The following is a 72,089-nucleotide window of genomic DNA, read 5'->3' as shown; positions in this document are numbered from 1 at the left end:
CTAAATCACACACACATAAAATCAAACAAGTAAACAAACGCACTTCTGACACAAGAAGCAAAGTAGTACTTACAGGTATTGTTTTTCAGAAAACCCTCAGTTGTCTGCATTTTACAAAAGTTAGATTTATGTCTGGTTGTATCTTTGCGAGAAACACAGCACCAGCCAAATAGCATGGAGTAGCTGCCATATAATGCCAAAGGAGGAATAAAATCTTTATAGTTTTGAAATCTATAACAGCCTTACTTTAATATGTAGGCAGTGCTTTTTGAAAAGCCACAAAGCACTATGAAAGGGCACACTTTATTCTTGAAATAGCTGGGCTAGTCAGAAGATTTCTCAAAGAGCTGAGGGAACAGTCTTCATAAAGAGGAGTACATTTAGTGGGCCCTCACATCATTGCTGAAGAGCAGGTAACAATAAATGACACAGTCAAATGTGTCATGGAAAGTTTCATCTTAGTGACCCTAGTATATTGTTAACTTATGGTTATATTTGGCATATTTGTTAACTTTCTGAGTTTAGGTAGAGACATCCTCATGAATGAGCATCATACTGTATGTTTGATCATGTATGTGTAACACAAAACAGAGCAGAAGGGACAAGCTCCATAACCAAACCTGACCTTGTAGCAGCATTTATACTGCAATTTTGTTTCAGAGAGTAAAACATATTCTGGCTGCAATCTGTCTGGATCGTGGTATTTTAGCAAATTAGAATTCCTAGTGTAACCTGTGGCAGTTTTGCAGGGAGGGATGACAGGATTTCAAGGTGATGTCACAGAGATAAAGAGTCTCCAGTCTGAGCCACATGCCCTGCCTCGAGTTCTAGAGGTCTTTAGAATAAGCTTATGGATACTTTATGGACTTAAAAATGATAGATAGTGAAAACAATTCCTAACATTATTTTTGAGAAATAGCAGAGAACTGAAGATTTGGCTCCATTTTCTTTATAAAAAGTGTTTGTTTTGTTTTTTGTTAGTTTGGGAGGTGTGTGTGTGGGGGAGTGTTGCGTTTTGTGGGTTTTTGTTTGTTTGTTTGGGTTTTTTTAATCCAAATATCAGAGAAAGTCAGAGTAGTCGGGTTTTATTAGCTCTTTTACAACCTGAGGAAAAGAAAAGGAGAAAAAGAAACATGAAAGAAAAAAGACTCATTGAGAGGCTAGCTTTTTCTTTTCCCACTGGATCGTTTTCTTAATCCCTACTCAGAGTAATGGAAACTATGACATATTAGACTCAGCAGCTACTTAAAGTCAGAAATAGCTTCTATTGAGCATAGGTCCTTACATCTGGCAAAGAAAAAAACCCAACTATCCTGCGTTTTTCAACTGATCTCTAAAATTTCCAAGCCATTTTTGCTTCATTGTAGAAAGAAGAGCTAATTGTTTTTTAACTTTGATATTAAGTAGTTATACTCAGTTTGATACTTCTTTTTCTTTTCTTATTTATTAATCTAAAATTAAACAAATTCTCTAGCAGTGCAGCTGTGGAAACTTCTATTCCTTTAAGCCCAAATAGTGAACTCAGATGTTCATATGAAACTCATTGAATGAGTACAATTTCCTCTGACATTCACAACCACAGGCAGTCGGCCCTAATTGCCAAGTCCTTCACCACCACAGATCACAAAAAAACATTTTGGATCCACTGTATTTTGTGTGTAATTCTATGAACTGACATAACAAAATGGTGCCAGGAATAAACTTTTTTTTTTTTTTTTTCTTTTTCAGTTCAGCGTCTTCTACTATTGCTTTGTAAACAAGCAGAGAAACTGATTTTTTGTTCTGAGGTGAAATACATTCTGCTTGTTCTCCAGGACGTATTATTTCTCTTTTGTTCTCTCATCGTTTACTTGTATACATTCTTAGTTGAACCCATTTAAATATAGGTTGTTTATTTCCTTGAGTTGTTTGTCTTCCCAACATGGAAGTTAAACGTTTTGGAGTAGGATGCTTCCTTCTCTGTAAGCACAGAATCCAGCTACTCAGGTCCTGATACTCCTTGCATCTTGCGCTGTAATACACCTAATACATTTTCTGGTTCCTACCCTGGCAGAACATAAGCATGATTTTTCATTGCAAACTGTCATGTATTTCAAAGGCATCCAAACAACTGTTCTGTGAGCTAACTTGACATTGAACTCTAGGTGAACACTAGAGGCCAGTTTTCTTGCACACAGTCAATTCCATAACATGCATTAGATTGTTCAGAACTAGAGTAGATATCTCCACATTATACTGCTGTGTGAAGCAGCTATGGCATACCTTCAGCAATATGAAGGAATACACCCTGAGTCAATATAGACAAGGTAAGATATAAAAGTTGGCTCAAAACATTGTAGAGTTTCCCTTCATTAAGCCACCTGGACATAATTTTCAATCTGCTAAGCATATACACTGCTTTTCAGAGCCAAAAGAAGTGGAGAAAAAGGACAAATCAATTTTAAAGACAAATTCAAGCATTTTGTGTTCTTCTTTTCTCTTTTTCAACGACATATTACAGTAATTTTGTTTCATTGGCGGCTCTTCTATTCTGGTAATTCCACACTGCAAAATTATCTGGAAAGAACAATTTCCCTCTACTTTTCTCTCTCTTTGGGCTCATGCATTTTAAATTGTTGGATTTCCATCTGACCTCTTATATGTACTATACTAATATTATTGTATTATTGGCTGAGGCTGATTTCATTTAAAATTCTATATCTCTCATATTAAATTTGAAACCTTTGCTTTCCTGGGATTCCTAGATTTCTTTAAATTCTACATCTTTATAATAATATAATCCATAGAAGTTATAAAAATCTGAGACTTACTCTACAATAGAATGTCATTATATTCCTTTAGAATTATATTCTATTATTGTAACTATGTATACAAAAATTCTGTTGACTATCTCAGTGATCCCCTTAACTGTTTGGACAGCTTTAAAGACACAACTGTTATTATGCCAAAATCCTTCAGCAAGTTGTCATATTTCAACTTTGCAATTAGTTTACAATTTCATTTTCTGTTAGAATTGTTTTTAATCCATTAGCACATTTTGTAACATATGTCATTTTAAAAATTAGCTGATACATTCTGATACATTTAAGGTATCAGAATTACTTCGATTATAAAACTTGTATCTGTAGTTTCTACTTGCAAGTTTCTGCAAACTCAACATTTGTTTTAGAATGTCTCTCTATGTCATTAAACTAAAAAATAATTTTAAACAGACTTTGAAGACTTGCAGTTCTTCTATATCTTAGAAGGAAAAACTTCAATATGATAATGAAAACAGATCTTATCCATAGCCAAGTATGGCTTGATTTTGAAGTTTCAGACTTCAGAGACAAGAACAATGTCATTTTCTGTTAAGCAACAGTACTTCAGCTTAAAAGAAAAGTCTAGGTCCAAGGCTTTTTTGGTTCTATTTGCTTTGGTTTTTAAATATAAATTATCAATTTTTAATTATATTTAATTAAAAGTAAGATTTTCTGAAATACTAATTTGAATTGTTACATACATTCATATGAAAATCAGAAATTAAATTTGCTTGGATACATGTGTTTTTTTTAATAATTATTAAAACTGATAATGGATGAAAATTTTGTTTTAATCTCTTATATTGTGTAGATGGATGAGATCTCACTGCTGATATAGTCTAATAGCCAGTGTCAGAACTAGGTAACTAAACAGTAGATGAGATCAAGATGACGTGTTTTAAAAATTCTCAATTTCAGCTGTTAAGGATATTTTGCAAATTTATGGGATTTACAAAAATTTGCCTGGATTGGTCAAGATACTTACAAGTCCCAGTGACACTGAAAAGAGTCAAAGAAGAATCAGTCATATTGAAAATAACTTATATTTTGATGCTTTGTATTTTTCAATCTAAGTTTAAAATGCTTCACATTCCTACATATACCAGATAAATAAACAAAGGTCAGTCATCATATTGGTTTAAAATTTGTAATATTTTGCATTTAGAGCATCAGTGATTTATTCTATTCTCTTTCTGTTGAATGAACCTCTGAGATACTTTTGGTTTCTGTTTTCAGATATATCTGCAAATTTGTGCCTAGAAAAGTTTTAGCATTTTTACTGTAAGATGAAAAGACATTTTCAGACAAGTCCTTCTTCTTAGGAGATGACTAACTTCTCATACCTGAGATTATGACTAAGTTAGGAGTTACGAAGAATGTCTTAACAAAACCAGAACAGCTATTGATACAGCTACCAATATCTCCACTTAGGATGTTCTGTCCAAACTATATAATTTTTAAGATTAAAGTTGCATTACCTGCTCCAGCAGGTAGAACTACACAATAAGTTGCTGACAGAGACAGAATGAGCTGTACTACTTGGTATATGTATTAATTTGAATGTCACAAGGCTACTCTAAACTGTAACCTTCCAAGCTGGAGAATCTGACAGTATTGCCACAGCTTTTTTCACTCCTTGTTTTCTTCTACCCAAAAAAGGCCATGGTATGGATCTTTGTGTCTTGTTAGGGATTGTCTAATTTCTGGAAAGAGTTAGGAATCAAGTTGCACATACAGATCTTTCTGGGGGTTTTTTTGTTTGTTTGTTAATTAATGTATTAATTTTGGCCATATATAATCTCCCTTACTCTTCCCTGGGGTGCAGGTAGATCTCCTGAGGTACATAAACTTGCATGGTGGTCTAATATATCTTGCTTGCTCTCTGAGCTGCACCTTGATTTATGCAATGCAAATTAAAAAGTGCTGCAAATTACTTCTGCTTCTAAGAGAGCAACACTTTAAAAGACTAAAGTACAAAATTCACAGATGTTTCACCCTCAAAATAACTATTTATGGTGTCAGGTGATACTCAGCATGAGGAAGAAGACCAAAAGTGACAGTAGGAGATATAAGCACCAACAATTAAATAGATTTACAATAGCTGGCTCTGGATGTACATCAAAAACATTTAGTGTCCTAATCTAGGACAGTTCAGTTCATCCTATCTCTGCCACGCTGTCAAGACATGCAGTAGAATGAGCCAGTACATAGCAATTTTGAGAATGAGCCAGTACATAGTAATTTTGAAATATTCCTTGGTATTCTATCATATTCTGATACTGTATAGCTGGAATTATAAAATGACTTTTCTACTTCAAGTACAGATAAGAAGAAGAATGTGGCCAGAGCGATAATCTATAATTTCAAAGGTTTATTTTCCAGAGAGGGTATTTACTCCTTAATATATTACACGAATGAGCAAATCTCTGAAAGACCATTATTGTCATCCATTTTCTGCCCAACTCTCCCAACACACATGATAAACTTCATTTTATGTTTGTGTTCTTGTTTTCAAACTGGATTGGTAGCTTGTTTCCTTGACTAATCCAGAAGCTATTAAGCACAGTGGATATCTAGCCATTATCTGAATGCATACTTTCCTTTGCAGAATGGTGTTAAGGAACAAGATTTCATCGTTGTTGGTAAAGACATCCTCAGGGCTAAAGCAAACAAAACAAGATCAGCATAGTGTCTTATTATATTTACATAACTGTTAGCACTTTTCATTTTTCAATTTTACCTGATTTTTTTTTTTTTTTTTTACCTCCAAGGCAACATGAAATGATAGAGAGACAAAATGTTTCCAGGAAATGGGACTGTTAAATTCTTTGTTTGATGGCAAGAGAAAGAACACTTTCACTGAAGCATTTACTCAAGTTTCACTGACTTGAAACAAAGAATTAGGACACCTAGGAAACTATTAAGTATGATCTATATCAGAGATCTGTTATTCTGAAGAAAGTAAAATGTATGTCACTTCTGCTACAGGAAAAAAAATGCTAATAAAAACACAGGAAGAAAATTCATCCTGCTTTCTCTTTTCACAATGGCATGCAAAATGTGACATCTTTGGACTATTTTGATCTCATTTCCTGTAGTAAGACAACTCAACATAAATAACTCTTAGATTATTATATATTTCCACATTGGTTTTGAGGAAAAAAGAAAATATTTAAAAGTTTCTTTCTCTCTTCACTGTACATGGTCTCTTGTTTGCCAACTGCTGTATTCCCTATCCCTTCTGTTTTTATATCTTTACGTTTATATTTACACTTAGAATTGTCATAAAAAATGAAAGAATTGCAAATCTTTCTACAGAACATTGGCTTAATGGTTTCTGAAATCAAACCGGACCAGTATGAGATATAAGTCTAGTCTTCAAACAGATGTGTGGGATTTTTGCATATACTCCTGTTCCCAGATTCAGACTCTAGACACCCTCCTTGCCCTACTGTGCATAGACAGAAGTAGATTCCTGATTTCATGGTAAACTTCAGAGGTGGGAAGCTACCTGTACCAACCAGGAGGGAGATGTCTATACAGTTTTGCTCTAAAGAGACATTTAGGAGAGCTGCCACAGAGACTAGCTACAGTCCATATAGGTCCTTCCCCAGGCATGCTGGAGATTCCAGGATCTTCTCTAGATAGTCAAGCAGGGTGCTGAACCTTGACTACCTTCCTTGAGCATGATAATCATAAAGCTTGAAGAAAAAATGCCAGCTGTCTCTCATGCTGCCCATCTCAGGCATACCAGATAAAGACAAAACAAATATTTTTCCAAGGTTTCTGCTGTTGAGGTCTTGGGCACTTTGCAAGGCAAGTATGGGTTATATCAACATTTTTCCTGTTTGCATTGTGATAAAAGCTTAGCAGGCCTTTTCCAGGGTCCTGGTAATAGCTGGGGGATGTGATAATTACTCATATAGCCATGAGAGATTGTTGCTGTCACCAGTATTTGTAGTCTATAGCAGCAAATTGTAGATGTGTACTACTGTAATAATAGACTGTAGTTTACAGACTACAGCTGTGTTGTTCTGCAGGGTTACTGACCTTGATCAAGTTATGAAAACTGGAGAGGAATTAACAGAAGTATTTAAATAACAGAAGTTAAATCCTCATTGAAGATATAACCTGGCCAGCAGACAGTTTACTCCAGGACTCATTCATTGAAATGAAAGTCTTCGATTAATTTTAATGTGAAGAGAATTGGGCTGCTGTCAAGCAAGGAGAACAATCTCCAGTCAACTGCAGAGCCTCAGAAAGAAGGCACCCTGAATACCTAACCTTAAACTTAGTAGCATTTTATGCACAGCCCCTTAGTGTGTGACAAATTAAATACAGCAATAAGATCTCATTAGTTCACAGGGATTCCCTTGTTTTGCACAGAACAGGGCAGATGGTTTCAGTCAAAGCATTCAAGTTTTCATTTATTGTAACTTTGGTGCAGCAGACTGGCTGATGTAAGATTTCTTAGGTTTTGAAGGGGGCAGGTAAGGAAAAGAAAATACTGTGTTTCATGACAGAACATGAAAAAAACCCTTTTTTTTTTTCCTTTTCTATACTGACTTCAAAAAAGTCAAGTCAAAGGCAGAGTGATTTCTAAAGACTAAGAGTGTACTTCTTCAAAAGTACATACAAGTTTTTATCTTAAGAAAGAGTTTTCAAAGGAAACTGGAGTTAGCAGTACTGCAGCTACAGGTTTATCCTATGTTAAGACAGCCATGATTTTTAGCAGACACACAAATGCTACTACCATCTGGAGTTTTTGCATTAAACATTTGCAATTGATTAAGAGGTCTCTTTTAACACAAATATCAAATTAAATTGTCAGAATTAAGGTTCCAGATGCATTAATACTGCATATCCTAAGTTCACTGGTGGTATAAACAATCTCAGTGCTGTCTTTCTTATATCTAGGGCTTTTATTCTGAGCCTTAGGGATGCATTGAAGTCTATCAAATTCTATTTACCCACCTTGGTTTTAAACCTCATATTTGTTTCCTGGGTGAAAAGGTGACATTCATTACTGGGAATAGACTTAACAAAAGGTCTATGCCCTTTTAAGCCCTCTAAAGCTTCAGGCAAAGTAATCAGGCAGACTAAAGTTAAAAAACAACAACACATTTTAATGTACTTGTCAGCTTTGCACAAGGTGTCCAAGAGATGGAAAGAGATATAGAGACAGAGAGGAAGATGGAGAGAGGAACCTCCCTGGGTATTTTCATTTTCTGATCAGATTATTTGTTTAACTCCTTGGTCGGCTGTTTATTAGGAAAATAGGTATTTTGTGCACTGCACGATGCAGTAGCATTTTCCTTAATTCTATTTGACAGTTCATCCATCTCCCTATGTGTCTCCTTTAGGGAAGAAAAAGATGACTGGATTCTTAAAGAAATAAAGGCAAACTGTCTAAACTGAATATTGTATTGTCTTATAAAAGCCTCAGCATTTATAAATTGCTTCAATAAAATTCTCAGATTGCTGTAATTGAGAAGAAGAAGATAGGAGAAGCCTTTCAGGTCAAATGGTATCTTTATTTATGTGTAAAACTAGCAAAAACCCAATAAGAATAGCATTTATAATATATAAATACAGTTAAAAGTAACAAATATAGAACATACACTGTCATTTTATATAGTCAACGGGAATGTACATGAACAAGCAGTTCAATGGGTTTTGCTAATATTGTATAGTTCATTATTCCCCACCAAAACTAGTGGGCCTGATTCTAATAATAATAACAGTAACAACAACAAGGATAGCAGAATTGCATTCAAAATATTTAGGAATCATTACTTTTAAAAACACCATGATTTGTGATAATGCAGGCTAGATTCAGACATAACTACACAATCTGGTGAGCATAACACTTTGCTGAATACTTTACATTCTCTGATCCCTGAAATTATTTCTTTAGCCATAGTTTAAACACAGGTTTTTTTTGTTTGTTTGTTTATTTTTAACATGTCATTTTATTACTAAAAGAAAAAGAAAAAAAAAAAATTGAACAGATCATTGAACAAAATTTTCCCCAAAGATACTGCACTGAAAACAATTCTTTTACCCAGGACATTAATTTTGTCAAAAGTTATAGCTATTTTGCCATAGCCACTATGACCGTTACTAAACTTGCAGTGCAGGAATGAGGAAAAGTTTAACCTACATTGCTCTTGTTCATACACACAATTGTTCTGTCTGTATTAGCTGGCCCTGTTCATAAAATATACCAGTTTATATCTGACAATGCCTAGCACATCCCCAAGTACTACCTATAAAAAGATACGTATATGGAGGGGTACTTACTACTCTCCACAGACTTTTTTTTTTTTTTTTTAATTTACTCTATTTATTAGCTTCCTTATTTATGTACTATTTAGCTATTTATTTGGTTCCTTATGAAGTCTCCACTGTTCAGTGAATGGTGCTTTGGCATGCTTGCTCTATTTTGTTGCAGTGATTTGGGTTGGAGTATTCTCAAGTGTATATTCAAATGCCATCACGTTTTGGTAAATGAAACAAGAATTTCATAAATGTATGATAAAATAATGTAAATAAATGCTATATAAGAATACAAAAATAAATAGAATAACTATTAATCATCCTATTTCTATTTTGATTCCTTAATTGAAAACAAGTTACTAGAAATGAAGTTAAATTGGTTCAATTATTTCATTAAAAGATTATTTTCAATTATTGTTCTCTATTTCAAATGTACCAGTACCACAAGACTGGATGAGCTAGAACTTTGCATTTTACATCAGTGTCTCATGCAAATTTGTTATGTTTTTCTTCATGATGAAATATATTTGGTCATGAAGAGAAAAACAGTACAGCATGTGGTCATAAACAGATGAGCTCAGCTGGAATTTGAAAATCTTTTTATTTACGAAGCCTTTCTGAAATTGTAGACACTTTTCAAAAAGTACACTGGATATTGCCACAGTGCAACTTAATTAATTCCTAATTAATTCAATGCAGAGCAACCATAGTCTGCAGGCTTTACTTTCACGATCTCATGTCAATAATTTGCAGGTTATACCATATCATTAGTTTAATGGTGCTAGTTCTAGGTTACAATCACGTGGCCTTGGATTTGATTGAGTTGCCAAATGCATTGTTTTTCAATTAAAATTCTGTGTAAGACAGATGAGGAATAGATAATTTTAGAAATGTGTAGTATTTGGAAATATATAACAATTAAAATGGAAGTACATTTAGCCATGAATCTCTGAAGTTTTTATTAATAGTGTCATCTGTAACTAAAACGCACACATAAAGAGTACTACGGAGTGTTTTGAAAAGATGGACCAAATTTCAAAGCAGTGCAGATGTTGAATTGGTCTTTTTGTAACACGCTGTATTTTGGGAAGAACCTTGGCTTAACTTAAGTAAAAGCCTTAAAAACAAACCATACACACACACACAAAACCAACAAAACCAAACCAAACCAACCAACCAAACCCCACTGTTTTTAAACAGAAGTAACCTTTCTTTTTAAGGTGAAATAGAACAAAATGACAAAATAATAATTAAAATAAAAATCTCCACTTCTGCTGTTTTAAATGTTTTTCATAGTTGAATCTTTAAAAGGTCTGAGATGGTTTTGTAGCTTTCCAGGTGTCTGAATTTGCTGTGAGCTCACCACTCTCTTAAAACAACTTGGGCAGAACTTGAGCCTAGATAGTCTTTTTTTCCTGTATGTTTAATTGTAGCTCCTTTTCTTTGGAAAGTACTGTCCCTTGTAAGAATAGACATTACATCAGAAGCCAATTAGAGGTGGTTTTTATGCTCCTTTAACTGAAGTTCTCTTCATGAACCAAAATAACCTATGAAGACTGAAATAAAGTTTGGATAGGGCATTTGGGAGATTGGTGGCTTTTTTTGTCTAGCCTAGCGGTTTATGACTTGCTCTTTTTCATTACATATGCTGTAGTTATGACTCAATCACTGAGTTGGATTCACAGTAGGGAGGATAATAGAAAATAATATTATGGAAAATAATAGACAATGAAAGCTCTCTATTAGTGACAGCTTTCTTCTGCACAGATGAAAATTCAGCCTTTTAGTCAGATCACAAGAGCTTCTACTTCTTGCCCAATTTTAAACTCAGCACAACAAAGACAAAAATAAGTCAACCTTCAAACAACTTCGAGTCTGCATAAGAGCTTATGATATGGGGCAATTTTCAGAATATCTTACTAATAAATTAAAGCACCTGAGCTGAATAAAAATTAAAAGGACTTGCTTGTCCTATTATCGGCACAACATTTCAAGAAAAAAATATCTAGTACTGAGCACTTTCACTTCAGATGAAGCATCCAAATGTCTTTCTCCCTCTGATAGTTTTGTATGCCTTACTCCGCACACATTTTCTTCACCCAGAGCTGCACCAGTAACTAGGACTTTGTAATTACAACTAGCCAGTATGGCTAGATATAGTAGTGTTGTGTCCAGTAAAGCTCATGCATAAACAGAAGACATTACTGAAAATACGTGTTTAGAGCAATACCTGGGTTTGAGCTGCCAGCTTCTGTGATTTGTCACAAATATAATAAGGGTTGGGATTCGAGTCTAGATTACGACATCTGAATTCAGGTAACTACAACATAGACATTCACACATCAATTTTTAATGTGATTTAATGTGTTTAATGTGATAGGGTATCCAATGAAAACAAAAGAGGTGATTCAGTGCTTACTGATAAACATGAAATGCATTTTGAAAGGCACTAGGGTACCTCCTGTAGACTCCAGCTGACCCTCCAGCAGCCTCCAGCTGGCCATGGATGTTCTCTTCCTTCTGTACAGTCTATTAGATGCCTCTAGATAGCTATGAAACTCTCAGGTGCCAGCATGTATGTAGAAAACCATTTGTGGGTGACAATATTGGTTTCCATAATTTTAGGATAAGCTGCTGAGAGATAAAAACTGTGACATTCATTCTTACAGACTTCAGCTTCAGGTTACAATGGTATGGATCTAAGACTATAGGAATCTCCTCTTTACTGATTTCTAGATAGACATACAAATCTTCACAACAGTTGTGGTTTATGAGAAGCCTCTTCCACTATACTAGTGCCAGGCAATTAAAAGTAGAAACAAGGGCTTTCTTCAGTAGAGAATTGCATGAATATCCAGATCCTCAGTCTGAACAAGTTCTCTGGAGAAAAGCAAGGGGTGCTCCTTCTTCTCTTTTCCTATAGAGACATAAACTTTCCTTTCAGCATGGTACTGACTGATCAGTCACAACACAGGATTTGTCTTTACTTGATTCTTTCTTTTTGTGACTGTCTATATCACTGCTAAAATGACAACATGTTGAAAGGAAGAAAGATTGTCTATATTTTCAGGGAACAATATAGAATATAGCTTTTTTTCCCTACCCAGCTTACTTCAAAAGAAATTTTCTCAGACCGCCGTATGCAGTATTCAGTTCTCTGTTCCATGAACTCTCCCTCTCAACTCCTTAATACATCTCACCCTCTCATGTGGCCTTCTAGTCAACCTTGAAGATACACCTCACACCCTCACACTGTATAAAACAGTTCAAGAATAGATGGGGACGCAGAGCTCTAAACTAGCATTTTCTTTCATTTCAGCAGTTCTTAAAGCTCCCATGGTGACACTTAGTTTTAATTTTCCATCAGTTGCTTGTTCACTGTTTCCAAATTTGTTTAGCTGACTTTTTATGCAAGCCTTGGTGAACACAATCAAACTTTTAATGCAAAGTGAGTTTGTGGGTCAAACTCCAATCAGCTTATGAGTTCTGAGGACTTTTTTCAGCCTATTTGCCAGAGTTCATCAGCATAGAGAAAAGTTAACTGCTGCTTTTCTCCTGTAATGTGAATTTGTTCTCTTTTGTAGATGCTTATTTCCATACACTGAAGCTATTGTTGTACATGAGGGTATATTGATGTAAAGCCAATTCTGGTTTAGTTGGTGAAAGCAGGAAAAAAAAGGACAAAAATGTCCATTCACTTGCAGCCATGCATATCTATAATTAATTAAGTTAGCAGCCTCATCCTCCTATATATTATATCCCCTGGTATAATAATTTACACTCATGTAAGTCATGAGAAAATTATTACTGACTCAGAAATCTTATGTTTAAAAACAGAATTCAATTTAGAATTCTGAGTCTCTTGCAAAATCAAAGTGAAGAAGGGAGAGTTCATTGGGAAGTCAGTTATGATGCCTTTGTTCTCTGGAGAAAGTATGCCCCGAAGAGTTTGAACCTGTCATGTTCTTAAACAAGGAGTGGAAAACATAAAATGTGCTCTTCGATGCTTTTCCTCTCCCTCTTTCCAATGGGAGTGCAGACATTATGCTTCAGTCAGCTGATGATGAACTTACTCCCATCTGTTTTTGCACATAAGTGATATCAAATGATTTTGACCAAAACCTCATATGGCCAGTGCCAGCACACTTAGGCCTTAGAAATTAGGGAAAATGCTAAGATTTTACTCCTAATACTTCTTTGTGCAAACATAGATAATATTTGCCTCTCTTATTTCAATCCATTTGTCAAGTATTTAGTTATGAAGCCAAGTCAATTTGCCAAATCTGTAAGTTCATCCAACTTACTCTTTTCATTTTTGTGTGTGTGCGTATATGTATGTATTTATTTTTAGCAGGTATGAGACTGTAATAATAGTTTAAATGGAAGAAGAAATATGAAATAAATAATAAATTATAATTTTTCTGGTTAGTAGAACCTGATAGTGGAGAAGAGTACAACATCATAAAGTTGTTTGAATACAGTGAACTATTGATCAGAGCAGTTCGGTTACTGTAAGACAGTGAAGAATAAAAGTTAGCAGACTGTGATCGTTATTTATTATCACTAGTTTAGAGATTGGTCTTACAAAGAAAAGGAGGGATTTTTTTTTCACTACCATAACAAATCACAATGTCATTAACTACAGTTCAGTGAAACGTGATTCTTAATGCTGTGAAAAAAAAAAATATATTGTCTGATTGTGAGTTCTAATTTTATTCCATTTTCTTCATGCTGATCTCAGTGAGAGTTTGAGGAAGGGATGACTGATGTTAACTAACAAGATAAATAAGTTTATTATCAGTTTGATATCATATGTTGTAATGAAAGATTCTGCATATTGCAGCGTTTCATCCACTACTTCTCACGGTACATCCAGAAAGGATTAGCATGCATTGAAGACAGGTGAGCAAATCCAGCTTCAGAGTCAGTCTGCAGTTAGATTCAGCGATAAAAGTGGTGAAAATCTCTTGGACTTAGAAGAAGGGAGTAGATGGAGACTGTTTTTTGAGTCCAAAATACTATATGAGGATACAGCATTTCTACAGGATTATAAAAAGTTAAAAGTAGTGAAATCTGCCTTTGAAGATGCAAAAGCACATCATGTATGCTTGTGAGAAACGGGTTATGATACTACCAAGGAGAAATAATTGTGTAAAGTGAAGAACAATACAAAAAACAGATCTAAGCTAAGTCAACCAGCATGCTTAGGTTAATTACTTTTTCATTTATACCTCAGAAGAATTTCTGTAAAATAATATTTGGCCTTCATTTGTCCTTAAATGACAGAAGCTGTCTGTTAAGCCAGAAGTTGAAAAATCATTCATTTAGTAATTGATTTCTGCAACAGGAAGAGCATTCCAAGACTGTCACATCCTGGTCCAGGCCACTCTGCAGTATATTCTCCTAATGTGCCATTTTCTGTGAGATGCTCTTTATGTTGGTGCTTGTGCATGGGAGATGTGTATTTTATCACAGAAGAATTAGGGTCGACTTCTATGTTGAATTCAAGACTAACATTTTTCATGAGGGTGATGCTGCCAATGATACAATCACTCTTATTTCATGTCTTAATCTGTTATTTGACTTTGTGTAGTCTCTAGTTGGTCTAATCCAAACATGTTATTTTAAATATTTTTTCCCCTTTTGACTTTAATTAAGCTCCACTACCACATACGAGTGGAATATTTAACACTATTTTTCTACTTTAAAAGTCAATCTCTCTACCATGTGAGTTTTCCCAGGCTCTCACAGCTCTTTGTCTTAAATTTTATTCCTTCCATAATTGCTCACAGGAAATACAATGTATTTTGACATAAGTATATCAATTTGATCTTGGTGTGATGTCTTTGAAATGAAAAACAGTTCCTTGCATGAAAACCAGAACAGCAGCAACAAAAACATTTAAATCTTCTGTACAGAGGACTGTGTAAGAAAACATTTTCTGTGCACAAGGAATATCAAGCACGATGTCAAAATACAAATTGGTGCACTGAATAAAAGCCATGCCTCAACTATAGGAAATCTTTAGAGACATGGAAACCCTGGGTTTTCGTTATGAAATAAGATGAGCAGTGAAAGGGGATGTCTGTACAATTCTTCTGGGAACAACAAAAACAAAACAAAGCCATTTTTAAAATAGAAAGATCACACAAGACATTTGCTCCTGAATACGAGTTGCAAAGCTGCCAGGCATTTGGGAGATCATTTCCAAGAGCTTCTCCAACCTTGGCAGGAAAAAATACTTTGTGGGTTCATAGAACATAAAATAAAATTAGTTCCAAATAGTAGCTAAGGTCTGACTATGTGACACAGCAAATGCTGGGACATAGCTCTACAATGCATGCTGACTGGTTCTTACAGGTAAGCCACCTGCGGAACATGACACACAGATCCACTCATGGCAAATCCATAGCAGCTGCACAAAGAGCCCATGTGGCAGATCTACTCTCCCCTCTTTGCAGATCTGTGGGTCTCTCTCCTTTTTCTCCCGTGGTAGAGCAGCTAGAGAAGCTGTTGCAGGCCTACTGCATGTAACACAGCTCAGCTGAGCGACTCCAGAGGGAGAAAGAGACAATATTGCTTCTAGCCTAAGCTTCGATAATAGGATTTGAGCCCATGAATCGTTCTGATTATGATACTTTTCAGTCTGAGTGTAGAAGCCAAGGAGGAAGAAAGAAATTTAGCTTTTAGAGCAAGTCTGATGAATGCAACATGACTTGCACTGGGAAAATATTTTATCTATGCAAAACAGAGCACTGGACTTTACTGCTACAGAGACCTTTGTGGGATGTGTCAAACAGCTCTGGCATGCAGTGCACTGAATAACAGACTACAAAAAGAAAACGTGAAAACGGGTAATGAAGGTACAGACTCTGAGTTTGAAATAGGCGTCCCAAGAGTAAGAGGCGCTTACAAGGTATGTGTATAAGAGCTACAAGCAATATATAGTATTTGGTTTGCACATCACATTTTCACCTAATTCATTCCTACCTCTACATGGTTTAAATGCATGAGCCTTGCTTATAAAACCATTTTTTAAATATGCTTATAGGAAGGGTGACATACACAAGAAGATTTCTTCTTTCCCACAGAGAAACACAGCACTAGACCAATCCCACTCATCTCTACATCCAGCAGCAGCACACTGTGAAGATTTTGAAACCATCTCTCATTCCCTGAGCTTGCCTGGGGAACTGAAGTAGCACAGCAGGGGTAAACATTTGTTCCATGCTGATGAAGGAAAGGGATTATATGTCTATAAAACAGAAGGAAGTGCCTTAGGGATTTTAGGCCTGCAGAGGCAGAAATTTTCTAGAACTGATCATATGACGGGGACGGTGAAGCCATAACATGTATCGCTATTGCAAATAGTGTGCAAATAGGGCTTGAGATATCTGGTCTCTTTTGGCTGCTATGGAGCTTTTGCTAGTCACACTGTCTAGCAAGCAGTGGCTGGCTATAGGAAGAGTTCAAAGCATCAGCTAAAAGATAAGGATATAGCTTAGAGGCTGTAAGGAGCAGGAGATAAGGTTGAATAAAGAGCAGATGGGGGTATAGAAATATTGGCACAAAGTGTGAAAAAGGTTCATCAACACCATCCTAGTCTCTATAGCACTTTTTGCACAAATGGATAGGAATTAAAAGTAGTGTTTAATGATGGCAAATATAGCCAAACCAGTATTATTATGCTCTGAACAGTTTATTATCTTAAACAATGCCAGCCTTTCTCCAATTTTTTTACTGTTATTTGTGAATGTTCAGTTATTAAATTTCCAGATATGAGAAAAAAACAGAAATAACTTGTAATGCTTTATTATTTTAATAACATAATATGATATAAATTTATAATAATACTTCATATTTAATTTGTCACCACATATACTTAATATATAGCTATATCTATGCGTGTTATATATATACATAATGACAGTGCATTACACAGAGTGCTTAAAATGTAAGAAACATTCTTTCAAAATCACTTTAAAAATACTGTGGTACAGCTACAAAACACACACATGGTGAGGTAAACATATCGTCAAAGTGTTTTGAAATACATGAGATGTGCACTGAGTCAGTTCAGGTTTTTTGTTTTGTTGGTTTTTTTTCCTCATGTCTTTTCTCTGTGGCATTAGTGGTAATGCAGAATGACAGAATAATTACTGTTAAAATATCTTTTTTCAAATGGAATATGATTATGTAATGAACCATCTATACAGAGAATAAAGTACAAGGCGCTTTAGTCAGTAGGAATCCAATCGAGAGTTTAAAGCACCATAAATTTTCTTTCCTCTTTTTCTTTCTTTTTTTTTCTTTCTTTTCTCTTTCCCCCCATCTTTTTGGTGAAATCTTTTCTTTTTAGCTCTAAAGGAGCTTATGTCTCAAATAATCTCATTGAAGAGATAAAAGTAACAGCTCTGCAAAAGCCCACATTAGAAGGAAGAAAAGTTGCATGAGTTGCTGAGAAAGACAAAGTAGGGTCATTTCCTCTGATCACCAGCTCTTCTAATTTTTCTTCCACAGCTGTGACCTGGCTTCATGTCTTATGGGTTTTCCGTCAGCTTCACATCATCACCTGCAATTTGCATAATGTAAAACTCCAGGAAAACATGGGGTAGGACAAGCTTAAATTAACCTTGTAAGGTCTGAGCTTCATTCTGGCTCATTAATTTCAAAGCACATTAGTTTTAATGCTGAACGGGTAGAGAACGCTTTCAGCCATTACAATGAACTACAATAAAAATATGAAAGATTGTAACCTCAGTACTAAATCTAGTAAGAATGAGATTTGATTTTTGTGTTTGGTCGCTGTTTCTCACGTGAGAGTAAATAACGCAGTGTAATCAATTTCCTATACTGAGGCACTGTCACAATCAGTGAAAATCCTCTGGAGATATGTTTGAATCTTAATGGTAAGCTGAGAAGATAACATAGCTCCATTTACTGAAAGCCAGTCCCTAATATCCAACTTCTATAATATGCTTGGTATTGTGTTTTTATGAAAGCATATTAACCACTTTATTTTGTCAGATAAGGATTCCTTTGTGTTCTTCAAGCTTGCTGTGGTCTAGTAATTAATCTAAATAGATTTCACTGCCTCTGAAATGTAGCACATGTACATGATCTTTTAAAAATTATCCTGGAACAGTATCTTGGTAAATTAAAATTATAATTCACTGTTGCTTTCACCTTTACTGAATTTAAGTATTGCCGAGACTGCTTCAGAGGTAAATAACAAAAAAATCCAGCATACTAACATGTACTGTGATAACAACATATAAAAATATAATTAGGCAGTTTGAGGAGATCATCACTGTAGATCTCTTCAAACTGAAAATAATCTATTCTATTATATAGCTGCTCAAGGCTATATGACACAAAACTGGGAGGAGTGGCTGAAACACCAGGAGGCTGTGCTGTCATCCAGTGAGACCTAGACAGGTTGGAGAGTTGGGCGGGGAAAAATTTAATGAAATATAACAAGGGCAACTGTACAGTCTTGCATCTGGGCAGGAACAACCCCGGGTACCAGTATAAATTGGGGAACAACCTGTTGGAGAGCAGTGTAGGGGAAAGGGACCTGGGGGTCCTGGTGGACAGCAGGATGACCATGAGCCAGCACTGTGCCCTTGTGGCCAAGAAGGCCAATGGCATCCTGGGGTGTATTAGAAGGGGGGTGGTTAGTAGGTCAAGAGAGATTCTCCTCCCCCTCTACTCTTCCCTGGTGAGACCTCATCTGGAATATTGTGTCCAGTTCTGGGCCCCTCAGTTCAAGCAGGACAGGGAACTGCTGGAGAGAGTCCGGCGCAGGGCCACAAAGATGATTAAGGGAGTGGAGCATCTCCCTTATGAGGAAAGGCTGAAGGAGCTGGGTCTCTTTAGCTTGGAGAAGAGGAGACTGAGGGGTGACCTCATTAATGTTTATAAATATATAAAGGGTGGGTGTCATGAGGATGGAGTCAGGCTCTTCTTGGTGACAACCAAGGATAAGAAAAGGGGCAATGGGTTCAAGCTGGAACACAAGAGGTTCCACTTAAATTTGAGAAGAAACTTCTTCATGGTGAGGGTGACGGAACACTGGAACAGGCTGCCCAGGGAGGTTGTGGAGCCTCCTTCTCTGGAGACATTCAAAACCCGCCTGGACGCCTTCCTGTGTAACCTCATCTAGGTGTTCCTGCTCTGACAGGGGGATTGAACTAAGTGATCTTTCCAGGTCCCTTCCAATCCCTAACGTTCTGTGATTCTGTGAGGGAGGTGATTGTCCCGCTCTGCTCTGCACTGGTGCAGTCTCACCTGGAGCACTGTGTGCAGTTCTGGGCACCACAGGATATAAAAGATATTAAGCTACTAGAGAGTGTCCAGAAGAGGGCTATGAAGTTGATGAAGAGTTTGGAGAGGAAGCTGTATGATGAGTGGTTGAAGTCACTTGGTTTGTTCAGCCTGGAGCAGAGGAGGCTAAGAGGAGGCCTTATTGTGGTCTACAGCTTTCTCAAAAGGGGAGGAGGAAGGGCAGGTGCTGATCCCTTCTCTCTAGCAACCAATGACAGAGTTCAAGGGAATGGCAGAAAGATGTAACGGGGAGGTTTAGGTTGGACATTAGGAAGAAGTTCTCCACCCAGAGGGTGGTGGAGCACTGGAACAGGCTCCCCAGGGAGATGTCACAGCCCCAAGCCTGACAGTGTTCAAGAAGGGACTGGACAACAACCCTCAGACACATGGTGTGAACTGCGGTTGTCATATGCAGGGACAGGAGTTGGACTTGATGATCCCTGTGGGTCCCTTCCAACTCAGGACATTCTATGATTCTATAATGCATTTAGTTACATCAATTTACCGTATATACCACTTTCAAATCACTGTCTATAACCATCTTTGGTAGCCCAGCTTCAGTTGTTCTGGATTAAGGATATTTCTTGACTTAGGTATATAAAATGTTAAATTATTGCCCACTCATGTGTCCTACTGACAAAACAAAACATTTTATTAGAAGTGTAACAACTTAACCAATCCTACTCTCTTAAAGAATTTCACACTCCTGTAATTACAAGTCTTAATCCATTTTTAGAAAAGTCATTGAAAAGGAAACCACGGAACAAATGAACGAATAAAAAAATGCAAGGAAACATGCAGACAAACTGTAAAACATTAAATACATCAAAAAGCATGTTTCAGGAAGTCAGAAAAATCAAACAGTGGTTTTCTCACTCCATGGGCTCCCAGAAATGTACCCAATACTAACATTTCAGCCTGTTCAGTCCTAACTTACCTTTCTGAGTTGTCTGTTTCATCCAAGGGTCTTGCTTATAACAGTTTCTTGACTGAGAGCTTCTCAATGAAATGATTGGAAGATGTTTTTGAAACAGAAAATATATGTGTTGGTTAACTTTAACAACAACAACAACAATAATAATATTAATAATAACAATAACAATGACAATAATAATAGAACTACCATCTCCACATGTTAATAATTACAATAGTTACCAAAAATGCTCCCCCATTCAAAAGATACTTGAGATTCAGAAAGGTTCCCTGAAGTAGGATATTCACTATGAATTGTAAAGTATATTATTTTAAACAAGGCCTGAAATATAAAGTAAAACAGCACAAACACATCTTATCTTAATAAAATTCTACTTTAACAATACTGAAAAGAATAGGACCTCATACTGTATGAACAAAGTTTATAACACTCAGCATGCAGACACTGTTGTTGATGCAATTTTCTCAACCTTAGGAAACTGGTGAAATATAAAAAAAATAATTTAAGCACAAAGACAAAAAACCTTAATGCACAAAAAAAATCCATTTTGCCATTGAACACTCTGAAACAGTGCCCAAGTCCATTCTGTTTTCAATACGTGAGTTAGTATTTTCTCAGCTAAAAGCTGAGTCAGTCTGCATGGGATTTATTCATACTCAGTGGAGAAAGAAAAGGATTTTCTAGAAAGCAGCTTATCACATCCTAAAGTACATCTCTTCAGATTAATTGAACTGCTTATTTCTATCTATTGACATTAAAGATTTTTGAGGGTGGCTAGCTCAGAAGAAGATACCTGCTGTGGAGGCGTTTATTCAGATTAAAAAAAGATAAAAAAAAGATTAAAAAAAAAAGACCTGCAGCCTAGCTCACAGTGAACAGGGGTGTACTAATAGTAAAATTTAGAGTATCAGAGGGTCTGGCATAAGACTACGGGATGGCGTTTGTGGGAACAAATGCTTCTGATATGTGTTGTAGGACCCTATAGAATGGGGGCTCCAAACCTGATACAACTTTCATCCTGCTTTCTAAGGTAGCTCTTGAGTGAAACATTTCCTCAAATTTGCCCTGTTTTCCTGGATAGATCTGGGTAGAATGCTACAAAATAGTTGTTATTATTACAGAATTTACGTTTCTGAAATTCTCAGATAGCTCTCAGAGCCACATCTCTACTGTTAAATAAGAGAGTTAAGAATGAGCTGGACCTCTGGACCTCAGTCATATGCACTACTAAATTGTCATCTCTATTCCTGGCTCTATCATGAGTTATTCTGACTACCTCTGTTCAAAACAAATATGTCATGTAGAGTGGGTTAACTGTAAGCACTGTAGGCTCAAACCTATGTTTGACCGTTTGACCTCTGACCTGGTTGTCAGCCTGTGTCCTACCCTCTTTTATTCAGTAGCACAGACATAACCTTTCAATGTGTAAGAAGTCTTTGAATGATGTCACAAGCTTCTCTAACTTGAGTTAATGTTTTAATGAATTCCCTCATCTAGATTGCAAAAAAAAAAATTACTTCAAAAAATATAAATACAGGCATATTATCTTATTTTTCTTTCCTCACCATTAATATATTTAGTAATACATTCAGTACTAGAGAGATCTTTAAGAAACAAGGTTTTAGACAGGTATTTCTAATAGTTTCATGTAGACTTTTATGTAGAAGTGACCTGATCTAAGGAACCTGAAGGGGCACAAGTCCATGGGACCTGATGAGGTGCATCTGTGAGTCTTGAGGGAACTAGTACATGAAGTTACTAAGCCACTATCCATCACATTTAAGAACTCACAGCAGTACGGTGAAGTTCCCCCTGATCAAAAACAGGGAACATAACTCCCATTTTTGAAAAAGGGGAAAAAAGGAAGACATGGGGAACTACAGGCCAGTCAGACTGACCTCTGTACCCAGCAAGATCATGGAGCAGATCTTCCTGGAAACTATGCTAAGGCACATGGAAAATAAAGAGGTGATTAATGACAGACAACATGGCTTTACTAGGTGCAAATCATGCCTGGCAAATTTGGTGGTCTTCTATGACAGGATTACAGCATTGGTGGATAAGGGAAGAAGAACTGACACCATATACCTGGACTTGTGCAAAGTATTTGATGCTGTCCCACACAACATCCTTCTCTCTAAATTGGAGAGACATGGACTTCATGGATGGTCAACTTGGTAGATAAAGAATTGGCTGGATGGCTACACTCAAAACATTGCAGTCAAAGGCACAATATCCAAGTGGAGACCAGTGATGACTGACATTCCTCAGGAGTTGGTATTGTCGCTGTTTAGCATCATTGTCAGCGACATGGACAATGTGATTAAGTGTACCTTCAGCAATATTTCTATGACACCCTGCTGTGTGGTATGGTCGACATGTTGGAAAGAAGGAAAGCCATCCAAGCCTTGACAAGCCTGAGAGGTAGACCTGTGTGAACCTCTGAAGTTTGAGAAAGCCAAGTGCAAGGTCCTGCACCTGAGTCAGGGCAATCTCAGGCACAAATAGAGTCTGGGCAGAGAATGGTTTGAGAGCAACCCTGAGGAGAAGGGCTTGAGGGTATTGGTTGATAAGAAGATCAACGTGACCTGGTAAGGTGTGGTTATTGCCCAGAAAGACAACCATATCCTGGGCTGCATCAGAAAGAAGTGTAACCAGCAGGTCGAGGGAGGTGATTCTCCCTTTCCACTCTGACCACACCAGGAGTACTGAATTTGAGTCTGGGGCCCCCAAGATAAGAAGGACATGGACCTGTTGAAGTGAGTCCAAAGGAGGGTCACGAAGATGATCAGAGGGCTGGAGCACCTGTCTTTGAAGACAGGCTGAGAGAGTTGGGGTTGTTCAGCCTGGAGAAGGCTCTGGGGAGACCTTATAGCAGCCTTCCAGTACCTAAAGGGACCCAACAAGAAAGCTGGACATAGGACAAGGGATAATGGCTTTAAACTGGAAGAAGGTAGATTTAGACTAGATAGAAGGAAGAAATTATCCACCATGAGGGTAATGAGGCACTGGAACATGTTGGCCAGCAAAGCTGTGGATGCCCAGTCCCTGGAAGTGTTCAGGGACAGGTTGGATGGGGCTTTGAGCAACATGGTCTAGTGGAAGGCCATGGCAGGAGGGTTGGAACTAGAATATCTTTAAGGTCCCTTCCAAGCCAAACCATTCTATGATTCTGTGATTTCTACTGAAATTCATAAGAATTCCCTTGTGTAACATGTCAGTATACAGACCCCTTTTAAATCACTTGTGAGTTGCTTTTCCACTTATTTAGATAATTCAATAGGCACTTCAATCCATCAGTTATGCTGTCGTCTTAACTTCTGTTGCCCTGATGACCTTTTTCTGCATATTCCATCTATGAATTACTCAAGTGGGTTTTTGACTTATGCTTATGGGTTAAAAGTCTAGGGTGAGACATTACTGTGGTGCTTGATTTTTGCCTTGAGTAGAATGCCATAAAAGCAATTTTCAGTACAAAAGTATAATGCTGCAACAGAGATGCTTGAGCTTAATTTAAAAATAAAGATGTTTACACTGTAGATTGTTTGTCTTAGGACTTCCTTTCCTGTTAACTACCAAAAGCTAGATGTACTGAAAATTTGTTTGGTTTTATGGAGAGATTTACAAAAAACAGACTGAAGCATCTCCCGCATATTGATCACAGTATATAGTGCAGAATGGTGCAATTCAAAGCGTCTCCTTTTCAGCTTCCATCAATGTTTATTTTAGGAATAATATCTACAGTACATGTGTTGCAAACATGCTGATGGGAAGTCCTACTGCAAGGTATTTAGAAATGAAAGCAAGCACTTCAAAAAGCAGCAAATGTGGTGTTTGTTGTGGTGGTGGTTTTTTTGTTTGTTTGCTTTGTTTTGTTTGTTTGTTTGTTTTTCTGCAGAGTAAAAGGAGACTCTCATGTTTTAACTGGGTTAAACAAACTGGTTTCAGTTCTCCTTCAGCACTTTTTATAGATATTAGCTTTAACCTTCAAAAGATCTTCTGTATGAAGATGTTCTAGTCTGACCCCACTAGAGCTTCATTCATAGGAATGTTAGCGTACTTAGGATGTAATTCTGAAAGATTTTCAGTAGTGCAGTTTTAGGTACTGCACATGAAGACATATAAGGCCTTAGAGCTTAAAGAGAGAAAAAGGACAAATGGTAGGAGAGTGGGAAAAGGAACAAAATCCTATGTTTCTGTCTAAACTTTAAGTCACACAGTAATTCAGAATTAAAATGTGGTAAACACTGGAGAAACAATGTGTGTTTCTTCTTTTCCATTCCAGTGTCCTGTTCACTGGGCAAAGCACTGCTAGAGAATAACTTTTCCTCTCCTGATATCAGAAATTTACTCTCACTGTTGTTTATGGACTGTGTGGCTTCTTATTTATCCAGAGCGAGCCACATTCTTGATGTCAGCATCGTTTCAAAGTGTCAGGAACAGAATGGCAGAAACATATCACATTTCTTCCAAACCCTCACAAAAGGAAGAAAAATTGTGTCTCCTGTAAGATGTTAATGTCTGAAACTGTCCTCTTGATAGCAGTAATGTGTGTGGTGCAGGAGTATACTTGGAGCAAACAATTTTTGCTGTTGATTAAATGCCTCAGCTCCACAAAGGCCATTTATTATTTTGTCTACTTCAGCACCACAAACATTCTGCTTTAAATAGAACAAACGTCCATTTTGGAATATGTGATGCTCAAACCTTTACAGGAGATGTGTTTTTTTTTTTTTTCTGGTATAGCAAATTCTAATACTTTACGTCAGTATTTCAGATTACGCATATCAGAAGATATAACTGGACAGAGAAAGCTGAGTAGGATAGCTACAATGCTTTTTCACCTACTGAATTTTCCAATCCATTTGGATTTTTGCAGCCTTGGAGACAGTCTGTGCTTTTGTTGTGTAGGAAAGGATTTAAATATTACTGAAAACCCATTTGTAACAGTTAGAAGCTCTTTTCAGAGCTATAAAAAGTTGGATGGATTTATATGGAGTAAATTTTCAGTGCAGCGTGTGTGGACTTAAATCCAAATTAAGTAATTTTAATAAATAATGTTAATAGTAACTACTATAGAATGTAGGCATATGCTACACAGACTGGTGTTACCAGAAAAAAAAAAAAAAGTTTTAGTTATAAAACTGTTTATAATGTTAGAAGAATAAAAGAATAAAAGGACTGCATGCCAGGTTTTGTTTATTTTCCTACGCCAAGTTCAAATATCCTTTTCTCAATGTTATTCTCTTTCTGAATGGTGTTGTCACTCAAAAGTGGAATATAAATGGCATTTCTAGGGAGTATCTCTAACAGTGTATATGACGTGGTCATGCTTTTTGTGCTTATGTAGCTATAGTCAAAGTTCTGGTTTGAATCTCAATTACGATGGCAGATGTTTTATAGCTACCTTAATGTACCTACTTTCTAGAAGTGATCTGAATAAATGTACATCTGAGTTAGGAATATACCTGTGGAACACTAGTCCCCTTCATTTGGGAAAAAAGCTCTATATCTGAAGGAACAGTTTACGACTTTTCATTATCCCTGCAGTCTTCAAAGACCTCCATGCAACTACTATTGCATGGTGTATAGTAGTCAATTGAATAGGCATATTTACTTTTAAGTGAAGAAATATTTCAATACAGAAATATACTTAAGCGACTGGACACAGGGAAAGGTAAATCAAATAGCTTTAGTGACAGAAGGAACAAAACACTCTAGAAGATGAAGCTCAAAGTCTAGTAGCACTAAATGTTTTATCTTTCTTACTCTGTGCTACAAATGCCTTGAGTTTAAAACGGGATGCTATAAAATTTATTGACACCATGACAGCAAGCTGTGAAAAGAACACAATACTTTTTTCAGCTTTTATAATGTGGCATTGTGATCTACACAGAGAGTTAGAATTTTGTTTTTATTTGTATAGGAGAAAAGACAGGAGAAATAAAAAATCCTACCCCAAAATCTTCAGTTATCTTCTTTAGTTCCATGCCTAACAGAGTAAATAGTCTGATTAGTTTCCAGTATATTTCAGGAAAGGTGTTTGGTCCAAATATCATTTCAGGGTGCCACAGTGGTAATGACTACATGTAGCTGCTACTTGAAAAAAAAAAAAAAAAGCCAAACTCCACAGGAAATGCATGCAAATACTCTTAGAGAAAAAAAAAAAAATATATATGTATATACACACACATATATATATACACATTAAGGGAAGAATCGTGTTTGTCCTTTCATGATGCATCCTGTGTCTGCTAAATATTCATCTACAACATCAAAATATTGCATTAATTTCCTTACATGTATTAACATATTAAAAAATCTATCATGATCACTGCAAGGTAGGTGGTTCTATAAACGAATTATCTAGGCATATGATGTTGATTAGCTTAAAACCCCTCATATTGGATATATTCAACCACATGATAGGAATATTAATTCAGTGAAGTCCACTACAATTATTTATGTGATCTAAAAAAGGAAATTTCATGTGATAGAAGTAAGCCAGATAGGCAAATATTTCACATTAAAAGGACAAGTTTGATTTAATGTACATTCACATTGTAAGATATAGAGAAGTAGCTTATGCAGCTTTTTATGGTTACAATACCTTTATTTATTCAATAGTGTCCTTTAAAGTTGCAGTATGTGTCTACAGAATGAAAGAAGAAGCCTTTTATTCTTTTTTGTTTTTCAAGAAGAAAATCATTCAGATTAGAAGTGTGTGGTTGTCCCTTGTGCATGAAATTTTGAACACACACTATGAAGAAAAGACACAAGTTTTTATTCCAAGGAGTTGTCCTGGCAAGTAAGAGAAGCAGTTGGACTGTAACAGAGGACTGAATGTTCTTAAAGATGCTTTTGAGTGTCAGATGGTAGTGTCCTGGGATTTTTTTCACCCATTCTTACTTTTACACTATGTTCTATAAATCTGAACCCAACAAAACTGAAGAAATAGACTCACCATGTGTTCTCACACTACTTAGGGTGATCACGCATACTCATATAGCCTGCTAAATCCTGTTCCTGACAGCCATGTGAGACTAGGTCAGGAACAAAGGATGGGTAGTCAATGTTCGCTAAATATTAGACATGACTGGGACTTTCTGATAAAATATAGAATGTTGAGGTATGACTTCTGGGCAGTAATGTGCAAACGTCAAAAAAACCCTATCACCAATGACGTCATCTTAGCTGCTAGTAAAATCATAGCTCTCCCCTTAATAATTAGGCAGGTAAAGTGTAATAGATTTCACTTGAAATACAAAAAAAATAGGTTAAGAATCTTTCTTTTATAGTAGATACAAAAGCTTTCAGTTGCATGTTACTGTAAGTGTGAATTTATCATCCTTGCTGGAATAGGTTCACTTTGTGTAACTAGTTAAATATTTATAGGAACAGAGAGTGTAAAAATAACTCTATGTGATAAAGATTGTGACATTTATGTGGGAGAAGAAGACCTCAGGACAAGTTCTCTAACTTAGAACGAAGCAGATTTGGATGAGGGTACCCACACAATAAGCAAGTGCTCTAAAATTGAGTTATAGGATATACTGCTTGGGGGCTGTCTCAATGTAAGTTACTCTAAAGTTAATGACTTTTTTCAGTCTGGAAAAAAAAAATAAAAAAGAACTTTAGGCACTTCTTTAACTTTTACATGAAGTGGGACAACTCATGTGAATTTTATGCAGTCTGTTAAATTTCCACTAGATTATTTTACTGCAGTTAAAAAAAGAAAGAGATATAGAGGGTTTGTGAATATGGGCCTGTCTAGTCATATGTCTATTAACATTCTATTTGGTTATTAGATAACAAGGAATTGTAAAAATAGAAAGTTCAAGAATAAAACTTCAGCTAATATACAGCATGCAGAACTGTGTAGAATTCTAATGCTGAAGAAGAGTCTGAAAAGAACATTGACAGCCTATATAATTGCAGTGTTTGAAATGATACTTCTTTCAGTTACCAAATCTGTTTGAATATAATGATACTTTTCAATTCTCAGAACCAGAAGACTGAGGATGAGTCAGAAGAGCAAGCAATAGCTTACATTAAATGTCCTGGAGGAAAAAAAAAAAAAAAAAGGAAATGGAATTTAGAAGACATAACACCAGAAACAACAGACTCACTGTAGCACCACCAGTAAGGATGGCAAAACTTCAAAGGATTCTATATTAAGGTTTATTTGTTAACTGTCAAACTGATGTGTAACATTCTGCTGGAAATCTTATATGAACAGATTACATTTTGATACTTTAGAACTTCCAGTTCTTGCGTCAGCAGAGCCCAAAGCTGTAGAGATGCACGAAAAGAATGAAAAAGGTGTTGGAAAATAGGCTATGTAAATAATTTGCAAACATAAAAAAAATTGTTGATTCAGGTTTGACTTTCTTTGATTCAGGTTTGACTTAAAATGAGGAGTGATTCCTTTTTTTTTTTTTAAATTTTTAAAGTGAGGAGTGATTCCTTTTTTTTTTTTTTTAATTTTTAAAGTGACCATTTCTCTTTTCCATTTTCAAAGAAGAAGCCTGGACTGAAGATGAAAATTCCAGGTCCGTATACTTGCAGTATAGGCTAAGATATGTGTTAACTAAGACAATGTGGATCTTAGCAGTAATGTACCTGCAGCAACATATAGGCCAACTTACTTCATCAAGGTTCTTCACAATACCACAGTTGGGATGATTCCAGTACCCAAGATAACTTGTTGATACCTTCATGTATCTTTGCATCACCTCTCAGGCTTTAAAACAGTATTTCAACAGGTTTGACAATATTCTTTAATTTAGGATTAGATTTATATGTCAGTAGTACCTTTTCTAGATGTCTGTCGACAAAAAAAAAAAAGTTGTAAAATGGAATGAAGGTCCCATCACAGAATAGGAGGGTTTTTTCGTCACAGTAGCCAGGGGATTCCGTCCTCTGAGTGCAAGTCTGAGCTTGAAAGACCTATAAGGAAATGACCCATGGTTATAAGATGCACACTAACATAAACACAGTATTAAAGCTCTAGTCTATTGGTCTGACTAACATACTGTTACATTCTGCGGAATTATGCTAGTTTTGTCACAAGCTTTCTATTACAAACTGCCAGAATTTCTAGGTGAGAGTTTTCTGAGGAAAGCGACAATAGTTAATTAATGTTACAAGTGCTGTTATTTGTAGCATACACGATGGTCCTAGCTGAGACTGAGTTACCATTTTGCAAAGACTTTGTAAAAAGGTAGTGGAAAACAGGATCTTCCTGAAATAATTCATATTCTCATTTAAAAAACAGGTGGGAAGAGATGCAAAGAGATGGACTGATTTTCTTATTTTCATTACTATGCTTTCTGAAGAAAGCATTTTGGAGAGTGTACACGGTACTTCAGCTTCTGGTGATGATACAATACAACCAGGAGAAGACTTAATATTGTGCATGTATATAGATGCACACTGAAGACTGTCATTCAGAAAAAGCTTTTCTCAGTGGATTTATGAAAAAGAGATCTCCAAGTATGTCCCAAAAAGTCTGTCATGTCAAGGTGAGGCTAGAACCTGTTGTTTGCTCAAGCTATTTTTACAGTCATAGAATTTTTAACCAACATAGGAACTCTTCAATGATATCTTTATGTTCTTTTTCTTCTGAGATGTAAACTTACACATATTTTAGTAAATGGAGGGTAGAGACCTAAAGATTTACTTCCTAATGAGAATGGATGTTTAGGGCTTAAAGAGTGACTGCAGTTTTTAGTACGTCTGATGAATATTGTAATTGTAACTCAGACTTTGGGAATGCTCTAAATCAGAGGAAGATGAGCAAGGAAATGGTGTTGCTGCTAATTTGTGGCCATGTATAGAGGACACATGCACTTAGCATTGCAGAAGAAATATTTTGGAAATGTTAGTACAGAAAGAGTATGTAGAACATGAGAGAGTCTGATTCATTATACTTTCTGATTAAGGACTATTCAGTATAAAAGAAAAAAAAAAAAAAGGAGCAAGGAAAGTGATAAATTAAACACATAGATATACAGACTTGAGGAGAAGGCGATAACGGAGCTGTGTTTATTGTTTCCTCAATTAATTTAGTCCTGTGTACATGAGTGTGTATGCAGAATTCACTAGCAAACTTCGAGCAGATTAGCAGGTGAGTAGGAGGTCTGCACCTGGGAAGACGCCAGGTCTGAGACAGTGGTGAGTATGGAGCCCAAGACCTGGTAATGGGCACTAGCCATGCCAAAAAACCTGTCTTAATATTCAAGGGATCTGTGAGTATAGGGGTGATTGTGCAATAGGTGGATGATTGCATGCACCTATTTGCTACTAAACATCAAGCTGAACAAGCCAGTGAGTAGCAGGAGACTTGCAGAGAGGGTAAAGGTCCTGAGATCCAGGCAGGGATATCAGGTGGATATTCAAGGGGCCTGAGTGTATTTGTCAATCTGGGGAGTGAGGGGATGCATGTTTTCACAAGTGAACTTCAATCATGATCAGTCAGAGAGAAGGAACAGGTCTTGGACATCTGTACTTATATTTTGAGTCCTGGTATATGTGTTATATGTGTGTGTTTCCAGAAGTAGTGCCCTGAACCTGCAGAGTGGAAAAGAGCAAGTGTATGCATCAGCCTGGGATGGATACCCTAGTGTCATGATGTCTGACCCTGTGCTTGTTCTGATCTGTAGATATTATTATATTTATAAGATGAGTAGCTGTGTGTACTATGAGAAAAAGTTGTAAAATAAAATTAAAATTACATATTAATAAGAACTTTTTAACACATGCAATTCAGTCACAAAGTACCATTGTTTCTGAAAGATGTTAGTGTTTTAGAAAGTTTTGTTTACTTATTCCAATTTGTGAGTATTTTTTTCTAAACTCATTCCTGTTTACTTGCTCTCCTTGTAAAATTCTGCATTTTTAGGGGAACGATTTTTTTCCTGTATAATTTAATACATTATTCAGATGTATTCAACTATTATATTAGAAGTTAGATAAGTAAGTGTTGAGTTTAGGCTGGTAAATAATTTATTAACTTTGCTGGCTTATTTTCTTCTTCTAATAAAGATCTTTTTTAGGCATTCTGAAAATCATTCCGTTAGTCTATTTGTTTTTCCTCTTTAGGAGGACTCATTGGTTTTGCTTATTTTTATTTCTACTTTGGTAGTATCTTAAAGGTAATATCTTTGGTAGGATCTTAAAGAGGAAATCAGGATTTTGCCTGTCCTTTTGGTATAACCTGTGAGATATTCTTCAATTTACAAATAAATTTAAAGGAAAGCAAAATAAAACAAACAAACCAACCAACCAGAAAAAAATCTCAACCTATTTCTCAGAATAGAACATCATCAGAAATTCTAGGGTTTTCTTTATGAATTATGAATAGAATTACATCTGCACTTGAGTGGACCACTTGTCAAAACAGTTACTTTAATTAGTGTATCTAATTACTTCTCTATCTAATTACTTACTCTATCACTTCTGTGAATACTTGATAGTTTTGTGATTTTTTTTTTTTTGACCAAGAGAAACTAAAATGTAGTGGAAGAGCAATGGATATGAAAATCCACCTTCCTTTAACAGATCCAAGCATACCAGCTGTACACTAATTAAGAAAAAAAAGGGAGAAATATAAATTAAAGGGACATACCAGTTTCAAATATATCAGGTGTAAAGGCTAGTAAAAAGCTGATATTAAGCAGAAACATATATACAGTTTTGATAAACTATCAATTCACTCTACCTATAAAGATAATTTTGTGTAACCTGCAAACAAGAAATATGACTCATAGCAGCATGAGATTCAAGAGAATATTAAATATTGCATTTCACATGCTTTTCACCTAGATTTTGGAGAGCCATTTCACACACTGTTTTGTGAATTATTAGCATCTATAATCCCACTGAGTCTGTTTACAGCGTAGCCTGCAGTGGAATGAAGGGACACCTGAACCAGCACATGTGCCAGAAGCAGCAAAGTCTCAACAGCACTGAGTTCAGCATGAGTTTATTCCTTCTGCTAATGTAATCACAATAGAGTCAGCTCTCCATTCTTGGTGCTAATTGAAGCTTGGCAGTGTTTTGAAAACAAAGCTAATGCTACGGTTTCCACACTGAGCTAGCTTGCTCAGGAGCAGCCCCATGCACAGCCCATTTGGCTCCATGAAAGATAGAATGCTGTCCAAATGTGTGGAGCTACTCTGAGTCTGAAACTCTGTTCCTGTTTTACAGCATCTAAACCAATGAGGCCTCTAGATATGCCAGAGTGCATGGTGTGAAGACAGCTGGGACAGCTCATGATCTCTAGCAAGGGCTCAGCACAGCATGGAAGCAGTTATAAGGCTTCTGGGCAAAAGATGGATGTCATTGAACACATGTGGCTCTACACTTGGTGCAGCAGTCTGTGCAGCACTTGAACTGGCCTGCCTAGATCAACTGGGATCTTTTTGCACCTCTAGCATGATTTAGCTACATCATGGATAGCTGATGGTCCCAGATGATGCAAAAGTTACTAAATTTGAGTTGCCTTTGACCAGCTGTAGATGTTGTGTATGCATCTGAGCTAGTCAGCCCAACTTCCTGTGTGGTCAAAGGAGAAAAATAGCAGCTTCCAAGTTATGATCAATTTCTTTATAATCCTGCTCAGAATTACTCTTCAGTATGCCTAATTCTCTACTGTGAATAAAAAGACGCCTCAAATGTCTATCTCAAATATGGACATTTATGACTGATGTCTAGAGCTAGCTGGCATTACCCTTGGCTTCTACCATAAGTCTCATGCTTTATGGTTTTAAAATGTGTTATCAAACTTTTCTTGTAGAAGGAACAAAATAGTTCACTTTCCCCTCTGTATTTACAAATTGACATAGGAGGGACATGTTTTGCCTGTTTGGAGTTCCCAGAAGCTGGAGGGAACTGATGGTATTTGACCCTGTAAGACATCTGTTTTCATCATTGATTTAGGAGTAAGCAGTAAGACCATTTTCTGTGGCATTGATATAAAATGCAACTGTGGCTTCAGGACAATGATCCTGCCTATAAGTAAGTACATACCATCAAAGCTAACCAATTATTTTGTGATTTTCTTAGGCAGTGCTCTAAAATGTTAAGTCACTCTGTTCAGATAATTATGGATGCAGAGGGAAATATAAAAACTGCCGGTTAATCGAGTGGTAAAAAGTCAGTACTTTCATCCAAAGGACAGCTCTGGATGAATGAACCTCAGCTAAAGAGACCATATGGTAGTTTTGTAAATAAGTGCACATACAATATTAATCATGAGAGCTGCAAAGTACTGAGCCCTGAACTTGAATTATGGGGTAAGAGGAATGCTGTACACAGTGCTTCAGGTATTTTTGACACACTTTGTTTAGTTGAAAATAGAAATTAACAAACATTGGTTTTTGAGAGAAGGGACAAAGGGAAGAAGAGAAGGGGAAAATTTCAATTTATCTCCTATTTTGAAAGTGAAAATATCAGGCTGCTGAAATGTACTGTTCTGACACCTTCAAATTTCTGAATTAGTAACAGCAAATTCTTTTAAGAGTAGAAAAACATTTCTTGCCCACATCTGAATCTACTACCATTGTAAATCTCTTTCTTATTATTGTAGCTGGAGCAGTCTGAGAACAATGCTTGTTTAAACACATGATTTACAGCTTAAGGATTTGGGAGTTTTCAGACATGTACGAAACATGTGAGCAAGTGGCTACTGCTTGTTAATACCACTACAATGGAAATTGTTTAGCAAAATATGAAACAAATGTTTAAAGAAGACAGCTCTAAATTTGCACACTACTAAATGACATTATAAGTAATATTGATCATATTAATTATTATATTGTTTGCTTAAATGCCTACTGGTTTATAAAACTTACTGAGCTGCTGTAATGCAATGTCAATATATTTTTGATATAAATGTCAGGTCAAAGTTAGGAAACTGACTGGATAAGGGTTAGATGCAATGAATGGATTGTATATTCTGATCACCATATTTTCAGACAGCAGTACATCACTGAGACAAGGTGCTTCAACATCAACTTTCTGTGGCTAAGAAAAATTCTGTAGATTCTACAGAGTAACTGGTGACCCCAGCCAGCAACTAAGCTGACCCAGTCACCCTTTCACTTCTCTCTAGCAGGATGGGGGAGAATCAGAAGAGCAAAAGTAAGAAAATTCATGGGTCAAGATAAAAACAATTTAAAAAGTGAAGCAAAGCTACATGAACAAGCAAGGTAAAATAAGGAATTCATTCAATACTTCCTATCCATGGTCAGGTGTTTAACCAGCTCCTGGAAAGCAGGCCCTCAGCATGCATAGTGAATATTTGGGAAGATGAATGCCATAATTCTGAATATCCCCCCTTCCTTCTCCTTCTCTCCAGCATTTATTGCTGAACATGACGTGATATGGTATGTAATATCCCTTTGGTCAGTTGGGGTCAACTGTCCTGGCTGCGTCTCCTCCCAGCTTCTTGTGCACGTCCAGCTTCCTCACTGCAGGGGCAAAGTGGGAAAAAGAAAATCTCAACACTGTGTGAGTGCTACTTAGCAACAGCCAAAATGCTGGTGTGTTCTCAATACTGGTTTAGTCACAAATTCAAAACACTGCACCATAGAAGCTGCTATGAAAAAAATTAACTCCACCTGTTCTGGACCCAGTAGAGTAACTGAGGAAACTTTAGTCAAACAATGATAACAAATTTAAAAAATAGTTTAGGGCTACACTTAGGCAGATTTTACACATGTATCTCTGTATAAGAACTTCTTTAGATCAATACAGTTGCATAATTTGCCTATGCTCCACTATTTTTTTTCAGTTTAACAAGAGGAAAATTATAAAACTGTTTAATTTTAAGGTTCTAACAGGAGATCGCAAACAAGAGGTTTAAAAGCTGTGTGCAAAAGGAGACCATGTCCATTAAAACTAACATGTACTAGCTGTCTATAATTCTCTGCATGGCTGCCTAGAAAATAGCCCCCAAGGGCTAAAGAAAGTCTAAAGAAAGCAAACAACCAGAATTACAGCTGAAAGACCAAGTTCATGGTTTGTCCTTAATCTACCCTATTGACACTGCAGATCAGTCTCTTGCATCTATAACAGCAGTCATGAGGAAGAAGTCCCATTCTAGAAGGCAGGTTAAAATTAAAGTTGACACAGAGTCCTTTTCACATCTCTGTCCTTTGAGAGTGTGTAAAAAAATCACACTTCTGTAATATTTTCCAGTCAAGGACAAAAGAGCTTTTTAACTGTTTAAATGTTAAGCCTTGAAATATATCTATGAGTGAAGTATTTATTATTGCCTTAGAAATGGACTGAAAACGCAAAAAATAACTTTCACTGTCACTAAAATTAGGTATGTAACTGTTAGCCAGATTTATACCCTACACATCATGCTCAATTTAAATTGACTTAGAGTGCTCAATATCTCTAGAACCTTCATTTACTACAGTTTTATTGCCTCTGTTCTGATGTGTGTGCTGAGATGTGCATATCCAAGTATGATACATTGTGGCCTTCACCTGGTTTCTTAGCATTTAACCTAAGTCAGTCACTACCACCAGGAGAGCTAGTGACAGCTGAAGTAAAAAACCCCCAACTTTTCCTGACTTCAGTCCTGTGCCTACAGAGAAGAACTCAAGAGTTTGAATCACTTTTGGACTCACTTTATTTCTTTGACATTGTATTTTTTACTGACATTGTTTGATTTTGTGGTCCAAATTAGGTCTTTCAGTGCCTTATGAATATTTAAGCTTCAATTATGAAAAAATTAATCTCTCTCAATAGTATTTTTTTTTTTTAATGGGATATGTATTCTTAGCTTGTGCTCTACTGATTGTGCCATACAGTTAGGCCCAGATTCTCTGGCTAACTTTAAGCTACCACCTACAGTCTGAATGATCTGACGGAATTATCTTCCAAAGATAATCTCCTTTAGCTAACTCCTACCAGTTAGCTCAGGTGGGTGTGAATATTTGAGCTTTAAAGTTCCAGGACATGAACTTCAAAGGGGCAAACCACGAAAGACCAACAGGAGACATGGGTTCCACCTTCAAGCACCGACTTCCTAGGAATTAACAAAATGTTCCTACTAATGAGAATTTTCTCTCTGTTCTTCAGGCTTTAAATTCTGGCATGTGGGACTAAAGTACTTCCAGCTGCTAAACTAAACTACTGTGTGAAGTAATTGCTATGCTTAATAGCCCCCTCCCAAAATCAATATTTTATTTCCCCAGTGTTACAAAATAAAGGAAAAAAATCCTCAAAGTCACTAGTGCTCAATGTTAATTATATCATGCAAGAAGCATATTTTATCAACTTTCTTTGTCCCCACTTGGGTAAAAGAGGCCTTATGGTTTAGAAGCAGAACCAGTTTAGCAATTTCCTTAAGAGAGTTTTTAGACAAAAATTTCTTTGTGAAAATTACCTCTCAAAAAAATATTTGTGAACCTGGCATTCAACTGTAGTGTTACACTGTGGTGTCCTACAGAGAAGGGTGATACCTAGTTATCTCCATGGACATCCTCTGTGGAGATCAAGGAAAAATACCCACCCAAAGGCACACAGACCTCTGCCAAAGCTGGCATGTTTGCTATGTGCAACCATGAGTCTTTCCACTTCCCTCTGTCTCTTTGTAACAACGACAACAACAGCTTATGCAATTCTTGATCAGGCTTTAGGCTTCTTTCCTTGAGAAGACTGACTAGTGTCTGGACTTATATTATTAACGATAAAATCCATTTTCTATGGTGTTTTCTGAAGCAGCTACACCAGCAGTTTGCATCTTAACTGTTGGGCATTATTTCAGATTTGGCATATTGAAGTGGTGTGGTTAAAAGACAGTAAGGGCTGTATCTAGTGTTTTATTCAAAAAGGCAGCTCTGATCTGATCCATGAATTTTCAAATGAAGTCGGCTTTCTTAGATGTGGGGAAAATTTCCCAGTTTTGTCCTGATGCTAAAATAGCTTTGAGCAAGTTTTCGTAAGACTTGCATGTGAGAAAAATGAGAATCAGTGATAGGCAATGTTAGAATGTACTGTTGTGACATGCCTTTGTAGTGAAGTTAGTGAAGTAGGCCCTACAGCAAATTGCATTTTTCACAAATACCAAACATTCAAAGATAATTACTGCAAAACATTCAGATGCCTGAAGGCTTGCTTCTTTGTGAATGGAACCAACAGTGAGAGGCATGGAAAAGCCACACACTGCTTATGAGTCTCTGTCTTTCTCAAATGCTTTCATTCTAGCTTGTTCTTAAAAAACTCTTTAAAAGGCTTTTTTAGCCATTATGGATTCAAATCATCAGTAAACAAGCACTGCTTTTCTTGTTGCTTGAACAACATACTCCTCTCAGCTCTACATTTAATAACAAAATTTAAAATTTCTGAGTTGAGACACTTTCTAAATGAGCCATCTACCTCAACTGAGAGGATTTTGTAGTATGGTTTTCATCTTTTTTTTGTTTTCTTGTGGACAGATGAGTCAAATAAAGATTATCAAGTATCAGAGTGTTGACTTTGCGTAGTACTGCCAATATAACTGAATAAGTCTGGTTTTGTTATTTACCTTTCAAAAGTATAATTGAACAATATTTGTAAGAACTCACAACTTATATACAAACCTTCCCCATGCAAACAATCCCTTTTTCAGATACATATAATTTTAAGTCTGTATTTTGTACTTTCCCTCTTTCTACAATCTTTCTTGAGGCCTTTGTTTACCTCTTTGTTTCATGACGCATTTTCTCTGTCTAATGATGCTGAGATATATTTCATCTCCTTTTTCATATTTTTTTACCTGTTTATCCTGGCTTGATATTCACAGAAAATATCCCTGTGAAAGATTATTCCTTCAATAGAGACCACTGTACTGGTTTGATTGAAATGAAGTAAATTTTCTTCATGCAGCTAGCAACTTTTATTTTTTCGTAGCTAGAACAGTCTTTGTTTGTATTTAGACTGAGATAAATAAAATAGCACCCTATGATAGAGTTAATGTTTTCTTCAAGTAACTTTCCAGTGGTTTTGAGTTGGAATGAAGAGAGTGTAAGAAAACTTACTGATGTCTTAGCTGTTGTCTAGGAGACCAAGGTCTTTCCAGGCTTTCTATCTGCAGGTGTGAGACAGCTAGGAAGGGGCATAGATGGGAAAGACCTTGACTGACATCTGGGGTGATCACTAAAAATATTCCATATCATTAGCATCATGCTTCACTTATAATTGGAGTATTTTTTTTTTCCAGCTTGTGAGATCTGTTCTGGTTCAGCTCCGTTCTGGTTAATGTCCATTTGGGAGTTCTATTAGTTCAGTTGGTTTTGTTAGTTTGGCCTTTTGCCATTCTACCATTTAGTAGCTGGCCTTTGGGCCTTTCTGTCTTTTTGGCCTTTTCACTTTCTCCCTGGGATCGGCTGTTAAGGATCAGAGCGCTCTCTTCCTGGGACTGGCTGCTCAGTGCAGACAGAGTTCACGAGGAATTGCATTGAATATCACTTATTTTATATTTTGTTTTTATTTTATATATTATTAGTCTTAGTATATTAGTATTATTCTGTTGTTTTATTAAACTGGTTTTTTTTTCTCAACTCTTGAGTTTCTGCATTCTGTTTTGGTTCTTTCCCCAACTTGAGGGGTGGGTGGAGGGAGAGTGACTGAGCAACTGTCATGATTTTGATTGCTAGCTGGGGTTAAACTATGACAGCCACAGACCAGAAAATTTATTTTCATTTGCCTGTTACCTGCTGAGGATGGGTGCTGTCTTGGACATAGAGTCTTGTAGAAGTGATGAATTATTCTTACAAAAATAGTTTATTTTCCTATGAATTATCTGTAACTGGACATACTGTCTTCCAGAACAAATAATTCCAAAGAAGACAAATATCCCCTATGGAAAGAAGGAAGGCTAAGTTATCCTGGGTAGGTGCTAACTTCAACATTTCTTTAGTTACATTTTTGCAGTTAGCCTTCAATGTTTTTATTGATTGTTTTGTTTTAGAATTATCCCCCAAAATTCATCTTTGAGAAACACAACTGCATGAGTTAAAAATTGATATTTTGTGAATGATGTGGGATTCAGGTTCAAGTTCAGATATCTGCATAACCAATTAAAGAGAGAAAAACACATCACATAAATGTTTTGAACAAAAACAAACAAACAAAATAGTGACATAATATCTAATACTCAAGATGCAATGTGAAATCCAGAACCATATCTGGGGTGTCTAGGCTCCATAGAAACAGAAGCAATTAAGTAATACAGCAAGATACAAAATGAATCGACATGTTGAAATTACAGCATGAAGGAAGACATAAGACACTGACTGGTACAGAAATGTTGGTTACAGTTGGGGATCAAAATCTCATACTGGAGATACATTCAGGTTTAGAGGAAATATTTATGTTTGAAGGTGTACAAACCTGAACCATTAGCAGTTTCATCCTTTCTTTCAGAGATCTGAAGAAGTGCTGCTTTTTCAAAACAGATGAAAGATGAGCTGTATTTTAGTAAAGTTGTCTGGTGATTACAACACACTCTTCTCCTTTCTACTTTACACACAGATGTGGATTCAATTTCCTCCTTTGCTTGAAAGAACTAAAATACAGTACTTGAATCTCTAGTTTTATGTTGTTGAGAAAGCAGTAAAGGAATGGAACAGGGAAAGGGGAGATGTAGTCTATTTTTTCCATGCATTTGACAGAAGTAAATTTCAAGAATGATTTTACTGGAAGGACAATCTTGAAGCTTATTATCTAGGTATTTCACTTTGACCAGACAGCCATTTAAAGGAAAAGAATAGTTAAAAACTATTGTGAATATGATGAATTTTAATTTCCTTAGTATTCTGAAGACTCAGTTTCTCATGCTTAAGGCATTTAATCTTCATGAATTTAACATTGTTATTGTTTGCACTCCATAATATACTAAAATATGTGATGCAAAGAACTAAAGCAAAAAAACACAAACCAAAAATACTAATATACTTACCACAGAGAGAGACCGGGGCATGAGACACCTACTGTAATCACGCAGCAATATTGCTACCATTCTGAGTGTATTATCATTATTTCCCATTGATAGGTTGTTGCTAGTTCACTGATTTATTTGTTTGTGTTCTAAAGTACCACCAAAGTGCTCTTTACAAAAAACATAATCTAACCAGAAAATAAATAGTGCCACAGAATGTAATATCTGTGAAGGCCACAGTCAATAAAAACTGTAATTTTTACAAGTGACTGCCTCTGTTGTTGTAGAGTAAGAAAATTCAAGATAAAATTATAAGATACTTATATAAAATCAAATACAGTTTTCATATCTCAGTGTCGTGTTTGTTATTAAGCAACAAGAAAGTAATCAATACAGAGGTACTATTCTAAGGGGAGTTTACAGAAAGCAATAATTTTGTTTCATACTAAGTTAATGCAAATTCCAAGATTCCATCAAAGCTATTGTTAGTCCTTTCTGTCACTACACACATAATAAACTATCTCACTTCAGGATAACTATTATTCTACATTTTATTTGCCATTCAAACTGTATGCTCATAGATTTGTCTCAGCTCACCACATGACACAGGCCGTGCACTATACAGTAAAACCAAGGGTCAGGATGGGAACGGGAGAATATTAAAAGGACTTTTAATTGTCTGTGATTTAAGAGTAAAAGATGAACATGGACACATTTTCATTTTCAATAAACTGTTGTGTCTCATTTATGTCTGAAGTGTGGTATTGATCCACAATATCTTATAGTAGTTAAGTATTTATCTGGTAACACCTAATTCTGATCTTCATTTACACCAGTAACTGCATGACTGTGACGACAGGCCTGAATTACAAGTACATAAGTGAGATCGGAGTCAGAGCCATAATCTTTAGAACTACATTATCAAAGCAGAGTAATAAAACAAATGCTGTTTCTCCTGCAAGCTATTTTATGATTCCCAACTCTGTAGATGCTGAGTGACTCATATATAATAATAAATTTATCCTCACAAAGTTCATTTGAGAAAAGGGAATATTTTGAGGTTCTTCGAACAATTGTTGATGTGGAAAATAATCATGTGTATTAAATGTTGAGCATCAATAATTTTATTCCCAATATTACTAAAAATTCATAATCCAGAGAAACATGAAATGTCTCTCAATGGTCTCTCAATGTCAGTTCAGTGCTGTGTGAGCCAGTACCACACAAAACTATTTTCAGATTTTTAGAGCAGTCATTCTTACTCTTTTTGAGTTACCTTTGGGATAACAATCTTCTCATCATCCACATGCCCCATCTTTCCGTCACTTTAGCAAGGGCTCTATCATTGTTCCCGTCTTTTTTAGCAGGGTGCAGTCCTATGGCAGGAAATCAGTGGAATAAATGGGGCCATGCTAGTGCATCCACTGATACAGTTTAGCTAATCCTACTTTTTCCGATTCCCTGGACAGAAGAAAATGCTATAGAGTGCATTGGCATAAATCTTGAGCAGCACTACTTATTTCAGTGCTTTGACATAACAGAATAGATGCCAGATGTTTTATTCAGCATGGTGAAGCAGTGAAAAGAGCTGATGTACCATGCAAGTGGCACAGGCTGGAGCCAGTTTTGGGTGAAGTGCTTTTCACGTTGCAGATGTGCTGAGAATCCACAGGCAGCAGGAAGGCAAAAGATAAGACAATCAAAGCTGCAAGGAAATGGAGAAGGGCAATGTGATGGCAGATTCCAATGCATGACGGACAGCCTTTCTATGGATGCAGCCTACTATTTTCTTACCTCTTGTGTTCAGGAAGGATGCAGACACTTCTGACTGTGTTTACTGCTGGGTCTTCTTCCTCTATATGTGAAGATGTTCTACATCCTTGTGTTCTTTCGAGGTGAGGAAAGATCAGAATGGTTAGCTCCCTGTATGAAAAGTGAATCCTGACACAGGTGCAAGTGTTTGAACAAATCAGGGTCCTAGACTAGGGACCAAGTGGCAGTTGAATAACCATAGATTTAAATTTGAACACTTTAATTTAGATACCTGAAAGGCCTTGTATGAAGATTTTCACAAATTTTTGCTGAATATTTCTTAAATCAATGCAGACTGGTTAAAAGCATATCTATGCAGAAAATGGTCATCGGTTCCACATTAGATTCTTGCCCCAGGGCAGACATTTTTAATTTGGGTCCGTTGCCCACACATAGGTATCTCATACCATTTGGGATGCCCTTAATGTTCCAATAAATCATCCCCACAAGGCTGGCAGAAATAGTAGATGACTAAGAGACATGCGTGATTTTCTGCAGCATTAGTTGAAAGCAGCAGAAGCATCCTAGTGCATCTCAGGTTACACCATTATCCTGTGTCTGGAGAACTCGACTGAGTTCCTTATTTATCCATTTACTTACACACAGAGAAACAACACACTCAGCTTAGTCTTTGGTCAAATTGCAGGCCACTCACCAAGATATCTACCCTTCACTACAAATAAATAGTGGTTTTAGGGAAGACAAAGATCAGCTGCATCATACTTGCCCTCCCTAGCTCCAGGCTTTTCTATACAGTCTTATTTCTTCATCATATCTGCCACTACTGCCTTCCACAAAACTACCTTGAAAATATATGGGGAAATTAAAAAGGTGCACTGTGGTCACTCCCAGAGTCTCCAGGAACTTTCCCAAGATCTTGTACACTGTCTGGTGCTAGTTACAGTCAGGCCATGTGCTGGTTCATCAAGCAGACTGAAAGTTCACAGCAAATAATCTTTCTAATGCTTATACAGATAGGCATACAGCTAGCAAAGTGTATTTTTGTCTGTCGATGATGGTTATGACTGTATCAATGTACATTCTAGCTGACTAGAATTAGTAGATGAATCATGTGATAAGAAGAGGCATAGGCTGTTGTGACTATATATATGGTGCATACATGAGAGACACAAGGCTGAGTTCCTGTGTCTGGACACCTGGGTACAGCTACCCAGTGGCTGTGAGTTTCATGTGTTTTGAGTCAGGAAGACAGCCAAGATGCTTACAAAGGAATGACAAAAGAGTAAAGAAAAATCATAAATGAGAAATTGGATGTCTGGACTTTGATTTTTAGTCTGATAAATCACACTCAACATTACACCTCAGTATGTTTTCAGGACACATTTTTGGCTTCAAGTAATTCTTGTAAAACTGAAATATTCTTTCATGTAAATCTAGAAAGTCTTAAAAATGAATTAAATTCTAAGTTATAAATTATATTAAAATTATAACTTATAATGTGGCAAGTGCACCTTCTCCCCGCCCCGCCCCACCTCGAAAGCACAAGAAACTTCTAGGCCAGTGGACCACTATGGTCATGTATTTGCCACTTGGCCAACAGACAGGGTCCTTGACCAATGAAATGCTTTGGTTGTTAGAAGTTTCTGGACCAGAACCATAAATGACCACAGCTCAGATGCACGCAGAGTGTAAATGAAGCCCGCCGGAGACCCCCATTGAGTGGGTAGTCCTTGGAGTAGTGGGTCAACAGCTGAGGACTCTTTGCTCTCTGATGAAAATTCCTCAAGGATTGAAATGCCTTGCCTTATTGGTGAGTGACTATATCTTCTGGGTACCCTTATAAGTCTTCACTTTTTGCAAGTGGGTAAATATGCGTTCTGAATCATCATTCTGGTGTTTTGGGATCTTTTCCCTTGAGTCTGAATCAGCTGTGTAGTAACTGAACTCCTGATGGGTATCTGAATTTGTGTTTTATAATATTGTCGTGCTGAATAATTTTGGATAAACCCTGTTTCTAGTTGGTTCTCCACTAAACAATTCTAGTTAGAATAAAGTGTGTTTGGAGCTTATTGCCTGCCTAAATTGATTTTTGGGATGCTTCCGTGACATATAATTAATAGCATTTGTGTATTAAATATATAGATCTAGGATTTGGCAAAACAAAACAACATTGTAATATCTCTCATATTCTGACCTGAACTTATGACATGAGCTTATGTTGTTTTCCAAGATAAAAGGTAATCCACAGCTGTCATTTGACTCAAGAGTTCTCAAGTTTGAAACTCAGAGTCTAAAAAGGAGGTATCTCTGTTCTCATTTTCAATAATAACTTGTATGGTTTTTTTTAAGTCTAACTTAACCTAGCCATCTACTAGTGCCTGGGTTTCTGAACATTTCTCTAAATGCTTTCCCACTAAAAATACCTATCAGTTAGACATGACCAGAATATGTTTTTCCAGGGCATTGTGGACCATTATATCTCATTATCTACAAGAAGACACTTGAACTGAGAATTGAATTCTCAGATTGTAATTACTGGCTTTCTGACTGTCCTTTTACAAATTGTATCAATTTGTTTTTACCTTCCAAAAGAGCTGTGTGAACGACCTATTTTTTAATTACATGGTCAGTAGTTTAAAAATATTAAAGGACGGTATGGTAATGAAATTCCTGACATTAACTTCTACAAATGTTCTAGCAATTTCTGAAGTGGTTTTTAAAGATCAACCCAAGGTGTATCAGCTGTGTTTTTTACATATTCTACTGAAAAATCAAAGAGGATAATGACTGTGATGAGAGTTTGTTTGTAAACTGCATTTGCTTTGAAAAAGAACAGTCCATGCTCTTTTAGCATACTTCACTAATTAATTTGTGCTTACTTTTGTACGCAAGCAATTTTCTTTTTCTCTGTTTCTATGTTGGACAATAAAACCTCTTTATTAAAAGTTTTATCTTTTCTGTATTACTAATGTTATCTGAGCCGCTAATTGGTATGTACATTGATTTTTTAATTTTTTTAGCAAAAATTGTTAACATTTGTAACTTGTTAACAACATGTATAGACAAAAGAAAAGCAACACTTACTTGTTTGTACATATAAAAAGGATATATAAACATAACTAGGAGTTTGTAAAGGACAACATTTTAGAAGGCTAAAGAGCTGGATTTAAATTCACATATATACAAAGAACTTCTCTGAGTTATCTGAGCTGTCTAAATCCCTGAGGTCTGCAAAAATTGAGTCTGGAAAACTTAAAAGAGCAGACTTTTCTCTTGGTGCCAGCTGGTTTTAGAAGTAGTGAAAATAGCTTTTCTTATCTTATTTTAGCACTAGTTCTGGACAGATTAAAAACTTCAGAGGAAAGCAAAATGTATAATAATAAGAGCAACAAACCAAATGTTACGGAGCTTGTAAAAAGATTTAGTTTGAGTCTAAGACTTTTGTTATCTGTCATTCCTTGATATGTCCAGCTACAGCCATGTACATCCCTTCTAGGTATATCTGTAATTATTTAAAACATACGACAATATCCAGTGACTCTTGGTACTCTGATGTCAGTTGAAACTTTGCCATTGATTTCAATACAAACGGATTGAATTATCACATACTAGTATCATCCTATATTAATCATTTCAAGTTTGTGACATTTCAGTAATGGTCTAGTTCTGTAAACCAATCAAGATTCCAGTGTACAAATATTATTGCATATAAAAGGTGTAGTCCATGACGTATTCTCTTCTAGAACACATAAGAAAGGTAACTACCTCTTTTGAGCTATTCCACTAATTTCTTACGTAACTAAGGAAAATCACTGAGTATCAGATTTATTTGATGTTGTATTAGGTACCTTACTCTTGGTAGCTGTTCAATGGTAAGGTACAGGTGCCTCCAAAGCTAATTTCCGTCTTCTTCAGATAACTAAAATAGTGAGGGCATGTGGCAAATTCACCAGAAAAGCAGGAGAAACTACTAGAACTATAGACACTATAGTCGTGCATACACCCCTTGGTCAACAGACAGTGCCCTTGACAAATGAAATGCCTCAGTCGAGAGAAGTTTCTGAACCACTACCATAAACGACCACAATTCAAACTCAACTAGGGTATAAATGAAGCCCACCAGAGACCCCCATTGAATTGGCCTTCATTAAACCAGCGGATCTGCAGTTGAAGACTCTCCTCCTTAGTCTGGCCATCTAAGGAACACTCCTTGAGCACTAAGACACCTTACCTTATGATCTTCTGAGTACCCTTGAGAGTCCTTACTTTGTATGAGTGGGAAGATGCACATTTTGGATCATCACTCTGGAATTCTGGAATTTGATCCCTTGAGTCTGAATCATCTGTGTAGTAATTGAACTAATGGGTATTCAAATCTGTGTTTTATAATGTTGTTGGAGTGCTGAATAATTTTGGATAAACTGTCTTTCTAATTGGTTCTCCGCTAAACAACTCTGGTTAGGATAAAGTCTGTTTGGAACATATTGCCTGCCTAAATTGTTTTTTGGGGTGCCTCCATGACAGGGCAAAATAACCATTTGGAGCTGCTTGCATTTCCTCATTGAAAATTGACAAAGATAAGCTTTGGTTGAAACAAATCCGACTTTTACTTTCTCCATGTCTCAGTGCCCTTTACTTTAAGTTCCAGACAGTGCTCTCTTCTTCAGAAGTTCCTGCTGGAAATATCAAAGCTCTTTACGATTCCAATTTTATGATGGCAGTTGCCATTTAGTAATCACCATTACTACTGGTGATTTATTCTAGCTTCTGAATTATACAGCTTTCCAAAATATTTTAAAATATAAATGTTTCATCCGTTAAAACAGAAAAGTTTAAGAAGCTGTTGCATACCACAGTACTAGGAGAGAAAATAAACCTTGAGGGTAAGAACTAAGAGATCTGTTACTGCATTTCTCTGTGTGTTGAATTTAGCAAGATTATGTATCTTATTAATACCATCTCCTTAGAGATCCTTTGGGTTCAAACAGCATCCACATCATATTTGGTAAGATTGACAAGCTGTCACTGTTAACTTACACCCTGCCAGGTATCACTTTATTTTCCCTAATGGAAATACTTAACATTTCTTGCCATTTTTACCTTTCTCCTTTTTCTTCTGAATATGTTCTGATTTTGACTTCATGCCAAACTGCTTTAAACAGTTTTAACAGTCCATTCCCATACAAGCAAATTAAATTTTTAAGTCAGTTACTTTCGTCCCTCTGTCCTATTTGCAATACTCTTAGTAACTGTAGCCCAGTCCACAAAGATAACTGTTCTCTGGAAAAAAAAAATAAAATAAAATAAAACATCCATAATCCCACCAGTCTAACTAGTTTTTCTCCAAAAATAATAGGTAATAGGCCATTTTGTTATATACTCTTTTGAGAGAAAACATACTGAATGCTTGTCAGACCAATTCACAATACAAGCCTGCAAACTGTCAGCTTTTGTGTACTTCCATGTTAAGATCTAGTTTGTATTTAGTGCATAAAAACATTTAAATTATTACAAGGCATTGATCTAACTTAGTTATTTACATTAGTTGCATGAAATGAAAAGAAATTAAAGGAAAAATAGTTACATTTGTAGCATGAAGTTAAAGTTGACTTAATACTATTTTTTTTTGTGAAGGAATCTCTTTATTCCATTTAAATGTTTCCAAACATATGAGCTTTCCTATCTACATTTTTTACTGCAGAAACTTTTACTTTATTAAATGAAATTTTTGTGAAGGCTTATGAGCAATACATTGAGATTCTAGTCCTATTGATGAGAACTATGGATAAGGAGAAAGTATACACCTGGTTTAAAAAAGCCTAAATTTTTAACTCCCATGTAATGATTTTTAAAACTCCCTTGACCAGTCCTCTGAATTTTCAAAAATATTTTCAAATAATATTATCTTTTTCTATAAAAAATAAATTTTCCTTAGCTGGAACCTTGAATAAGCACAACCAGGCAGAGAGAAGAAAAATTAAATGAAACATTTACTTTATATTTTATTCAGAATATCCTATACATTTTCTTCCAGGGAGATCACAGAATATGATTATAATTGCCTGTTTACCTAAAATGCATTTTTATAGCTTTTATCAAATTTAATAAGCATATAGCTGATCAAATGTATTTTAACTTTTTTTGAAATTTAATATGGGAATTCATAATGGTTTTATGCTTGGCTAGTGAAGACTAATGATGCTTTTCACTTTCTCAACTAGTTCAGGGGTCTTCTGCCTTCAGAGTCTATTATATTTGGAGTAGTATCAAACATGTAGCAAAACTGTCATCATGGCACATCAGCATTTTCATGTTGATGTCAGGGTTTAATAAGCCTTAATGGGCCTGACCAGCCTCACACCTATGGGCCCAAAGGTTCCATTTCAGCTCCTCCTGGGGCCATCAGCCCCTTCTTGAGGTAAGTTGGAAGAGTGTTGATCTTCCACTCAGCCACAGCCGTTCCCCCATGGAGGCCCATTGTCAAGACTCCAATCCACGGACTGACTTCCTGGCCTTATCTTGCCCTGATGCCATCATGAGGGACCTGTCCTGAGCCAAAGCCTAATTCTGACCTATTGACTGACTTCTGGGTTTGACCTTGGCCCTGCCTTATCCTCATGGTATGTCCTTATCATCAGATTCCTGACCGAACCTGGCCACTATCTCCAAATCTGCCTTGGTCTCTCACTGTGTACTGTGGGATGGGCGCTGGCTGATGAGGACTTGTTCTGCCAGCCCCCTTGCATGTCACCCTCAGCTCCTGGTGCTCTTAAGGAGCAGCTGGCCTTGCTGTTTCTTAGCAATTGATTTTAGATGGAATATGTATTACTGCTCTACTAAGATAATTAATATTGACCTGCTGCAATGAGGATGCAAGTGTACCTTCACACAATAAAGCATGTCTGAATTAAAAGTTTCTGTTAATCTGTGCCTGAAAATACTACCCCTGCTTCTTTGGTATAAACATAGCTGAAATGCAATACTGTGGTGAAACCAGAACCTCTAAAAATCCCTAAACAACACCGAAAGGTTGGAGATGTGAGCTAATTTTAACTTCATTTTACACACTAGTTAAATAAAAACCTCTTGGTATTCAGGAAAATATTATAAACACTCCACATATGTAGGTCACTTCTTAAAATTAAAAAAAAAGTAATTGACCAATTGCTTCCATTATGAAGTACTCATATTTACAAATTAATGCACTTTGTAGTTAGTGTTGGAAAATGTTTTTCCCCTTTTTTGTTCTTTGCCTTAATATTTTTACATAGGACTTTTCATATATGCAGACTAAAAGAAGTCTATGTTTTATGGAACCTAAATAATTTTTCAGATTCATGCCAACCTATTTAGATGGTATGGTAAAATTTCATTAGAAATTGATGCATTGATGTTGGTTTACTTTTACAAATGCTACTGAACTTATTCTGAGCCAGTGGTGGGCTGTGAGACGTCAAAAAAGGATCAATATTTTACCAGCTCCTAAATACAGTCAGCACGTAAGAGACATAGCCAACATTAAAATGTTTATCATTACAGGTAAACTGCTAATTCAAAATATTGTCTTTATTTAAATGTTAATGTATATTTCTACAATCATCCCTCATAACTCTTTCTATTCTCAAGCAATAACAATGTGTAGGATATTCTGAGCACTTTTTCTTGGGAAAAAATCATAGTTTCTGAACTGAAATCAATGCTCTTCTTTCCCGATATTCCATCCCTTATTTCTAAATAAGAAATCAACCTACTGAGGCTGATATTTTCTTATCTTCATTGATGTCATGTCAAATCTAAAGCAACAAGCCATACTTATTTATGTCAGATGATTCTAGACTAAAAGTGAAGGAATAGAATAGTTCTGGAATAAATCATGCAGATTAAAAAAAATCTTAAATTCACCATTGTGGCTTAGACAAGCATGCTTGGAAAGTGTCTGAAGTAGGATATTAGAAAAAATGAAGATTATGGCTTTGTCAGCCTGCTAAGGAAAGATGTTCCATGAATAAATATTACAGCTGATGGAATAACAAAGATAGCTAGGGTCACTGGCAGCATGCAAAGGATAACAGATAAGTAGAGAAAGACCTCCTTCAGTTCATCATAGTGAATTTGGAACTCTGTTATTGACCGGGTCAGTGATAGATTGACACTGAGAAATGGCAAATGCAGAAAATAAAAAAAAAAATAGACATTTATTACATGAGAAGAGAAGGAAATACAATGCTTATAGACAGCAGACCTGTAGCACAGCTGGGCATATCAGACCTGTCTGCTATGATTAGTTGCATTCATTAAGTCATCAAAGAAATCCTTCTACTCATTCAAGTTGACATCAAGAAAGAACAAGCAGTGGGTCCGGGCATTTTCCTTGATAGTCTTACAGTGTTAAGGAGAAACGTTTTTATTAAAAAAAAAAAAAAAAAAAAAAACGCGTCATTGTTCAAGACCCATTTTGACTGAAAGTGGTGTATGGTAAGAATTGCCAGCATATCAGTGAAAAAGCAATGCAGAAAACCCAACATATGTCACTAAAATTCTTGTGCTAGCAGACTGAATCTGAATGAGTTGCTAGCAGTTTCATTATCACAGTGCAACTATTTGGTTTTTAAAACTCAATTAAAAAGAAATCAGCAACATAAAGATTCTAGGGATTTTTAAAACATCAAATCATCAATTGTACTTGGCCATTCAGATAATTTCTTATTCACATGCTAATCAAAGTGAGATATACTGAATGCTGATTAGATTCAATCATCAGTTTTTCAATACATTTTTTTTCCCAAGAAAATATTGATTTGTCAACATTAAACATTTTCTTGGTAATGTTAAAAGCTTATGTCTTAGCAAACAAACAAACACTCAAACCAGTTCCTTCACCCTTATGTGTTGCTGTATTACATTAATTGAACGTATGCTGAGATAGAGCCAACTTCTGAGACTCTTCTTATATACTGCAGAGATAAGATGAGAAAAAAAGAAGTTGAAACCTGGGAAATACTGATTAAGAAAAAAAAATTATCATGAAGGATGCTCAAATACTGGAACAGGTGGCTTAGAGAAGTTGTAGTATGTCTGTCCTTAAAATTTTTCAAGACTAAACTACCACAAGCCTAAGTAACATGATGTAATTAGATGTGGTTTTGAGTGGGAGGTGGGCTAGGCAGTCTCCAAAGGTTTCTTCTGACTTAAATTATTCTATAATTTTATGATTCTGAGACTGGTCAGAACTAGGGAGGCTTACCAACTACAGTAGAGCTATCAGTCATGTATTCAAGGCTACCACCTGGAATACCTGTACAAAAGTCTCTTCTCTGCCTCATATTTCTTTTTAAAAGCTGTTGTGGTTTAACCTGAGCTAGCAATATGACCACGATAGCTGCTCACTCACTCACCTCCTCTCCCACCCTCAAATAGGGGAAAGAATTGAAAGGGAAAGGAGAAAAATGTGGATTGAGAAAAACACAGTTTAATAAAATAACACTAATATACTCCCTCTACTACTAATATATATGAAATGGAAAAAGAATATAAAATAAAAGATACTCAATGCAATCTCTCACAAACTCCGTCCACACCAGGCAGCCAGTCCCAGGAAGCAGCACCTGGTCCCTAACAGCTGATCCCAGAGAGAGAAGATGGAAAAAGGCAGAAAAGGCCCAGAGGCCTCTGCAGAACAGCAGGATGGCAAAAGGCCAAAATAAAGAAAAGTCCCAAACAGGACTCCTCCGAACAGGTCTCTGTTCTGACCCCGAACCTACTCTGAGAGCTAGCTGGAATATCTCGACTCTCCTTAAATATGAATCATGACGCTAATGGCATGGGATATTCTTATTGATCAGTCTGGATGTCAGTCAGGCTCTGCTCCATCTATGTCCCCCTTCCCAGCTGCCTCACACCTGTGGGCAGAGCACACAGAATGTCCTTGGCTCCTAGACAACCAGAATTAAAAAACATTAACTCTGTCCCGGGATGTTATCTTCTTGTTAAATTAAATTCAAACAATGACCGTGCCAGCTACAAAAAAGAAAGGTTTCTAACTGCATGAAGGAAAATTAACTAATTTCCAGTCAAACCAGCAGAAAGGCTTGATCTATGGTTCCTCACATCTTAATGATCTCTAGTGCTGCAGTCTAGTTTTGAAAATATCTCATTTTTTATTTCATGCAGAATGGAAATACCATTCCCTGCTTCAATGTGTTTCTTTAAGCTTTAGGAAATGTTGGTAAGAGCAAAAAACAATACATTTCCCAGGGACTGATGTGCTCCCAAGGACTGAGGGACTGGGAAACCATTTTTGGAGAGCTCTCCCAATAAATGTTTCACATAGTATTTTTAAATAATAAAATTCTAAAATTTCTCTCCCTCTTATTTGATTAGCTTACATTTGTTATTCTACTGTTTGTTCCGTATGTTTTAATTTTATATAATTTATGCTTCATTGTTCTTTCTTCGGCTTTCAATTTAATGTGTTTTTAACCTTCCTAATACATTTAAGGATTCTGTGAAACTATGGATATTTCTGGACATCACAGGCTATCGTTCCATGGCCAAATGTTTGTTAGAATATGTTCACTAGTAGGAACTTGTATTTTACATCTAGAGCAAATATTATCAACTCTGTGAAGCAAAACACGGTTTGCAAGGAAATATAATGCAGCTAGTTTTCTTGGTTTTCTGGTACCCAGAATATATTTTTTACATAAATTTCTATTTACTTTGACATCCTCAATGGATGCAAGAAAAGACATCAGAATTATTAGTTACCCCAGAGTTAATTTTTAAAAACAGATGATTTTAAAATTAAAAAAATATATATATTCAGCTGCACAATAGAATACTAAATTCACTTATTGATTATGACATTGGAAATAAGGTTAAAAAGCACTCAGAAAATACAGTCTTTATCCAATAAAATCAGAAAATGTCACTGAGACTTAAAACTGATTTCTTTGTTACTTGTCATTTTAGAATGCCCTGAGATAGCCCAACTTCAAAAGTTACTCAGCTGCACCGTGTCCTGACTGTACTATTTCCCAAAGAACTATCTTCTGTCTGTCACTCCTAATCTAATTATATTGAAATCCTAGCTATATTACCAGAATGCAATAATTTTCAGCATATCTCCTAGGTCCTTCAGTTTTTGTTTATTCTCATTAATCAATTTAAGATGTGTTTGTAGTTTTGATCATTCACAGTCGTCTTTTCTGAGAATACAAATAAAAAAGTCTGCTGAAACTCGTCTGAAGCTGAAAAATATATATAACATTATTATAATTACTTCTTCTGCTAGATTAGTCTTCTTGATTATGAAATCAGTTGTACTGTGTGTATTGTGATCTCTCTGACTGCTCTTACGACAGCAACATTTGTCACAGGAATTTTTGACTTAAAAAATGTTCATAACCTGTGTTTGTTTGTTTATTTGTTTTTATAGGGAAGTATAGTTTATCCAACACATTGTATTTTCACAAGCTGGATTACTATATTGCACTTTCATATATGTAGTCTATTAATAACACAGATGACCAAATTTTCTTCTAAAATGACTACCCAGTCATCCTGAGTTATTTGGGGAAATATCTTTCCCTAGCGTAATAATTAATATTTAAGATCTTTAATCTTGCTGCATTTTTACTTAATGAAAACAATATTCCTAGAGGACAATATACTTTATCCTAAAACATATGTCTAAGGAAGGTCAGATGAATATCTATTTTGATATGCTTGTTTCTCTTTCAACTATTAAAATGAAATTTATATGCCTAATTTTCAGATACCTAAATTTAGGTGATTCCCACTTACATGTGTGAGTCTATGTTTGCTCTTTATCATATGAAGTAAATGAACATAGAAATAAGTCAGTACATCGAGTTGTGGACAGAGAAAAAGTCCTCCTCTAGAGAAGGTTGGGGCAAATAATCTCTTGAATTAGTCCCTTTTTCCTTTTTCACTGAAGATCCCACAGGGGAGGGTTTACACATGCTACACTGCTATTCAAATCACTAGAAGATTCTACCCATGGCACCAGTGGAGGTTTCATAATGAAAACAGTACAATCTAAAGGAAATTGCTATGGTACTATTTGTTTTTTTCAGCATGAGACTCTCTCCAGCCACTGCAAGAAAATATGTAGTATTTTGAGATCTGTTCAATTTCATCTGTAGGCTAATAACCTGTGACGTACGTGACAGGTTATGTCTGTGATATTCCATCATAACCTGTGGTAAACAGTTTGCCATAGAGACTCTTGTCTAATGAACTGAAGTATATTTCAGAAATATATTCATGAAAACCAAATAAATATCCCCCCAATATTTGGGCAAAAGGCTGAAAACAGGAATTATTTATCTTTACAGAGCAAGACTGGACAAGTTGTCATACAGTTTGATCCATAGTCTATTTGAAACTTAGAGACTCATGAAATGAAATGCTTTGCCTACTTTTACGCAAAGAGGTAAATGTTCAATATTCTGCCAAATATATCCCAAAACTTTGTTTTTCAATCCAGAATGCTTTCTCCAAGTTGCCACTCAATATGTTTACCCAAGCATCTCACCACAGTTGGCAGAGCAAGTCCTTTTGGACAGCTAAACAACTTTTCATTCCAGTCTCTCTTTAAAGCCCACTTTTATCAGCTGACTTTCCAACACTCATTTACAGTTCCATGTTTACAAGCCCTGGCATGTGAACAAAATATTAACTACAAAATGAACATTTCTAACATTTTTATTTTTTAAAGTCAATGGTTTTTTAAGTAACAAAAATACTCCAAGGATTCCAAAATAAGCTTCAAACAAGCAACTGAAATACTTTCCTCCCTTCAGACAATTTGCAAGCCTCCTTTTTGTTGTCATGGGTAAATCCAGTCACTTTCATGTAAAGGTGTCATAGCTGAAGTACTTAAGAACCTGATGAGTCTAAGATCCTTCTAAAAATGAATTGGTGAAAAGAAGTCTCTAGTCTCTCTCTCTCTCTCTCTGTTTCCATCAGCTATTCAGAAAGCTGCATGGACTTTTGTTATTGTTAAATGGAATTAATCTCAGTGTTTTTTAAATAGATTTTGAATTCCTGGGATAAAATCCTTGCACATTTACAATAATTTAAAACATACACTAACTGCAACACAATTTTCAGTCCTTGTGTTTCTTTCAGAGAAAATACTTACTAAGATCCATATATACCAGTGATGTTTTAAAAATAATACTGATCCCACTCCCCCAAGAAAAATCAACAACCAATCTAACAGAAAAACGAGACAAACCAAAAGCAAACGAACAACCAAAAATAAAACCAAACCAGATTGTAATTCTTCAAGACTCTGGATACTCAGGTTGTTTTTCTTTCTTGAGCAAATTTTGAAGATTACTTTGAAAATTACAGTAGCCTGCAATTCAAGCTCTAAGATAGATCAGTCAAAAACTGACACGTTCAGAGCATTTAATATATGAGTATTACATAGTGTCTTTTAGATTGGCTACATCATATGTTCCTGACTGGGATCTTTGCATTGTCACTCTTGAGTAAGTCTAAAATTGTATAACCAAAATTATAAAGTTGAGACAAATCATTGACTGGGACTGCAAAACTCCAGGTCAGGCTGCACTCATGAATTTTATTAAAGCTAACTGGAAACTACCAAGTCCACACATATTTCAGATTTTTGATGTCCCAGCCTGTGCAGCTGTGTGATTTGGAATTCACAAGCATGTGTTTTGTGGTAGTCTCTTTTTGTAACAATGTGGCTGGTCTTTTACTAGTGCTCTGGCATCCTTTGGGTTTGTCTGGTGGCCACAGTTGACAGGTCACGATTTCCCACTCTCAGAAGTGTTGTTTGCCACTGACCACTCAAATCAAGCTAATATTATTGAGGCACTAGGCGCTACATCATATGGCTAGGGTGCAATCCAGACAGTGCTACTAGCTTATTTTGTGGTTTCAGGCAGGTCATTTCAGTTTTCCACCTGTAAAATGCAAATAGTTGATGTTCACCTCCTTTGCTGGGGTGCCAGGAAAAAAAAAAATCTATTTTAGGTGAAGAATTAATGGTAACAGTAAAGCAATGTTTTATAGAAAGACAAGATAAAGAATTGGAAAAAAAAAATATTTATGCATAAACCACAAAAGGGAACAGAAAAAGTGAACTTCAAAATGGAGGAGAATGATGATGTTTAGATGATCAGTTCCATCAATATGAGTATGTGATTGGGCATTAGGAATGAAACTTGTAAGATACAAGATATAGTGGTCAGGATCTTACTGCTTAAATATTAGTCCCTGGTTTTGGGAAGGAATTTAATAAACATGAAAGAAAATAGCTTGATTCTGGAGAAAAATATTCAAAGAAGTCAGCGTTCTTCTCATAACTTTGTCCAAATCAGTGCAGAAGACAGAGTGAACAAGTACATGTGTGTGATAATGCACCTGATTTCCAAAGCTGAAGTGTTCCTTTGCAGCCCTCAATAAGGTAACAATTTGAGACTTAAATCTACAATCCCTTTCAGTTTAAGTATCAAAATCATCAGTAGTGATGAGGATTAGAAATTGTATTAGAAAATGGTTGCAGTGGAGGTGTTAATAATGTCCACCTGCTTAGGAAAAAAACCTAAAAATTAGAGTAGTCAGGATGAGGACTACCTGGGTTCAGTGTCCTTCATAATTCAGCTGGCAAAATCTCACCTTATAGAGTTCTCTGAAATTAAAAAAAAAAATCTTTAAAAACTAAGCAATAGTGCTTTGTGTCCTAACTTTACTGTCATGGAGGAAAAAATGGAAGTGTCTCCTCCAGAGACAAAATCATAGAATCATAGAATATCCTGAGTTGGAAAGGACCCACAAGGATCATCAAGTCCAACTCCTGTCCCTGCATATGAACCCCACAGTTCACACCATGTGTCTAAGAGTGTTGTACAATCTCTTCTTGAATACTGTCAGGCTTGGGGCCATTACTACCTGTTTGGGCAGCCCGTTCCGGTGCTCCACCACCCTCTGGATGGAGAACCTTTTTCTAATGTCCAACCTAAATCTGGTCAGTGCAGCAATAAAGGAGGATTTTTGTAGCCTAATGATTTCAGTCTTCTCTTGCAAGTACTGTCACGGTTTTCTCAATGCCTTTTTCCCTATAGCATATCAATGTCTGAAAAACAAATTTCTGCTGTATAAATGAAAGTCTCTCAGAGGAATACTTCTCTTCGGATTGAAGAGGTCTATACACTCTGTTTTGCTTTCTCTTGTTGTGAATCCTCTGTTCTTGGCTGCACAATGGAGTAGTTATAAGGGTGGGAAATAAAATATTTCCTTCCTTCTCTCTGCTTTAACCTCTGATGGGACATTTTGTTGAGAAATAGAAGAATAGAAATCCTTATGTTCAAGGAAGCATAATCTCTACATCTCTGTTTACTGGATAAAGTGGGGTAGCGTCAATAACACATAAAAATCTGTCCTTCCTTGGTTGTAGACTCAAGTTGCTTTGGAGTGAGGACTACAGGAAGGAAGAATAGTTCACATCTGGATCTCATCCCAGTGTGATTTCAAGATGTATTTGTCTTTCATTAACACACTGTGAAAGCTATCATCATTTCAGGGTTATTACGTAAAGCATTTAGGTGTATTTTTCCTGAGTCAGACTCCAGGTTCATGTTGTAATCTGCTTTGTGAAAGTTAATGTAAAAACTATGATTTTTTTCTTTCAGCACGTTTTTATATTATGCTGAAGATCTGTAATATTTTAATTCAATATAAATTTGCTTTCCAAACAGGCAGAAATTGTTATTTTACTTCCAGAGGCTGATATGTACAAAGAATCAGTAAGTATGTTCATATTCTGCAAGCAGAATTAGGTAATGAATGTTTCATGAAGAAAAGAAGGTCAACTTGACCAAACCACTTTTTGTTTTGTTATATTTTAATGGATGTAAATGTGGAGAATGCTTTTAGGGGAAGTGTTTTGTAATGTTGTGTTTTTATGCCACGAGTTTGTAACTTGATTCTTTTCTACCAGTTTTGTGTCTGGATAATACAACGGAGTCACAGTGATTCTTTCTGGTAATAGAAATGGAGAATCAGACCATGAAAGTGTGTTTATTCTTTATTGTAAATATTTTAAAGGCTCAACTGCATCTTTAAGAGCTTTCCTGTGTTGCTACGTTTTACAATTGCAGCTGTTCCTTACAGATATAGTATGAAAGATGGCTTAAACATAGACAAATCCTATCAGTATTTGTGGCAAAATAGAAATATTTAAATTGTAGAAAGTGTTCCTGTGAATGCTTCTGTACCCATTTGAAAAATATATGTCTGTATCAAACATAAATGTGTGTATAGATTGCTTTAAAACAGAAATAAGAGATCACAAAGACTTTTAAATTGTTTATTTTTTTTAATTAAAAAAAAAAGCCTCTTTGTCTCTTGCAGGTCTTTGAATAATCCTGTCTTGGAATCTTTCTCAGTAGGCAGAATGGCTGAAACTGCCAAGTTCTGGCACTCTCTCTCCTCTATTCTGGTCATGATAGGCCATTAAAAAAAAAGGACCCGCACCACCTCATACCAATTCCTAGAGTACGTAGTACGTGCCACAAATTTTATAATATAAAAATGCTATCATTCTGGACTGTTATACAGTCTTTGCATTACTCCAGACACTCTGACTTGAGATGGAAGGAGTAACACCTCTTCAAATAATGATGATGTCTTAAAGCCTCAAGGGCATCACATGATGACAAAGACAACCAGGACAAAGTATATTGCATGGTAAAATAAGCTGTTTTAGAAGGCAGCATCCCTAGGAAGGATGGGTGAAAGCCACAGTACTCGTCCTGGCTGGGGATAACGCTGGCTCATTTAGCAATTTCTTCTTGAAAGCAAATTGACTGTTATTCAGAAAATTTTTCAGTCTTGAGGATACAGGCTACATTTTAAAAATATAAAGTTATTGGAAGTGTGGTGGCTAACATGAGTTAGAGTATAATTGTAACTGTGGCTTTTTGTTGAAGTTAATTGTCTCTACAAAGAAAAGGCAAATACTATGTTCTGTACAGCTTTCACTGCTGTTAAACCATTTTTTATGGAAATCACTCAAACATGAGTTTGACTCAAAAATGAGGCGGTGATAAAAATTTAAGGTAGCTGGTATATTAGATACATGGGTGTATATATATGCTTTAAAAGTAAGCAGCATTAAGTGAGTTTTGCAACCATATCTTTTTTGTGTGTGTTATCCTATCTTCGTTTACTTTTACTATTTCACTGAGTTTAAAATATTTTTCTGAATGCTTTAAATTCTGTATTCTCTCTCTTGGGCACATTGGAAACATGGAGATTTTGCTGTAGTGCCTGCATCATTATTTGCAGCTGCATGATGATTCACCTTGCAGAGCAATAATATTTCAAATTAGAGTTTGTCAGAAATTAAATCAAGCCAGTTGTGTGGCATAAATTCAGTGAAACATGGCAATAACTTGATATATTCCATTTGGTACATTCAATTTCCTACGCCTCTTATACAAATACATGAATTGTGATTTTCCTTAGATGAGCTATGTTTAACATATCTTCTTACAATCTAGTAGTCTTCATTTAGAAGTGTTTCCTCACCCAACCTTTCAAGCCTGATTTTTATATGTTACTAGGTGTTTTAATATAAGAATTTTGATAACTGAACTTCAGATACACCTCAGAGCCAGTAAATACATTATTTTGCTTTGTACACCACTGTAGTTAAAATTTTAAAACTAAGTTTTGCAATAGTTGGTATAAACTACATCCCTGCCTGTCACCATGCTGTTATTTGCCAAAGTCTGTACTATGTAGTTATAATTTCTGTTCTAGACAAGACAAGCTACCTGACAATTTGCAATTTGATTCTCACCTTTGGAAAGATATATTAAGTCCTAGTTTTACTTTAAAATACAGTGTTTTAAAGCCAATAGTACTCACGAAAGATGTGAAGTTGTTTGAAAATACAGTCAGTGTGGATGTTCCACTTTGTCAAATTACCAACTGTTACTACGTCATTGAAAGTCAGGCGTTTGTGTCACTTTTTGATCAACAATAACACTGCTTCTGTACAATTTTGGCACAAGTAGAACGAGTAGAATATTAATTACACACTTCCCTAGTCACACAAGGAAAAAAAAAAAAAAGAAAAAAGAAAGGAAAAATTTTTTAAAAATTGCTTGTCTCTTTTGTCCCCTGCTGGGAACTCTCAAGCTGATGCTGACCAAAGTTTATCTCAAGTGATCTCTGTTCCACTAAGCACTGAGGTTTACAATGGTTTGAGTAAGGTTTTTGATAGTCAGGTCTCGTTTTACCTTGTTCAAGGCCAGCAGCAGAAAAAAAGATATCTTCTCATTACAGAAACGTCAAGTAGCATGATACAGTCTCATTTCAGTTTGATTATTGTAAAACAACAGTAAGTTTTATTGCCAATTTGGTCAAAAATATGTAGTCCTTTGAATCATGATATTTAAGGTCTTACCAAGATAACCATACTTAAACTAAAGAGGGTTGCAGAATTATTGGACTATTTTTATAACTGTCATAAAAATATCACTAGAAAAAGAAATAATGAAATGAAAAAAAGAAATCATACATTATTTTCCAGGTTTTCTGGATTCCCTTGCTGAAGTCAATAATGAAGTGTTGCTACAGCTTTAAACTGAGTCAGGAATGCTCCTGTCATAGTCTTAAATCAATGAAATTGACAAAAAAAGAAGCAGAGAACTCGGAATTTAGATCTTGACAATGAGAACTATGTTAACTTTTTTGGTTTAGTCCTTATGCTACTTTACCTATCATGCTATCAAACTTTATAATATTGTACTCAGCTCCTAGGAAACACTGAAATACATTATACTGCAAAGCCACAGGTAGTTTTTAGTTGCTGTAATAAGGGTTTAAATGAAGGTTTATGGTTAATATTTTCAAAATTGGGGTTGTAAAGTCAGGCATTTAAATCTGTACTGCAGAACAAAACCAGGAAATTTTTAGTGTTTTTGTTAAAGTAGAACTTGCTCTTTCAAAGCCCTTCTACAGAAAAACCACACAAAATTGAACACGTAATTGAGGTGCATGCTTTTACACTTACCTCGTGAACCCTTGAGCCTTATATTTTTTTTTTCTGTGCAGGGGACCAACTTCAGTGGAACCAGTGAAAAGTACTCCCTAGTTAGAATAGTTAGTAACCTTACAGGAGATGTACCTGGTGAGATAGACAATGTTGAAGTGTGGAACCTGGAGCTGGTTCCTCACTTTGTGAATGAACACTTAATTTTGATGAAAATCTATTGAGTGTCATTATCTTCAGTAGTTACAAAGGGTGTGTACGGTTACATTTCTTGCATCAGGTCCATTGGAGAATGTAGGTTTCACTTTTTTAGTTTCTGGAAGTAGATGCTGAGCTGCTTTGATTGGATGGGTCCTGGGCATGCATAGAAGACCCATGGGTATCTTGTAAACTCCCACACTGAACTAGGAAGCTTCTGCTACTCAGATTATGAACTGATGCTTTAAATTTTAGTTTGGGATTTTCTTGCAGTCAGATAACTCCTAGTTTATGGAATTTTGTATCTTCTGTTCATTATCAGTATGATTTAATACGAAATCTCTTCTGAATCTGCCAGTCCTAAATTTTAAAAATAGATTAAATAGATAAAAAAAAGATTTTAAATAAACAACAACTAAAATTCAGCTTATTTCCTGAGGAATACATGACTGCATAAGTGAAATTCTGGCTTTTTACTATGCAGGATTATTTTTTTACTTCCCATGTGATATTGCCCTAGGCAGGACAGTTACTGAAACATGACCACATACAAATCTAAAGAATCTATGTAAAAACTGAGCTGATGTGATGAATATGAGCCACACATAATCATACTAGTATACAAATTTCTTTAGCTGGTAACTGTAAAATAATGAGTTATATACAACCATTTCAGGTAACAAAATATGTTCATTGATGAAAGAAAATAGATATTTCCTTTTTGCCCTGTCATGGAGGTGTCCCAAATATAAGTTTAGGTGGACTAGCACTCCGGTAACATAAGATATTAGGTTAGGAAATTATTTGGGGTGCAGCGAAATAAGAATGAGGATCCACAGCGTGCATAAACGCACTCACAAGGAAACAAACCAGAGTCCTCTCTGCCCCGTTTTTCCCATAAAAGATAAACACTAGCCTACTGCGGCCAGGACTTACACTTGTCTGCCCCAGATGAGGAATTCACACTCGCCTACCAGGCAAGGACTTATTAAAGCATATATTCAGTAAGTTATCACTCACCCACACGCGGAGGTGAGGCGCTCCCCATCCCGGGAGGTTACCTTAGACGGCTTCTCCGTCTAAGGGGAGGGACTCCGGCAGCACGGCAGACCCGCAGCTCCGAGGAGACCACACAAAAGGAGTTGCTGGCGGGAACCCCATTTACAGTCTGCTCAGATCTGGCTGTGGGCATTCCAGAAGCTTCTCGGCTTCTCTACACCCTGCCCCCTCGAGTGTGGGCCTTCGAGAAGCTTCTCAGCTTCTCTGGGCTGTGGGCGCTCTGGGCCCCTCCTCTGCTGACGACCCTGCCCACCGACTCTGGGTCTCCACAAAGAGCCGTCAGCTGCCCCATTGGAGGCCCCAGTTCTGGGAGGGGGATGGGCAGCTGCCAGTGCAACTGCCGCACCGGTTCTCAGGGTGTGGGGGGGAGGAAAGTGCAACTGCCAAAACATGCCCACAGTCCAGTTCTTTACCATGAACAGATATCCAACAGGCAGAAGCTCTGGTTTATTTTCAGTGCTAAACTACAAGTGTTATGCTAGGCTTATTGCAGAACTCCTTGTCAGAATACATAAGATTTCTCATCTGAATTGATTTTAAGTCTAACCAAAAAAACTGTGCTTCCACTAGGTAGCCAGAATAAAATTTTTAAAAACCGAAACAAACAAACAAACAAATCAAACCAACCAACCAACCAACCAACCAACCAACCAAACCCCACCAAAAAACCCCACAAAACATCTCATGATTAATGAATTGAGTTCAAGGTTTCTGAAGTGAGTTGAATCAAGTCTGTCACGTCTGTCACAATATCAAAATATTTGCCACAATATCAAAATATTATATGCCTTAGGTGAAATTATATCTTAAACTTATGATTATACATTAATGGTAAGGGTGATTATACATTAATGGGAAGTGTAGTGGAACCCTGAAACAGGCTCCCCAGGGAGGTAATCATGGTCCTGAGCCTGACAGTGTTCAAGAGACTGGACAATGCCCTCAGACACGTGGTATGGAGTTGTCATATGCATGGACAGGAGCTGGACTTGATGATCCTTGTGAGCCCCTTCCAACTCAGGACATTCTATGATTCTGTGGTTAAATTCTCACTTCCAAACCTTTATGCTCCTTAGTAGAGCCTGGAGTGAAGCCTTGCAATAGGATAAAACAAGATTTCCTGGGGGCAGCATTGCTTCCAGGAAACAACACAAGACCTAGCAATTGCTATATCTCCTGCCTCTAAACCTTGACACACGGGTAAAGATGCAGCATGTAGTTTGACAGAGAAACTGATTTTCATGAGGAATAATATGGCAGCTCAAAGAAACGGCTCTATGTTTAACAGAAGTCCTCTGTATGTACCTCTGTTTCCTTTGTCCAAAATACATGACAGCAGCCAGGTTTAAGAAGAAACAGTGGCCTTAACTCCTTGCTCTTCTTGCAATGACTTTTGTGCAGTACTGCTCTGCCTCCACAGAATCTCTTCATAGGGAGGGACAGGTGAGATGTTATTCTTCCCTAACTACACTGGAGAAAAACATACCAGCATGGAGGGATGCCACTCTCCCTATACCAGCCTGCACCTAGAGCTTTGCATCTTGAATGAAGAGTACATTTCAACACATGATTGTTGTAATCTTTCTACAAATGCTTGATCTGGGACATGAGGAATCAAAATTTAACCTTTGTACCTTAACATAAAGGCTAGATAGCCTAGCGATGGAGAAATGGATAATAAGTAATGATATTGGTCCCATACACTGCTCCCAGGGTCAGGATTTCGCTTTTGGCGGAGGACAAGCCTCTTCTGACCAAGCATGTATTATAGAAGTTTTATGTGCAAAGCCAGTGTCAGGGACTAATATTTTGTAATACATACCTGAAAAGACATTGTTCCTGAATTAAAAAGTTCTTGTTAGCTATCATTGTATTAAACAGGCAATGTGTTTTTGTTGCTAAAATCTTGGAGAGAATAATTTTACCTTTCTTGAGGGAAGAAAGGAAAAAGATCAATATTTAAAGCCAAGTCACACTAATCTATTTGTCATATTTTATTAAAGTTTTCTTCTCATACAGGCTAATCTGACCTTGATAGTGAAATGTAGCTTTGAGTTGGCAGACCTGAAGCCTGGTTGAACTACTGAATAACAAATCCAGCCATTTGTACCACAAATAATGCCAGAAAGCTGATATAGTGTTTCTACAGTAGACTGGCATTAGGAAATATCTAACTAAGATAGGTTCCTGCACCCATTATTTCTTGAAAAAGCCACCACTGGACTCAGAGGTCACTAAAATTTAGTTCTTCTGTTTTTCGTATTATACTAACACATTACTTTTATACTATCACTTTCATAATGTTGTAACATAATGAAAAAAAAAGAGAAAGTAAGTAATTGTAATCGTGTTGTTATTGGTTTTGAAGTTGAGATGAGATATGGTATCACACCCTTCAGGATACAGAGATGAACTTCTAAGGGTTTTGACAGGTGATTCTTGATTTTTAAAAGGCTTGCCCTCATTGTAGTTCAGAAATTAAGTGTAAATAAGCTTGTTTGTGCAGAGCTCTGCCGAGCATGTTTAGATCTCAAGTGGGATTTGAAGGATCTGTAATACTGTACTCAAACCTGAAAAGAAGTCCAAACATTTTCTCAGAAAACCTTTACATGTGATCTCAAGGAAACAAGTTATCCTGATGCTTAAGGAAACTTCACACAAAGCAACAAACTTTTTTTTTTCCTTCCTCTGGGAATACAAGATAATCCCCATTCTATTCAAGAAGGTGTAGCAGATGGTAATCTTAACTTAAGAAAATTAATACAAGAACAGACTGACATAGATAATTGTAAGATAAGATTTGGATAGCTAAATCAACTTAGTATTTCTCTCTTTACAAAGTGATAGCAAATATTTGAAATTTTATTTACATACATAACACTTTTGTAACTTTTTTCAGGTAACAGACTTGTACATTTTAGTTACTATGGATAACCTTTCCTTTTCTGTTACTAGTAGAAGAAAAACATTGGGGTTTACATCCTATTTAATTTTCCAAAGGATTTAATTGCCACACACTACACTGACCTACTGGGCTAAAATGTGCCCAGGAGTACAGGTAGCCAAGGAGTAATGCAAAACCTTCTAAGCATGAAGGAAATCAGTTGTCAAATAGACTGAAGGTTATGTAAAGGGGTCATGTATATACATGGTAAAATCCATGTCCATCACATGATTGTCATGATACAGTTCAAAATCAGTCTGCACTGGGAATAATCCTGAGGATTACCATTTCATTATGGCTCTTCATGGAGTACAAAGAAATTACAGAAGAAGGAAACTTGATGTGGAATTAATCAAGGCAAGCATTAACTCCATCATTGTGGGATTCAACCAATGATGGGTATGCACATCTGTAGCAGAGATCCAAGTGATGGCATAGAGCAAGAGAGCTGGAGACTCTCACAATGAAGAGCAAGGAAATGTCTTGTGATTATGTCTGTGCTGCGATGTCAGCTTGGATTTGAATCCAAACTTGAGTTCAAACCTCTCCATTGTTCATGTGTTGATTTGTACTGTGGTCTGATACCAAACATCTGGTTCCCAGGTGGGGAAACTCAGATCTGTAGTCAAGGGGAGGAGCTGGGTTTTGTTTGATTTTCATTCTTCTAAACAGAATGGATGTGACTCAGGCCTTTTTTTCAGATCCTGAGATTTGTTTTCCAGACTCTTAAATTGAATGTGCTCAACAAGCTTGAGATAAGATCCTGAATAGAGTGCTCAAGCTCATTTCATGTAGTACCTAACACTGTGACCCTTCCTTTGCTGAGTCACTTTTGTCTATACGTTTGCCCTATAATCTTTCTGGGGACCAAGTTTAACTGGCCTACAGTTACCTGGATCCTCCTTCTTGCCATTTTTTAAAGATGTGTATGTTTTTTGCCTTTTTTCCATCATCCGGAACATTTCACAATAACCATGGCCTTTTGAATATAGAGAACAGTCTTGCAATGAGATTGACTCAGTACACTCAGATGCAGCCCATGTCATCACACTGACTTGCTTATGTTCAACTTGTTTCAGTGACTTCTAGCATGTTCGCCCTCTGCTCTGGGTAATGGTTTCACTCCCATAGGCTGCTGCCGAGCTCAGTGGACTGATAAGCGTAGGAGCAGACCTTGTCAGTAAAACTGAGACAAAAGCGGCTCTAAGTCTTTTCTGCATCATTTATCAGCAGATCACTTGCCCACTGAACAATGAGATTACATTTTTCTCAGTCTTCCTTTTGCTGCCTGTGTACTTACAGAAATCTTGCTAGTTGTATTTCGTACTCTTTTCTAGTTTCAACTCAAGTTTCAACTTCTGGCTTTCATTTCAAACCTATATGCTTGAGCAATGTCTCTGTATTTCCCCCAGGTAGCTGCTACCCATTTCCAACTTCTGTGTACTTCAGTTTTTGAATTTGAGCTCAGTCATGCGTTCTCTGTTCATTTATGTTAGCCATCTCATGTGATTACGAGATTGTCTTCACATTGGAAAGGACTGTTGTCCTTCAAGATCAGCTAGCTTTCCTGGGCTATATAGGTCAGTCTTCCACATGTTCCCACCAGTCAGATTCCTGAAGAAGCTAAAATCTGATATTTTGGAAGTCTATGTTTCTGGTTCTGCTATCCATCTCATTTTTCTTTTTTTTTTTAAAGAAGGTTTCATGGGGCTTTAGAAGGCTTGTTGATCAGAACCTATGTTCTATCCTTTGATCCAGGGTAAGGTTCCATGAATCTTAACTGATCCATTGCACAAAGTTCAACCTCTCCTGCTTGCCTTCCTGTCCCATCCTTGCTAAAGAGCCTATATCTATCTGTTATAACACTCTGGTCATGAATCTTACCCCATTACATACCTATGATCCAAATGAGACCATAGCTCTGGAACTGTTCATAGACAGTTTCTAATTTCTTCAGTTTGTTTACCATGCTGTGTGCAGACACTTGGGATGAGTCCCTAGTCATGCTGCTTCCACAGGGGTGGTGAGAGCATCTCCATCGCCACGTAGTCCTCTGGACATCTCTTCATTTCCTATCAGGCACTCACTTCTCTTTAGGTATTTCCAGTATCCCCTACCTTTTTTTAAAGCCCTCCTCCCTGAATTAGCAAACCACTTTGCAAAGATATCCTTCTCTTCCTTTGTCAGATTGTTGTGTCTCAGACAGTCACCATTCCTTAAACAGGGTCTTGTGGTCAGAAACAACACAGCCAAATGCCAAAGATATTTTAGATAAGAAATCATTCATTTGCTTTAGGTGCTTTGTTTACCTGGGTGCACATGAGGTAGGTTCAAATACCTGGGAAGCAAGTAAAACTACGGATTAGTTGCAAAGATGTTACTGAAGTCAGGGAAGATGTTGTAACTCATTTCACTGTGACCATGATTTCACCCTGAAATGCTGAATTCTTGAATTTTGTTAATATTTCCTGGCTACCACTGCTAAATATATATATATATAAAATTCATGTACCATTCTGTGCAGAAAAGCAGCTATGCTGAAATGGCACTATCTGCCTCAGTAGATTTTCTTTTTTTCCCCAGAATATGAATATTCACATGTTTTGATTCATTAACTAATCACAAGCAATGCGTACCACATTTTTGAATTCTATGTGTTTGGAATCTCACTAGAATTTTTTTTTTTCCAAGGTAAGCGCATGATTCATTTTGTAACTTGGAAAGTATAAACAGTGGAAACACTGCCCAATACAGCCAATTTTAGAATTGCATCATTTAATAAATACATCTGCCATCTGTCATGGCCCACTAATGAATGAGGTGGGTGCCCTGGTGACAGAAGATACAGAGAAGGCAGAATGCTTTATTTGTTTCTGTCTACACTGCTGGAGGCTATCCTGAGGACCCCCGTACCCCTGAGGCCCCAGAGGAAGGCAGGACAATGGAGGAGTCTGCCTTGGTTGATGAGGACTGGGTTAGGGACCAATTAAGCAATCTGGAGATCCATACATCCATGGGTCCAGAAGGGATGCACCCGCAGGTGCTGAGGGAGCTGGCTGAAATCATTGCTAGGCCACTCTCTATCATCTTTGCTAAGTCGTTGGAAATGGGAGAGGCACCTGAGGACTGAAGGAAAGCAAATGTCACTCCAATCTTCAAAAAAGGCAAGAAGGAGGACCTGGGTAACTATAGACCAGTCAGGCTCACCTCCATCCCTGGAAAGGTGATGGAGCAACATATCCTTGGTGTCATCTCAAGGCATATCAAGGATAATAGGGTCATTAGGGGCAGTCGACATGGCTTCACCAAGGGGAAGTCATGCTTAACCAACCTCATAGCCTTTTATGAGGACATAACAAGGTGGATAGATGATGGCAAAGCAGTGGGTGTGGTCTATCTTGATTTCAGTAAAGCATTTGACACAGTCTCCCACAGCATCCTCGCAGCTAAACTGAGGAAGTGTGGTCTGGACTATCGAGTAGTAAGGTGGACTGTGAACTGGCTGAAGGAAAGAAGCCAGAGAGTTGTGGTCAATGGGGCGGAGTCTAGTTGGAGGCCTAGTGGAGTATCTAGTGGAGTGCCTCAAGGGTCGGTACTGGGACCAGTACTATTAAATATATCCATCAACAACTTGGATGAGAGAATAGAGTGCACTGTCAGCAAGTTTGCTGATGACACCAAAGTGGGAGGACTGGCTGACATGCCAGAAGGCTGTGCTGACATCCAGTGAGACCTAGACAGGCTGGAGAGTTGGTCAAGGAAAAACGCAATGAAATATAACAAGGGCAACTGTACAGTCTTGAATCTGGGCAAGAACAACCCCAGGTTCCAGTATAAGTTGGGGAATGACCTATTAGAGAGCAGTGTAGGGGAAAGGGACCTGGGGGTCCTGGTGAACAGAAGGATGACCATGATCCAGCACTGTGCCCTTGTGGCCAAGAAGGCCAATGGCATCCTGGGGTGTATTAGAAGGGGGGTGGTTAGTAGGTCGAGAGAGGTTCTGCTTCCCCTCTACTCTGCCCTGGTGAGACTTCATCTGGAATATTGTGTCCAGTTCTGGGCCCCTCAGTTCAAGAAGTACAAGGAACTGCTGGAGAGAGTCTAGCGCAGAGCCATGAAGATGATGAAGGGAGTGGAGCATCTCCCTTATGAGGAAAGGCTGAGGGAGCTGGGTCTCTTTAGCTTGGAGAAGAGGAGACTGAGGGGTAGCCTCATTCATGTTTATAAATATGTAAAGGGTGTCATGAGGATGGAGCTAGGCTCTTCTCAGTGACAACCAATGATAAGACAAGGGGCAATGGGTGCAAACTGGAACATAGGAGGTTCCACTTAAATATGAGAAGAAGGGTGACAGAACACTGGAACAGGCTGCCCAGGGAGGTTGTGGAGTCTCCCTCTCTGGAGACATTGAAAACCCACCTGAATGCCTTCCTGTGTAACCTTGTCTAGGTGTTCCCGCTCTGGCGGCAGGATTGGCCTAGGTGATCTTTCAAGGTTCCTTCGAATCCCTAACATTCTGTGATTCTGTGATTCTGTGATTCTGTGATGTCCCACCCGGAGGTATGGGTGGGGGGAGAAGTGACTCAGGTTCATCGGTCCACTTGTTTGGAAAAGAATATACAGGATACTCTATAGTGTACAAGACAAACAGTATGTCAGAGAAAGGGATATAATATACAACAGAGCAAGTAAATTGATAGTTTGTTAGAGTCATGCTAGCATTACCATTTTCCATCTCTATTCCTAATGAGTGTGTCTGGAGGTGTTTACTCTGTTTATATTGCCTATAACAAAATGAAAAAAAAAAAATTTTTTTTTTGCATGGGGGAGATTACTGTGTGATGGTGGTGCTTTTGAAAAGGGAATAAAGGAGAAAAAGTAAGGAGATGAGTATGGTAACATTTGTGAAGTGGCTGAAGTGAAGATTATGGAAAAGGCCATGGAACAGACCCGAAGGTCAGTGACAGAAGGGAAAAAATGGTCAGAATTGTACTGCAGAAAGCAGTCTGACACTATCGATTTCTGATATTCCTGGCTGAAGCCACTTCTTGTTTTTGTTTCTGTAAACCTGAGTTTTTTGGGCATTAATCCAGTGCAAATAAAGCCAATAATGAGTCTGTTTAATCCTCAGTCTGTTTCTTTTTCTGTTCTCTTTTGGTGTCTTTCATTGCTTTATCTATCATTGTTGAAATGTGTTTCCTTCTAGTTTGCCAGGGCAGTTAGCTTATCACTGTATAATGGCTTCTGGCTTAGTGGGAAAGTAAATCTTAGAAAATTAACATGAGAATTTTATTAAAACACTTGGAGTCATTAGGTCATCTCACCAAAATCCACTAGCTGTGTTACAATGTTGAATAACTATGTAGCCTTAAATAAACAGGAGCAAATGCTTATAAAATTGTTATCAGTTCACTTACACAATGAATTAGAAGTGGCCTCATATCCTTCAGATTACCTTTCCAGTAGTATTTAAAACAAAACAATACAATACCCACAGAAATTTCACTCAGCTGCCTTTACAATTAAACTTTTCAGTTATGTCAAGAGTTACAGATGCTAGTTATGTGATACTGGGACAGGGTCTCTTATGAAGCTGATCCCTTTATGTTTACAATCTTCTAAAGAACTACAGACTTAACAAGTTCCCTTTAAGGACCTTAAATTCTCCAGGAAAAACAAGGCCCAAAGCAGAGCGCATGCCTACAGAAGGGGATCTTTTCCGCTCAGCACTTGTATAAACTTAGGTGGACAAAATCTAGTGGGATTCAAAGTGCCTGCCCATTCCCTCTTGTTACGTATTCTGCCTTTTCTCTAATTCTCATCTTCTCTCCCTGACTAGCTTTCTGAGACTTGAGGAATATGAGCAGTTAAGTACTGAAGTGAAATTTCAGTCAGAAGCACAAACAGCTATACTAACAGAAAAAAAGTGAATTTTTTTAAACATTCACTGAACTACAGGAAAATATAGTATAACCAGAATTGATGCCTTTAAATTGAAGTCTTTAGAACTGGATGAAATACCTTCATTTTTCTAATTATCTACCTACTGACCTACGGATGACATAGCTACTTATTTCCATTGGAAACTGTCATGGCCAAGGGGAGCGAGCAAAGCAGTGATGTAGAGACAATTTACTGTACTCTAAGAACAAAGTCAGAAATGCCTACATTTGCAAGAAGTATCAGTTTAGCTTAGGTGACTGCATTTTCCCATAATCCTGGCTTAATAAAGGGTGCAAAGTTAATAAAGATCATGAGCCACAGCAATCAATTAGAATTCAGCACAAAACCACGGCTAAATTGTCAGTATAGTACTGCACTGTGCTACACTGAATAAAACACTATGGTTGTTCTGCAAATGAGGCTTTTTCAGGTCGTATTTATTGTTTATGAACAGTGTTTTGTGGCAGTCTTGGAAAAACCGCCAAGATTTTTTTAATATCCTGGTTGTATATTCCTTCCTGTAATAGGTAAACTGGCAAGGATATAAGTATCAGCAAAGGCATGCTGCTAAATGAGTATCAGTAGACATGGTCCTCTGCATATTATCACTGTACTTTGTGAATATAATTCATTCTTATAGTAAAATGTTATCTCATAGCAAGCAGTAGCGCGGCTGGAACACCACACACTAATCAGACTGCAGTCATTGCTCATTCTAGCTGAGCCTGCCTGTGCCATAGCAGAGACAACAAATCTTAAATCATCACTTTGGCCATTCTGGTTTAGGATTGCTATTATATGTAGTATGGACTAACAGTATTAATTTAAAC

Source organism: Caloenas nicobarica, chromosome 1, assembly GCF_036013445.1.
Source record: "Caloenas nicobarica isolate bCalNic1 chromosome 1, bCalNic1.hap1, whole genome shotgun sequence".
Classification (NCBI taxonomy): Eukaryota; Metazoa; Chordata; class Aves; order Columbiformes; family Columbidae; genus Caloenas; species Caloenas nicobarica.
The sequence above is the reverse complement of the archived record's forward strand: the minus strand, read 5'-3'. Positions refer to the sequence as shown.